At 37.1% G+C, this 72089-nt stretch overlaps 1 pseudogene; it reads right to left on the bottom strand.

Moving 5' to 3' along the window:
• Nucleotides 1-14491: 14491 nt before the first annotated feature.
• On the bottom strand, nucleotides 14492-50995 carry LOC101444860 (thioredoxin reductase-like selenoprotein T pseudogene; annotated as a pseudogene).
• Between the last annotated feature and the right edge of the window lie 21094 nt (nucleotides 50996-72089).

The raw sequence follows: 72089 nt of genomic DNA, 5'->3' as shown, positions 1-72089 counted from the left end.
ACCCTTGTAGGTGGACAGGATGAATCTGCCCTGGTTCTTGAAGGGGCTGGGCCTTTCCCCTACCCCTTTTGTTCAGGAAGAGGGCTGCCACTCCAGTGTTCTAAGAGGGTGGAGTCTATGCCCTGGGGATTGCAGAGAGCCTGGTGCCATCCTGATGCTTGGAGAGGGCAGAGTCCTCACCCCAGTGTTTGAGGAGAGCATGGCTGCTGTGTAAACACTTGGAAGGCATGGGGCTGCTGCTTCCTCAAGCCCAGAGGACAAACATTATTCCATAGATGACTCTCAGACATTGAAGTCTAATGGAATATGCACTATAGGGTTTTGGAATTGTTTAGGACCCAGTGATTCCTATTTTCCTTCCAATGTTTTCCTTTGAAGATGGAAATGTTTATCCTGTGCCTGTCCCTCCATTGTGTATTGGAAGCAGGGTTTCTCAGGTCCATTGTCAGAAGGGAACTGTGCCCCAGGCCAGACCACACTTATAACCAATTTTGATGAGACTTTGTTCTAAGCATTGTTTCTGAAATGACTTAGGGCTCTGGGGATATTGTTACAGAATGAATGTATTTGCATGCAGAAAGAACATGTCTTTTGGGGGTCCAGAGGATGGAGTATGCTGGTGTGAAGCTGTATGTACCCCAGAAAAATACATGTTCTTAAATTTAATCCGTTCCTGTGGGGTTAAACCCAATATAAATAGGACCTTTTGATGAGGTTACTTCAATTAAGGTGTGACCCACCTCAGTTAGGATGGGTCTTAATCCTACTACTGGAGTCCTTTCTGAGCAGAATGAAATTCCGATGGAGAAAGAAAGCTACAGAAAGTAAGAATTTGAAGTGGAACCCAGAAGAGAAGGACAAGGCCAGGAGATGCTGCCATGTGCCTTGCCACGTGGCAAGCTAAGGACCAATGACCACCAACCCCAGAAGACCAGTCTTCAGGTAGAAAACATTGCCTTCGCACCCTGATTTGGACTTTCTTTTAGCCTCAAAACATTAGCTAATAAATCCTCATTGTTTAAGCCAAGCCATTTCATGGTATTTGTTTGAGCAGTTTAGGAAGCTAAAATAGAGGTATATGCAAATGTAGTTTAGCTTTTAAGATGTGAAGTCAGCTGTCTCAGCGTTTTATTTCACTATATCTCCAAAGTGCCAAAATATCTCCACTCAAGGAATTCACTGCTTCACCTCCCTCAAGTCTTTCCTGAAAGGTCTTATTCTCAGTGAGGTTTTCATGACCACACTATTTGAAATTGTCCTTCACCTTTCTAGAATTCTTTCTATTTCCTTTAAAATTTTTCTCTCTAGAACTTAACTAACATACTATATATTTTATTGATTTATTGACTGATTATTTGTGTTGGGCAGGGGCTTGTGTCCCTTCACTCTCTTTTCCTACAGTCTAGAACTATGTTTGATACATGGCAGGCACATAACAAATATATTTTGAATGACTGAATGAATTTAAAAGGCTGTCTTTCTTCACTCTCTGCTTGCTTTCTTCTTTTTCTTCCAATTTAGCTTTCTCCATGTTTCTAACTGACATATAGTACCTATTGTTCTACAGTTCTCCTGTTTCCAAATCATTGTCTGCACCATATTCTGACGCTGAGTTGCTGTCTCTCAGTATCAATTCCAAATTCCCAGGTGAGAAAATAAAATTGACATTGCTTGGCTCAGGCATGTAACTTGGTCTAATTTGCTGCCACATCCAAGGAGTCAAGAACACAGTGAATCCACTCAGATTGTTGCTACGACCCACTTCTCTGGGAAGTAGAGGTAATTTCAAGAACAGGATAGTTGTATTTTGAGTGGGTGCTAGATAGCCACTATAGAGCAGAAGGTCTAATGTATACTTCTCAAATTATATTAAATTTCTCAGTTATTTTAAATGGGTTCCTAAAAGGGTGTCTTACTCATCTTTGTATCCCTAGCACCTAGCAAAATTTTCAGGGGCAGGCATTTTGTACTGTCTTCATGCATTATCTAATGGTCTTACTGCTTTAGTAATGTCTTGTTGTATTGATAACGGGAGAAAGGAGCCAAAGTTGGAAACTTTGCTTATTTAATAAGGATGTAGTGAAAGAGAGGGATATTAGGACACTTATGGGTAAATAATTTCTAGAAGGTGGTTAAAAGTGGGGGATGTAGGAGTTGTTTAAGAAAGAGCAATCCTATATTAAAATGTACAAGTGTACTTGGTGAGCTAATGGCTTTGATGCACCTCGAAGCAAAGGCTTGGCTACAAGATAATAGCTTACAAGTTGTCCCTTGCTGTTTGACAATGTTAATGGACAGGAAGTGAGTAATGATTTATAAAGTGATGTTGAAGCTGTAGTTAACAAGCCGTCCGTCACCACAGCGTAAGGTGCAGAAGGAAGCAGGAGTGCACAGTTCACAGTGGAGGCCAGGGGCTTTCCTTCGCATTCTTTTCCCGCCGCACACATTGTTGAGTTTTAAACTCTCTCCTTCTCTCCCTTTCCTTTTCTGTTTTCTTTTCTTTACTTTTTCTTCCTTTTCCTTTTCTTTTCCTCTCCTTTTTTCTTTCTTTTCTTTTCAACTATGCAAAGCCTGCAGAAGCCTTCACAGCTTAGGTTGGCAGGTAAAATACAAGATACACAATTAAATTTGAATTCCAGATAAACAACACATATATATTGTAGTATAAATATATTCTATGTAGCACATGGGACAAACTTATACTGAAAAATTATTCATTGTTTATCAGAAATTCAAATTTAACTGTGTCATATTTTTATATGCTAAATCTGGTAACTCTTCTTTACAGTCCACACTATTTCATAAAATGTTATCAACTTACTTAGATGCGAAATTCCTTTAATTCATTCTTAGGGTAGGTGACAGAATTGACAAAAATATAGGCAAGCTCAGATGGGAAAAGTTCTGTTATTAAATATTCAGAAAATGTTTAAAAGAATGATAGTTAAAAAGTTTAAAAGAATGGTGTTATTTATGCAACTGTGTTGGGATTTACTTATTTTTAAAATTTCACTGTACGTTTAAAAGAAGAAACCTCCTAAACCACAGAATGAACTGGCCAGAAGGAACCTTAAATGTCCTGCAGTTCATTCCCTCTCATTTTATAGAAAAGAGAACTGAAGTAGCAGAGTGGAAATGATGTCTTTGGAGTCAGATAGACACCAGGTTACTCACTTAATAATTGGGGAAATGAGCAAATGACGTAGCTCTCTGAGCTTAATTTCCTACTTCTAGTCAAGTGGAGATTGTGATATTTACCTTATAGAATTCTAGTGGGGATTAAATGAATTAGTATAAAGCACCCAGAGCTACTTTTGAGCTGGTCAATGCACATTGCTGCACAGCTCTCCTACAGTACTCAGCCAGTCCCAGGATTTGTCAGGTTCTCCTCCCACCACCCCTTACTCCTGCACTTGCTTGTTGGAAAATAATATCTTGGGTCATTGTCTGTGTCTGTTTATCACCAAATTAGGGTATGCAATCAGAGGGACCTGCAATGAGAATTTACCTCTGCAGGATAACTTCAACCCTATCAACCAAACAATGCTGATAAGAGGAAATAAACAATGTTCCTCTTAAGCAAGCAAACAAACAAAAAACTAAAATGAAGAAGAAAACAAAAAGCAGAGGGATCCTTTTGCTGAGGCACGAAGTGCACTTTTACTCTGGAAGCCTGACTAAGGAATGCAGGCACCGTTTGTGGAAGAGGGGTCTTCTTTGGTGAGGTTCCCCCCAAACTTTGAATTTGTTCAACAGGAGATGTTCGTTTATCGTATTGTGCCCACTCTTTCTCCCAAACAGCTTGTTATACATCCCCTATTTGAGTGATTCTCAAAATATGGTCCCTGAACCACCAGCAGGAGCAGCAGCAGCAGTACCTGGGAACTTCTTAAAAATGCAAATTCTCGGGCTTCTATCCAGACCTCCTGAATCAGACATTCTGGCAGAAGGGCCCAATAATCTGTGTTTTAACAACCCAAGGAGTGACTTTGACACTGAGTAAGTCTGAGAACCACTGCCTTACGGCTTGGATTCCCTCAAGCCCTCAGATATACCTGCATCTTGTCAATGTATAGTAATGATGTACTATTTACGCCTGTCTGCATCTTTGCCAGCTGTATCTAATTATGATTTGGGACTCTTGTTAAATAACAACATGGGAATGAGGGACATTTAGACTCATTGAATGCCAGGTACTATGCTAGGTACTTTGTAGATATCATCCCATTTGATGTTCCCAGGAACCTTATGAGGTTGATTTTAATGAAACTGAAATTCAGAGAGGTCTAGTAATTTGTCTATACTCATGCAGCTACAAATGGTAGGGCAGAGCTGCAAGCCCAGTGTGACATTCAAAGCTCTTTCAGCCTTATGAAGATATGTGGCAGAGTCTAACTTCTACTAGGAGTTACATGAAGTTTAAATGTCCAAAGACTTTCAATGATTAGGGAGAGCTGAGCTAAGTTTCTCAAGCTTGTTAGGGTACTATAGAGGGAACTATGCGTTGGTGGGGGCAGCTTTCAGGGGAGCTGCAGCTGCCAGAGAGCCTGCATTCACGCTCTGGGTGGGAGAAGGCTGGAATATACATACACACATTTTTCACAGCCAAGTTTAAAACAATTTAAATGAAGCAAAGTATTCAATTGGAGATGCTTGAGGAAACCAGGCACGTAGTACTATGTCAGCAGTGAAGAGGAAAATATTTAGCCTTTGCAAGCTGCGAGCACTTCAGCACTGGGTGATGATGTTGCCTCACGGAAGAGCAAAAGAATACACCGAATACCTTAGAGAGATTAATTTCCCTAGGAAAAAAAGAAAACAAAGGAAGATCCTCTGATTACATTTAAATATTTCCTTGCCAATGCTTGGGGGAATTTTCGCATTCCTCCCTTGCAGAGGAAAGCTTTTGTGCCTGGGAAAAAGGTGATTAGGGCATGGTGCCTGGGAGGATAGAAGCGGAGGGAGGGGGTGGAAGGGAGGAAGGGGTGTTTCAATAGCAGCACAGGTGCAACAGTTTGGCGTGAGTGATGGCCTTACAAATGACCCTGGCACAGGGCAGAGGAAACTCAAGGAGGAGATTAATTGAATTACAGCTACAGTATGTGTGAGTTTTATTCCTGCCGTGGTCTTTAAATGGATTGTGGGGCTGGCTGGCCAGATGGGGTAAGGTCACAATATTGAGGAAATGGGAGGGGATATAGATGAATAATTTTCCTGATGGGGAACAATCCTTAGGTTGTTTGCTTTTGGATAAAGCATTTTGGGGGTCTGAAAGTGCTCAGTCTGTAATCTTTAAGAGCAATCTAATTATTTTTCATGCAGGATATGATCAGTGCCCGAGCTGTTTACTTTATGGCAATGCAAGGTAAATTAGGTTAAGGAGCAACTTATTTATTTACTTTTTAATATAATGTCTCACAAAAGCTTTGGCAGTGGGTTTTTTTTTTTCCCGTTTAGGTCAGTGAAAATTTAATTCAATTTTTAAGAAAAATTAATAAGCATTCAACTTTTTATAGCAATATATTGCTAAAATATTTCCTTTATGAATAGATTTTACTGTATATGCAAATATCTTTCGTATTCTCATATGATTTCCTATTTCCTTGTAATTTTAGTCAAATTAGTTGAGGGATATTGATAACCAAATATTTGCCTAATGTCCCTAAAGTTTATTTACAGGTAATTTATAGGGTAGAGTATTCAGGTGATCAATATTTTATTTAGTTATTTTGTCTTCTCACATCTTGTGTCAGTGTATCCCAGTGTATTTTGAATTGAGCATTTTAATGTTTTCCTTGACACCTTATTGGATATTTTGGCAGGAAGCAACATCATTTTGGTGGTTTGGAGCTGTAGGTACCCCAGAAAAACATGTTCTTAAACTTAATCCATTCCAGAAAGACTTTTTGAAGTTACTTCAGTTACAGTGTGGCCAGTCCATCAAGAAGAGTTTAATCCTATAATGAGTCCTTTATAAGCAGAATGAAATTCAGACAGAAAGAGAAAGCCACAGGAAGCAAGAAGCTGAAATTCAACAGACCCTGGAAAAGAAAATAAAGGAGAGGCTGCCACGTGCATTGCCATGTCACAGAGGAGCCAAGAACTAATGGTGACTGGCAGCCAGCTCCAGAGTGATGGTCTTCAGGAGAAAGCATCACCTTGATGAGGCCTTGATTTAGACTTCTCCTAGCATCAAAACTGTAAGCCAATAAATTCTCATTGTTTAACCCAACCCATTTCATGGAATTTGCTTGAGAAATCAAGGAAACTAAAACACTCATTTATCTCAAGGTCTAGCAAACATGGTGTTAATTGAGAAAATGCACATTAAGTAACCCAAAAAAGGTAGAGGTCGGAACGGATGTGGCTCAAGTGGTTGAGTGCCCACCTCCCACACGGGAAGTCCTGGGTTTGGTTCCTGGTGCCTCCTGAAAAAATGAGCAAACCAACAAGCAAAACAAACCAAAAAACCAACTCAGGAAAGCCAATGTGGCTCAGTGGTTGAGTGCTGGCTTCTTACAAATAGGTCCCAGGTTTAATCCCTGGTCCTTGTTACCTCAAAAAAAAAAAAAAAAAGGTAAAGAGAGTAGTATGGAATAAGCATAAAAATTAATCATAGTAGGATGGGTGGCCACATGAAATGATTAGACTCATGGACTTTGGAATAAGACAGACCTGGATTCAAAATAGGTTTTATATCCTCCCATGGCCCCGTTAACCCTGTGTAAATTACTTCAATTCTGAAACTCAGTTTCTTCATTGTGAAATGGAGATCATGATAATATCTTGCAGAGCTATTATGAGAATTAAATGAGATAATGTACACATGGCACCTAAAAATAGCTCCTGCACATAGTAGGCCTTCCACAAAGGCTCGCCTACCCACTCGTTCCCCTGCTTTAGTGACTGTTGAAGAGAAAATATGGTATATTGGGAAGACTACTGGGTGCCTAGATTAGCTGGGAGTCTAATCTGGCTATGTGATCTTACACATGTCAGTTTCCCCTCTCTGAGACTGGCTTGTTTATTTCTAACACCCCTCACCTGCCTTCCAAGAGGCAACTCATCCAGAAGTTCCTGTCCGCCCTGCTCTTGCTGAGCTGCGTGGAGGTGAGAGCTGTGGTCAGGTGTGTTCTTGGAGGCTAGCCCCAACAGCATCCCTCTCCTCATTAATACGCAGTTACATAAATTCACAAAGTGTGTGTTTCATTGTGATTTTGATGACCGACATTCAGAGATCACAGAGAGACCTCTGTCTGCCTTGCCTCCTTAGCAGGGTTATTGTGAGGAAAGCTGTTTGTAAAGTATAAATTGCTGGACAAGTGCTCATTAAATCTTTTACCCTTATTCCTATAGCTCTTCCTTTCAAAAGGCTCAAATTACCTTATGTCTTTTCCTTCCTTTAGTCTCACCAATCCCTCTAAAGTAAAAGGCTAATTGCTGGGTTTAATAAACTTCTCCCTTCTGACAGTCTATGAGCTATTTTGTCTTTCATATGTTGTGCAAAGTGACAGCAGGTTTGGCTTTGAAGCCTTCTGGGGTTTTCTACTTAAAGTCTGTCCTAGGGAGTCTAACATCAAAGTTTGAAGGAAGAAGGGGCTGGGCTTTCGTTTCAGTTCTCTCTTCTCTTGCAGTTGGCCAAACATTTTGATAAAGTTTCTGAGGAAATTGAAGTGAAATTAATACTGAAAACAGTGGGCTAGAATCTGTTCCCTGAGCAATCTGTTCCCCAGGTTTCATCCAGGTCCCAGATCATAACCTTCCCCATCTTTCTAAAGTAGTAACTGAATGAAGGGTTCTCTAGTCAGGTCCCAGTGCATGCACCTGAGGCTCCCTGAAACTCTTTTTCTGGGATTTACATCACTGACAGCCTGCAGTTTAGGACACATTACTTGGGAGAATATATGTGTCTGCTTGGCACAGCATTATGTGTTTTTTTATTTTGTTTTTATTACACCTGTACCTATACTATTTGCAGTATTGCAACATAACATGCTAATTCTTCCAGTGATTTTATTTCTTTATCATTTACTTAGAATTCTTTGTGCTTTGATTCATCACTATTCTCTACTAAACTTCAAATTATTTGAAACAAACTGCATCTGCCTATTTTAGAGCTTCATCTCCAATTCTCAGCACAGTCCTTGGGAAAGAGTGGACAGGCAAATATTTGTTCAAAAGGAGAATGAATATACGATTATGTTAGCAGGATGCATAGAAATTGGATGATACTCAGACTGAGGGCATAGTTTGGATCTATGCATCCTAAAATTCCAAGTTCTACTTCTTGTTTCTCTTAGCGTGCATAAAATGCAGATTGTGTGCTTATTTGTTACTTAGTTATGAAATTAAATGAGTCTTGGAGATTTCAACATTACAGTGGTGTTAGCAGTACTGAAAGTATCATATGCCGCTCCTAAAACATTAGAAACATACAATAAATATGAATTCTCATGACTGTGACTGACTTTATCTGCAGCCAATTTTAAAGAAGGTAGGGCCTCACTGGCTCTCCATCTTGATACTTCTTCAGAGAGGATCCTGCATGGTGTGGAAAGGCAGTAATGGGGGTGATGAGCTGGGGCTGGGAAATGTGAAATGGGAGTAGAGGCAACATAAAGAGAACTCTGGAAAAGAAATCCTTGACTTGTATCAGGTGTGAGAGGTAGGAAAATTTGTAAACTCTTAGGCCACAGAAGATAGGGATCAGGATTATTGGTGAGTAACATAATTGATAACAGATATTTACATATGTCTACCTTTAAAACATTTAGCATGTTATAACTAGTAATCAGAAAAAATTTCCATTCTTTTGAGGAAAAGAATGTATTGCGTCATAGAATCACAAAATAGAGGGACAATTTGAGGCCACCTAATTTTATCTGTTAGTTTTACAGTTGATGAAACCAAGATTTTCCCAAAGGCCTGGGTCTCTTAAAAATTTTGCCTTCCACTTTATTTAGGAATTATATGGAATCCTTGGCATTATGGTGAGATTGTCAATACAGTAAGCAGTATGAAGGGTGAGTATGTTAAATTAGACTGAAACTATCTGATAACTGGATAAATGTTCAGTTTACTCCCTTTCTAGAAGAAATGGTCACACCTTATATATTTCTACAAGAATTCCTTAAGAACTTCTCTTACAAACCTCACTCTTATTATTTTATGGAGGAGTACGTCAAGGGACTAAAAGAATAGAACTAATTCATGATTTTGGTGGCAACAAACCAAGACGTTTTTGTCCTCTTAAGTCAACTTCTGCAATAAAGTAAACATAATCAGCATTAATAAGGGAGGAGAAAGGGTTCTTCAAAATAATTAAAATTTTACATATGTATGAAATATTCTGCTTCCAGTTTCACTGTTTCCACAAGCTTAGTCTTTTAAAACATTGCTCTCTGAAACGATAGCATATCACCCCTCTTGTCAATGGATTATTCATCACAAGTGCTCCTAACATGATTGTCCTTAGCTAACAATGACACTTGGAAAAACCCTACATTTCATTGAGGGGTAAAAACCAAATTAGAGCAAAAATCAGTTTAAAATTTTTTTTTTTTTAAGGAATAAGGACTTTAGTTCCCATGCTGTAAAATTCTAGGTGTCTCTATGGTACATTCATACTAAATCAGGGTTAGATTTCATAAAATTTCTGTTTGTGCCTGTCACCATAAAGAATGTAAACTTGCTAACGGCATGACTGACATCTAGTGGATGTATGCCAGCGGTGCCGCTTACGACCATGTTTCCCATTGTTTTTTCCTGGCAGGCTGGATGTACCAAAGTCCTACAGAATATTATCCAGATGGGGGAAAAATCACATACGAAAAAAAATCATTGTCTGACATACAGTTTTATCACTAGATATTAGCGAAATGATAGGAATGAGAGGAATGGGATCCTTCTATAAATGAATGGAGAAACCTCAGGGATTTGAAAGAATTGCTGTAATGGATGTGTCATGATGATGGGAATGAGTGTTGCTGGGGGGGGGGAGAGGTGGGGTGGGGTTGAATGGGACCTCATATATATATATATATATTTTTTAATGTAATATTATTACAAAGTCAATTAAAAAAATCAAAAAAAAAAAAAAAAGAAAGAATTGCTGTAGCTTGGAGTGAAAAAATGAGACCAAATACAAAAATTTAGATTTATTTAGTTTAAGGAATGGATTGAAATTCATTGATATGATATTATAAGCATGTGAAATATCCCCATAACTAGAGTACTTGCTATTATTTCTTATCTGGGATTTCTTTTGTATATTAGCTTATCTGCTCGAGAGGGATTGAAGTAAGTCTGATTGAATTAATTCGGACATGAAATATCCACTTGTGATTATAGTATACGTGTTTGAAATTGTGCCACTGTTCTAAGTTTCAAATATTGATAATCAACAAGTAGAATGAATTTTAAAGTATTTAAATAACTTTTGACTCCAGGAAAAAAATTATTTTTTACTATTAAAAATATGCAAAAATGGTGACCACACCAAAAAGAAACTTTAAGCACAAAATGTTTTCTGCTTTGGAGACAATTACCTCTTTTTGTCATAGTTAATATTTTAGAGTGTAAACAAATATGGAAATGTACTCTATGTAATTAAAATCTTATTTTTAGGGGAAAGTCGTGGACGTTTTTACTCAAGGAGTTATTAGACATAGAGAAACAAACTGAACTGTGTGATAATGTAGTAGTTTGTTTGCAGAATGCCATTCTCGGTCAAAATACATTTTTTAATGGACAGTAGTAAAAGACTTTTTCAACACTAGTTTCCTTGCAGAAGTTTTTCTGAGAAGAAATCACTTTCCTCTCCATTCTCCTCCCTCTTGTATGGTCTGTGAAATTTCAAACAAAGATATAAGCATTAATTTAAAGGTCATCTTGTCTGTGAGAGCACCACAGCTTGCAAATTACATTGTGTGTATAATAGTGTTATTTCATAATAAGAAAAGTCAAGCTACTTCTCACTCAGGGCAGATGGCTTAAGCTTCTCTTCATCGCTATTAGCACATCAGATAGAACTTACTCCTGATCCTTTAGATCACTGCTTACTCTAGGAATAGTTAGAGTGGAACTGGCCATGGATGGAAATTTTGCTAGTAGGTGTAAAGTGGCAAAAGTCAAAAGAATTTTATTAGTAATTTCGTATTTGCTGCGAACGAGAAGATCCAAAGTTTGTCAACTGTGTCTTTTACATACATTTGTGCAGTGATATTGAGAAAAGCTCCCTTGATGATGACATGAAAAAGCTGATTAAAGTTAAATATAATTAAATATAATTAATATAATTAAAGTTAAATGATAGAGATAGGGCATTATTTTTCTTTTAAACTTATTTTTTTTAAACTTGAGGTATCATTTACAGACAGTTGAAATGCGGTGTTACAGTTAAATGAATTTTAACAAATTTATACCTCTGTGTGACTGATAATCCCATATCAAAATTCAAAATAGTTTTATCAGGAAGTTCCCTCTTTCCGGGCAATCCCTGATACCAACCCCCTCAACCATGCAAACCACCTCCCAACTCTACAAACTCTGTTCTGATTTCTTTCATCATATTTCATTTTGCCTATACTAGAAATGAAGATAAATGGAATCATGGTTGATGCACTTTTTAATGTAAGATTTGCAGTTAGCATAATGTTTTTGATGTTCACCCATGCTGTTGATTGAGGTGTATCAATCATTTAATTACTGAGTAATATTCCATTGTATGGATATACCACAGTTTTTCTTCCTCACCAAGACTGCTGACCTTTAGGTCATACAGTCCTACAAAACACATAAATAGTTCCAGAACTGTCACAGCAGTACCATGCTATGCACACGTGTGCATGTAGACACACACACATGTGCACATACATGTCTATTAGAAAGACCAAGATCTGTTTGCAATTTGCACCTCCACCTTTGCCTGTGAGTACATTGTCCAAGAACTGTGTTTAGAAATTGCTTGAATTAGTTTTATTCTCTTTAGTGTGGTTATGTTATTCAATTTACATTTGAATTTAATTCTTTTTGTATCTAGTTTTCCTATTCATTATTTCTTTTCTTTTGATTCCTGCTGTTTTGAATATTTTAAACCTTAACAGCTTTAAAAACAAAACAAAACCCAACACATTAAATAGTACATTTAGAAAGTGACCACTAATTCCCACTTTCCCTATATTTCCATCTGTTTTCCATTTTCCCTACCTCTTCTAAGCAACAAATTTTATTGTTTTCTGGTTTATCCAACCTGTGTTTCTATTTTGCCAAAATATACAGTTGCATGTGTATTTAAAAAATTCCCCTTATCACAGATAGCAAACTGTAATATTCTTTTTTTTTGTAATATTCTATTGTATTTAGCTTTTCTCTGCTTAAAGTCTATCCTGTAAATCACTCCAAATTGGTTTGTAGATATCTTCATTCTTTTGTTTAGATGCATAGTACTTCATTTTGTATGTTTATGACTTCTATTTTTTTCTTCATTTAATTAGCTAGTTTTTCTTTTCCGTTTAATTGTTTTCAAAGAGCCAAGGTTTCTGTTTATTGATTTTCTCTTCTTTACCACATTAATTTCTGTTTTCTGTTATTATATTTTTCCTGGTACTTTATTTTGGTTTATGCTGTTGTTCTTATAGCTCTTTTGACTTGAAATTTAATTCAGTTAATTTTTATTCTTTCATATTTGCTGACATAACTTTTAGGCCTATGATTTAATATATTCTGTAGTTTCTGGTATATCTTATTTTCCTTATTACTTTTTCTGAAAATTTGTAGTTTTTGTTTGTATTTCTTTTTTCACCCCCAAATCATTTAATAGAAGTGTTTTTATTTATTTATTTAATTTTGAGAAGAGTCTTTTTGGTCTTATTTGTTTTTAACTTTTTATTTTTAAATACGTTCAAAGTTACTGACAGTTCCAAAAGTCATACAACCCCCACCCAGAAGATTCCAACACACCCCTATCTCTAGATATCCAGGTCTTTGAATTTTAGTATTTCACTACATTTGCTATATCATTCTACTTGCTCATCCACTATCCACCTATTAATCCATTTTCTGACAACTTGAATGTACATTGTCTTTGTCATGTTCCACTTAAAACTGCCATGTACACTTTATAAGAACAAGGATATTTGCTCATGTAACCACCTGAAGTGCAGTTATCATGTTCAAGAAATTTAACACTGATTAAAAGCTTATGGTCCTATATTCCAATTTTTTTTTACATGTCCCAATAATGTCTCTTTGAGCCTTTTCTGAGGACTCATACTGTCTTTGAGGATGGGTTGGAACAGTGGCTGCCCTCAGGGCCAGATCCCCAGTGATCTGAAGTAGTTAATAAAAAGCATTGGTCAGTGCTTGGAACTTATACCCTGCATCTTGGGGAACTGGGTTTTTACATTCCACTCTGGCACCAGCAAATTGCGCCATTACCTTACTTCTGCATGCCACAAGGTTGGGGGATGGGCAATGGTTGCCACCACACGTAGAGTGCAAATCAGAAGTATTTACTGCAATTTACCTGCCTCTTCCTCCCACTCTTGCTGCACGGTGTTCTGCTGACTCTGTGGTCTTCATCTCTGTTTAGTTCCTTTTCATAATTTCCTTCTCTCTATTGATATTCTTTTTGTGTTTGTCTTTCATCTTTCATTTTCCTGATTTCTGTAAGCTCTTTAAACATATTTACAACCATTTTAAAAAAGTCATTGGTATGTTCCAGGTCTGGCTCTCCTCACACTGATGGTTTCTTTTCTTTTTTTCCTCACAATAAATTGAACTTTTAAAATTTAACTTATATCTGCTTAGTTTTTTATTTAGTTAAGTATAAAGGCCCAATTAATCAACTCATTAGATGGTCAAGACAAGACACTTGAGCTACATGATAGGATTTAAAAAGCAGTTGGTCATTTAGCAGTTCTCTTGTAATCACACACACACACATACATACACATTGGTAGAATACTCTGGATATAGGATTTTCCTCTAAATTCTTGTAAAATGCGCTGTTCACAATCTGCAATATTTTGTAAACTATATAAATTGCACATGACCAAATTAGTGAAGTCTGATAAACTCATTAAGTATTTGGAAACTTCAGCTATATTCCCCAAAAGATAAGTTTTCAACTATAAAAAAGAAACTTTCATATAGAATCATAACAGATTTAAAAGACATTTTTGAAAAAAAGCAAATAGTAACTCAATTTTTTACTTTTTGCAAATATGACTAAGAAAAAAACGTTGCAAGTAGTAATGTTTATGTATTTTTAAAACTATTAACTGGCTAATTTTTTTAAAAATCTATACAATGTTATCGCACTCCACGAATGTGCAGAATTCTGAAATGTGCCAGCACTGAAAAATTGTCTTTCATTGAGATTTTCCAAGAGTTACAGCGAGACTGCCAAGAGCATATGGTCTGTACTAACAGCTTGCTGTCTTCAGTACAGGACTTCATAATGTCAGTCATGCTGCTCTTGCAGAAATCCCTTAATGTACAAGAGTTCTCAGTGCTGATAGGTGGGGCTATGATCGATGAGGGGGGATTGAATCCATGTGTACATTGAGCTTCATTTCATTCTCAAGAATTTGAACAAGCTGTTGCATGGATGGAAGGTGACCAGATTCCAGCTTAGACCATACAGCCACATCATTTAAAGTTGTCTCAAATGCACCTGTTGACATACACTCGTTCTCAACCATGTTGCTCAAGAAGAAAACCATCGTACATGCTTAGACTTGTTTTCTTGGCCTCACTGCCAGGTGCTAGAAGCTTGCATGCCAAAGAAAGCAAAAGCATCCTTGCCAACAATTGTTAGGCCTATTAATACTAGTTAGAATTCTGGCAGGAAAGGTGTTATATGTCTGTATATTGGTGGAGGAAGGTAATTCTCTCCTTCACTGCAGATGGATGTCTGGGTACTACTTGGCTAATAACCCGCATGCACTCTTCAAACACCTGCCTATATAACCTCAGGAAACACAAATCTGGAACTTGAACAGCAGCCCTGTGGCAAACTGCACCTCTGATCTCTTGCTAGGCATGCTGCCCGCTTTGGACGAGGCCTCACTCTGGACCACGGCTGACGCAGTTACCAGAAGTGGCAAAAGCCTTATCTTGAACAAGCCAGGTACTTAGGCTGCCCTCTGACTCTCACTGATGATTTCTAATGCTTTAATCTCCTCCTTTAATAGGGCCATCACTTCCTGTTCCTTTGTATGTTTTGTGACCTTTAGTTGAAACTGCCCCCCTTCCTTTTTTTTGTATTAGGGAATGTTTTAGTCTGCCAGGCTGCCAAAATGCAATATACCAGAAATAGGTTGGTTTTTACAATGGAGATTTATTAGGTTGTAAGGCTACAGTTTCTAGGCTAAGAAAGATGTCTAAATCAAGGCATCATCAGGCAATGCTCCCTCCCCAAAGACTGGCTGCTGGCGGTCCTGGGCTCCCCTGTCCAGCAGGCACAAGGCAACATCTGCTTGTCTCTCCCTTCTCTTCTGGGTCTTGTTGCTTTCAGCTTCCGGGCTTCCCCGGCTTCCCCTCTCAGCTTCTATGGGCTTCTCTCCATCTTTCTCTCTATATTCATCCTGTTTATAAAAGACTCCAGTAAGAGGATTAAGACCTACCCACTCTGGGTCCTGGGTCACATCCTACTGAAGTAATCAGCATGTCCAACCTACAAAAGGTTCATAACCACAGGAATGGATTAGCCGTAAGGACACGATTTTCTGGGGTCCATAAACGCCTCAAACTACCACAGGAAGTTGTAGATTTACAGAAAGATCATGTAGAAAATACAGAGTTCCCATATGCCCACCCCCATTAGAAGCATATTTGTCTTGGCAAAAGACTTCAGTGAGCAGTGAGAGAGGTTGGCTTCTCTTCAATTTAAGATAATTTAAGAATTGCTATAGCTGAAGCAATTCATACGATGAGGGTATCAACTGTGATATCTGCTTCAGTTTCTGTTAGACATGAGGCTCAATGGCTAATACTGTCACATACTATAGCAGTTTCAATGAGATTCATTTTAAAAAAATATATAAATACTTATGACTGTCATCAGCTGGAGTAACACTTACAAGAAAGCACCCATTTAGACCTCTATGAATTTACATGGTTGAAAGAAGGAAGTGTTTAAAAAACCCTCTCTCCCCCATTTGACATTTTAAATATTACTGTGAATTTTTTAAAAACTTGCAAATTTCATACATTTTAAGGAAAGCATTCAGACACCATAAAATAATTTATGGACATTAAAATCTCAATATGTAAAATTCAGATTTACAAAAAGAAAACCATCATGGAACCTTGTGTTTGGACCATGTGAATATTGCTGTACCATCTTTAAGGCAGGGCATAATTCTTCATCCATAGTCCAAACGATGTAGGTAAACTCTAAGCATTTCTATACTAGTATCTTTGGTCTAATTTATGCAGAAATATTCCCACTTGTTATATAAAATACTTACTGGAAGAAAGAAGTGACGATTTGACGTTTGGTGTCCCTTTTAACCTTTGCAGTCCTTCCCAGGCCTTTCATTGTTCTGTCTTAAAATTTTTATTCTAGCCATATATATGTGACCTGAAATCTCCTCTCTTAACCACGTTCACCTGTATAATTCAGGGCTGTTAGTCACATTCACAGTGCTGTGCTACCATCACCACCAGAAACTTGGACATGTGGTATGCTAATGTGTTATCACTGGAATTTAAACTCTCAAACATCTGCTTTTTAATCTTGTTTCCAGCAAGTATTATTACAGAACTTTCCTTGATTGCCAGGAGCTAACAAAAAGGAGGAGGAGAGAGGGATGGTATAAAGAAAACTCCCAAAATGATTATGACGGACAACCCAATTCCAAAAAGCAGTATATGTACAACTGCAAGCAAAACAGTTCCTTCCGACTGCCCTAGAAGATCTAAGCCCCCTCTCAGTCTGAGGCAGAGCGGGCAGAATGGATATCACCACCCCAAAACCCTCAAGACTGAGGAATGAGCGAGCATAAGGGGGGATGCAACCTGGGACAAAGTAGAATTATTAACAATGTAGTCAGGGGAGAACATGTAACATTGTTTTAAAGAGAGTAGTTATCAGAGGTTCTGAGGGGAGGGAGGGGGAATAATAGATGGAACACAGGGAATTTTTAGGGCTTTGGAATTAAGTGTAAACTACAATGTTAACTATAGACTTTGGTTAGTAGTATGCTTCAATATATATTTTTAACAAATCAATTCTATTGGTACATATTAGTAGAGCATAAATCTAGTCAAAGTTTACTGTCAGTGGTGTTTGGTGTAATTACATATTTGTGTATTCATCACTTCACTCGTTCTTAGAACACTTTTGTTATTCCAATAATAATAACAATAAACAAAAACCAAACAAAACTCATCACCTCTCAATCTCTCTATGCTTCTGCTTCAATATTTATCCATCAATTGTAGCGGATGTACCGCACAATTGTAACATGTTATTAATAGGGGGAGGTGTGGAAAGGGAATGGGGGTACTTGGGAATCCTTATACTTTCAGTGTAACTTTTCTGTAATCTAAAACTTCGTTTTTTTGTTTTTTTTTTTAAGATTTATTTTATTTATTTTTCTTCTCTCCCCGCCCCTCCCCAGTTGTCTGTTCTCTGTGTCCATTTGCTGTCTGTTCTTCTGTGACCACTTCTATCCTTATAACAGCACGGGAATCTGTGTCTCCTTTTGTTGCATATCTTGCTACATCAGCGCTCTTGCGGCGCCATTTCAGGGCAGGCTGCACTTTCTTTCGCGCTGGGCGGCTCTCCTTACGGAGCGCACTCCTTGTGAGTGGGGCTCCCCTACGTGACACGGCACTCCTTGCGCGCATCAGCACTGCGCATGGGCCAGCTCCATCCGGGTCAAGGAGGCCCGGGGTTGGAACCGTGGACCTCCCATGTGGTAGACGGATGCCCTAACCACTGGGCCAAGTCCGCTTCCCTATAATCTAAAACTTCTTTAAAAATAAAATTTATTATATATTTTTTAACAAATCAATTTTGTTGATACATATTAAAGTATAAATCCATCAAAGTGTACAATCAATCAATGGTATTTGGTGTAACACGTAATTGTGCATTCATCACTTCATTCTTAGAGTGCTTTTATTATTCCAATAATAATAAAAATAATGCTAAAGAACAAAGAACAAACAAAACACATCACCTCTCAATCTGTTTCCCCTGCTGTAACCAACTGCTCTTCTGTTTCCTTCTCTCTAGCATATTGGTATTTATATTTTGTAAAAATAGCCTTTTATAAGTACTATCACCCATATCCATGTTTTACATGAGGTTTTAGTGTCTTATACAGTCCTGTATTACAGTTTTTAGCTTTCCTTCTAGCAATATTTGCAACCGTAGACTTTCTCTTTCAAGCACTTTCATACCCAGTCTTTGCAGGTTGACCTGTGTTAGTGCTCTCCTCCAGGGATGATCCATCAGGCAGTTCAGAGAATATCTCCAGTCTAAAACATTGGGGCCTCCTTGGTCCTTTCAGTGTATACCTCTCTTGTAGTGAGTATGCCTGTGTGGTCCTAGAAATTCTCCCAATTATATGGTTCTGAATGTCCCCTCTTCCCTAATAAACAGTTTCCTCACAGTCCCCTGCTTTGCACTGTGTATATCCTTCAGCCAGCAATCCTTTGACTGCTCTTCCCAGACACTGTGTAGTAGAGTTCCATGAACTGTCTTCTACATGCACGTCAAGTTCTAGGACAGCAAGTCCCTCAGGTCACACCAGAGATTTGGTCAGACACACAAGCTCTCAGTATGTATATGAGTGTTACTCAGCTCCCTCTCGAACCAGGACCAGCCATCTGAACTGGGAGTGTGGAGCAGCTGTGTGCCAAGCTGTGAAGGATGAGGGAGGGGCCAGCCAGGGTGCCAGAAGATCTTACTGCTTTCAAGTAGCCTTTTTGTAATCCAGTGCCCACCCTTTTTCTGAAGTCCTTTGTTTTCTGGAGCTTTGAGAAAGATGTTTCTGCCACTTATTGTTTGTTGTCCAACTCTTCTGGGGTGGGGGTGGGGGAGAGGAGGCTATGTTTTTTTTTTTATTCTTAATTTCTTTTAAATTGCATTGTGATCCAAGAGTACTTTTATGTAGTTTTTTTATTTATGGAACTCTATGGTACATAACGTACTTTTTCTCTGACCCTAACATATGGTCAGTTTTTGTGAATGTTCATGTGCATGTGAGATCTCTTATAGGGATTAGTATGTGATTATAAAATCTATAATTGATTTTGTTGTTGGAATATTTTAATTATTTTATATTATATATTAAATTTTTTTGTCCATTTGACTAATTTCTTCTGTGAATGGTATTATTAGTGTGTTTTTCTATTTCTTCTTGCATTTTTCACATCTCCTTTATATAGATAGAAGCTGTGTTATTTGGGTCCTAGGTATTAATAATTGTATCTTCATTGTAACTTTTGGCTTTTGGCATTATGAAGTGTTTTGTTTTGCCCTTCTATGTGTTTTCTGGCTTAATTGCATTTTTCCAGATATTAGAATTTTAACCCCAGTTTTTGTACTGTTTCTGTCTGGAATATTTTTGTCCATCCTTTATGTTTAGTTTGTTTGCATTACTATGATTTCTGGTATTACTCATATGTATAGCACAGAGTTGGCCTTTGCTTTATTAGTCAATTTGAAAGTATTTTTCTTAAGTGAATTAAGTAATTTCACATTTATTGTTTTGACTGATATATTTGGTGTCAATTTTTGTTATGTTATAATTACTGTGACTATTATGTTGTATTTACTGTTACTTTCCCTATTTGTATCTATTTGTGTCTTCTTTGCCATTTAAAATTTTCTTTGCTGTTCAGTATTTTGTAGTTTTGTTATAATAGCCATCATTATATTTATACCTTAACCTCTCTGATCTGCCAGTTTAAATGATACTTTTTGACTCTCATGTAATATCAAGTAAAAAAAAAATCAGATCAATATTTTCAGTTGCCTTCTTTCTATTTTGTTAGAACAAATCGTATTACAGACCATACTTCTATTTATAGCCCTATCCTTGTTTTAGTATTAGCTCTAAAAATAAATATACGCCTGTCATCAGTCCTTTCGCCACAATTTTCCCAGGCATCTTTTTGTTACATGAAACTTAACCGTTAGTAGATTCCTCATGAAGGATATATGTGTTAATATTTCCAAAATTCTTGCATGTGCAAAATTGCTTTTCTGTAATGTTGATACTTGAAAGACTCCTTGGCTAGATAGAAAATCTTTGGTTTACAATTCCTTAAGTTTCTTGAAAAGACTCTTCTGCTCTTGCCTTGATTTGTATGTTGCTTTTGAAAATTCTGTTGCACTTGTAAGTGTTCTGATCTATTTTCGTCTGTAGGCCCTCAAGAGTTTTTCTTTATATTTCAAACTTAAACTTTTCTACTAAAATATGTTCCAGAGTTTCTTTGCTTGTTCTGGGCCAATTGTCCTGGGTACCTGGTATTAATTTACAATGTATATTGTAGATTCCTGTCTTATTTCTGGGATGTTTTCTCTGTTTATAGTTTTAGATAATAGCTAGATAATTTGCTTGTTTCTTTTTTTATCCATTTCTCCTACTCTCCCCCCCCCCTTTCTCCTTTTCTCCCATCCCTCCCTCTCTCTTTTTTTCCTTCTTCCTTCCCTCTCTCCCTTCCTCCTTCCCTTGCGTTATTTTTTCTTCCTCCCTCCCTTCCTCCCTCTCTCTCCTTTCTCCTTTCTTTCTTTCTTTCTTTCTTTCTTTCTTTCTTTCTTTCTTTCTTTCTTTCTTTCTTTCTTTCTTTCTTTCTTTCTTTCTTTCTTTCTTTCTTTCTTTCTTTCTTTCTTTCTTTCTTTCTCTTTTCATCCTTTCTTTCATCTTTTCTTTCTTTTTCTTCCAATAATGTGTATAAATGTATATTTGATCATCTTAGCCTACTTTTTATAAAAAAAGATTTTTTAAATTTATTTCTCCCCCCTCCCCCATTGTCTGTTCTCTGTGTCTATTTGCTGCGTCTTCTTTGTCCACTTCTGTTGTTGTCAGCGGCACGGGAATCTGTATTTCTTTTTGTTGCGTCATCTTGTTGTGTCAGCTCTCCGTGTGTGTGCGGCACCATTCCTGGGCAGGCTGCACTTTCTTTCATGCTGGGCGGCTCTCCTTATGGGGTGCACTCCTTGTGCGTGGGGCTCCCCTATGCAGGGGACACCCCTATATGGCAGGGCACTCCTTACACGCATCAGCACTGTGCATGGGCCAGCTCCACACGGGTCAAGGAGGCCCAGGATTTGAACCGCAGACCTCCCATGTGGTAGGCGGATGCCCTAACCACTGGGCCAAGTCCGCCACCTTAGCCTACTTTTCATTTCAGCCACTTTCTCTCTGCATGATTTTACTTTTCTCTTTTAAAAAAACCTCATTTTTATCGTCTTGGATGCTTTTCTTTTCTTTAATGCTTCTCATTAAATTTTGTTTTTGTATCTGTTTTCTCTTGCTTGACTTGTAATTTAGTTTTTATTTATTTTTCTGTTTTGTTTATTCTATTTACTTCCTGAATTCAATCAACTCAAATTCCATTTCTTACTCTTTTTGTCTGTTTTTTGTTTCTAGTTTTAGAATTTCTGATTCAAAATCATTTTTCAAATTTCTAAATTCTTTGTTTAAGGATATTTAATTCTATATGGATTGTTGTATTACAATTTCTTTTACATCATGGCTATATTTAGAGAATTTTCATCAGCTTGGTTGTTTTGAGTCACATTTTCTGTTTTCTACTTTTAGTAATTCTGTATTGAAATGCTTTGATTACTTTCTTCCATTTCTGTGCATTTTGTGACTATGTTCCTGGTACAATAGCACTATCACCTGTCAGTTTAGTGATTTTATGTATGCTTTTGGTAGTGGGAATGAGATTTCCTTTCACTGCCTTATCTCCAAGGGGCATCACTCTTCCACTATTATTTGATTCTCCTCAGAAATAACGATTCTTTCCAGCTAATCTTGACCATTTTATAGCACCTTCTCCAAAGCCGGTGTTATGGACTAACAAGCCCCAGACCTGTATTCTTGTGTTCAGTTTTGGGCATCTCATGTTAGATTTTCCCTTTATGGGAGACATATTTATGATACACACACATATATTTCGTCTTAGTCCTCCTTTTCCATACTCTTCATACCTAAGACTTTGAAGGAGTGAGGAGAACTCTGTTGGATTCTTTTTTTTTTTCTATTTTTAAGTATTTGAAGTGCATGGTATTCTTTGTCTTCTAGTAATGTATTATTTTATATACACATCTTGATTTTTCTGTTTTAGGGGGAGACTTAGAATCAAGTGACTGCCATTATTCTGTGGAAATTCCCAGACTTCCTTTAGCCATTGATTTCTTAAGTCAGAAAATATACTTTGTATGATTTTTTCCTTCAAAATTTTGAGAACTTGGAGCTCTAGGGTACGGTGTTCCATAAATGTCAATTAGGTTCAGTTGTTTGAATTGAACTCTTCTGTACCATTACTGATTTTCTTCTAAAATTTTCTATCAATTAAAGAGAGAGGAGAGCAAAAATCTTCAAATCTGTAATGTAATTGTGGATTTCTCACTTCATATCTTCAGTTTTTGCTTTACATATCTTTTCCTCAAGCTTTTTCTAAAGGAGGTACCAGGGATCAAACCTGGGACCTCAGACATGGGAAGCAGGTGCTCAACCACTTGAGCTACATCCACTCCCTGCCTTATATGTCTTGAAGTTATATTACTAGGTACATTCACATTTAGGATTGTTAGATTTTCCTGATTAATTGATCCTCTATCATTATGAAATGTTCTTTTTTCACCCTTAGCACTGCTTCTTTTCTTGAAATCCTCTTTGTATGATATTAATATAGCTACTCCAGATTTCTTATGATTAATGTTTGCATGGTATATCTTCTTCTTCCTTTTATTCTTAAATATTCAGTATTTTTATATTTAAGTGTAGCCATGTTTTAGTTTCCTTGCCTGCTCAAGGAAATACCATGCTTTGCTTAAACAGTGGAATTTTTTTTTCATAAAGCAGAAACGTGTTTATTAGGCACAACAATGGAATTATATTAGCTTATGGTTTTGAGGCTAAAAGAAAGTCTAAATCAAAGCAGCACCAATGCAATGCTTTCTTCCCAAAGGCTGGCATTCTGGGGCCAGCTGTCAATAATCCCTGGTAGTTGCTTCCTCTGTCACAGGGCAATGCACTTGGTAGTCTCTCCATTCTCTTCTGAGTTCTGTTGAATTCAGCTTCTGGCTGCCCCTGTGGATTTCTCTCTTATCTACCTGAATTGCATTCCACTAATAAAGGACTCTAGTAATAGGATTAAGGTCCATCCTGATTGGTTTGGGCCACATCTTAACTGGAGTAACCTCATCAAAAAGTCCTGCTTACAGTGGCGTCACACCCACAGGAATGTATTAAGTTTACGAGCATATTTTTCTGGGATATGTACAGCTCTAAACCACCACATCTTGCAAACAGCATATAGTTTGATTTTGTTTTGTTTTGCTTTAAATCCAGTCTAATCATACCTGCCTCTTAGTTGGAAAGTTTAAGGCCATTTTTGTTCAATTTAATTATCAAATGTTTGGATTAAATCTATCATTTTTCTGTTCTTTTGTCTTTGTGTGTATGTGTGATGTTTTTCTTTTTGTTTTTCTTTCCTCTCTTCTTCCAGATTGAGTATTTCTGTATTTGTGTGTATATTTTATTTTACATCATTTATTGGATATATACTAGTTTTTAGTGTTTTCTAGGAATTAAAATTTAGAGTTTTAATTTATCATAGTCTATTTTCAAGTGATATATACCACTTCAACTATAATTTAAGAAGCTTGCAGTAATATTTTTCCAGACCCACTCTTTGTTTTTTGTCTCTTGTTGTCATGTATTTTACTTCTACATATATATTATTTTTGTTATTACTTTTTCTTTAAACAGTCAATCATATGTTTTTTTCTAAAATAAGAAATGGGAATTACAATCTTTTGTATTTATTCAAATGTTTTCCATTTCTGGTGCTCTATTTTCATGTGTTGATCACATTCTGTAGCTTGAGTAAATTGATGCTTTACCATCTATAGGTGCCACCAGGAGGCCATGCCTACCAATACATCTGTTACTCTTAGAAAATTCTGATCCCACTTACTTTTGCATAGCCAATCTCCAAATGGTGAGGGTGAGTCTTCAAATATAGCTAGCCAATCTTATGCTAACATGCCTTTGCTCTGTCCCCACGTGTTTTCACTGAAGCTACAATATAAGGCACAGACACATTTCTATTCCTTCCTTCCCTGCCTTTTGGCTAACCCTGGTGCTTCTTTCTATGGTCCTGCTTAGTTGTGCTGTGCTCCCACAAGAATAACTTTCCAAACTCTTCCAATTTCTCTCTCCTGACCTGCATTTGGCCTTGTCATACCTCCCAACAGATAAAACGCTTAAACAATTGCATCATGTCGGACCACATTTTCCCCAGGTTCTATTTTTCTTCAACCTAAAGAACTTCCTTTAACTTATTTTGTAATGCAGATCTGCTGTTAACAATTTCTCTCTGATTTTGTTAATTGAAAATGTTTCTTTTTCACCATAATTTTCCAATATTTTCACTGGATTTGGAATTCTGTATTGGTAGGTTTTTCCTTTCAACTCATTAAATAAGGCCTACCATTGTCTTCTGGCATGCATTTTTAATGATAGGAAGTCAGTGATATTTTTTCACCATTGTCATTATTATTTTTCCCTGAATGCTGTAAGATTTTTCTCTTTATCTTTGACTTTCAGCAATTTGAATCTGACATTTTTGAAGTTCTTGGATCTGTAGGTTATTCTTTATAATGACATTTGGAAAAAATTCAGCCTTTATTTCTTTAAATATTTTTTTTCTGCCCCCGTATCTCTCTTCTCCTTTTCTGAAACTCCAGTTACATGTATGTTAGACTGTTTTGATATTTTCCTAACAGTCATGGAGGATTTGCTTATTATTTTTAATTTTTAAATCAGTATGCATTGAGGTGAATAGTTTCTATTGTTCTTTCTTCTAGTTTTCTGATCTCTTCTTTTGACATTTCCAATTTATTTATTTATTTTTAAAATTTATTTCTCTCCCCTTCCTCCCACCCCTCCTCCCCCCAGTTGTCTGTTCTCTGTGTTCATTTGCTGTGTGTTCTTTAGTACGCTTTTGTTGTCAGCGGCACAGGAATCTGTGTTTCTTTTTGTTGCGTCATCTTGCTGTGTCAGCTCTCCGTGTGTGCGGTGCCATTCCTGGGCAGGCTGAACTTTTTTTTCACACCTGGAGGGTTTTCTTACAGGATGCACTCCTTGTGTGTGGGGCTCCCCTACGCGGGGGGACACCCTGCGTGGCAGGGCACTGCAGCACTGCACATGAGCCAGCTCCACACAGGTCAAGGAGGCCTGGGTTTGAACTGCGGACCTCCCACATGGTAGACAGACGCCCTATCCATTGGGCCAAGTCCGCTTCCCCGACATTTCCAATTTAATGTTGAGTTTTTCATATCATTGTTTTTGAGTTCTAGAATTTAAATTTATGTCTTTTAAAAAGAATTTCCATTTATATACTGAGATATAAATGGAAATATACCAGTTCAATCAATGTGTCTATATTTTCCCTTAAAGATATTTATAATAGCTTTTTGAAAATTCTTATCTGTTAGTTCAAACATTTCTTTCATCTATGGGTTTGTTTCTATTGCATTTTTTTCTTTCATGGTTATGGGCCATCTGTTTTTTTTTTAATTGTCCAGTCACTTTTAATGGTGTTAGAAAACATTGTTGAAAGTCTGGATTTTAAGTATATCCTTTAAAAATGTTGATTTCTGCTTTGCCAGTAGTTGTTTTACTGGCAAGTTATCAGGATCTTTGAGACTTGATTTTAAACTTTATTCAGGTGAATTCAAGGTTGCCCCTACTCTAGGGCTAGAGTAGCTCTACTCCTAATGTCTGGGCTTTTGGTGTGTCAAATGCATGCTTGCTGTGACCAGTGAGGCCTCTCCACTCCTGAAGGACAGAATTCTTCTATCTCCCAATACTATGCAATCTTTGGAATTTCCATTCAGCTCATAGCTTCCCATAGTTTTTTTTTCTGCCTAACCAAGCAGTTTTCTGGAGATCAGAAAGATCTTCTTTGCCCAGATCTCTTATCTTAGGTACATTTCCCTGCAAATTCCACCTGCCTCAGGAGCCCTGATTCTGGTTGCGGCACCCTCAGTTTAGCAAAACTGCCATGTTCTGGTTTGTCTTCACCTCTAGAAAAGTTTCTTCAGGCAGAAAGCCAGGGCATTTACAGGCTTCACCTTGTGTGTTTTTCTTCTTTCAAGGATCATAGTCCTGTGTTGCTGATTATCCTACACCTGAAAAAAGTTGTTTCATGTGTTTTGTTCAGTTTTATTGTTTACAGCAAGAAGGCTAGTCTGTTACTAGTTACTCCATTGTGGCTAAAAGCAGAGGTTCTCAGGCTCTATTTCTAATTAAAGAATCTTCATGTCATTAGGAATTTTAGTAATAATATGCTGTCATTTGTATGTATTTGTTGGATAGTTCTATTTGACAACAGAATTGAGTGAATGCTGTGGGGACAAATGTTTCCAACTTTACAACCACTATATCCCCAGAAATTGACAAAAGTAGAACTTAAAATTCTTATTAAAGAAAATGATACAAAAATATTTCATGATGAAGAATTGTTAATTCAGGGCTTCCTTTTCACAAATCTCTTGTTATCTTATAATTGTAAGAATAGATTTAGTATATTGGAAAACTTTTCAAATATTTACATTTTAAAGGTAAAAAAGTAATGGTAAGGTGATTGAATACATTGCAAAAATTACAAATAGAATTATAATTTTTTATTTCCTAGTTGTATGCTTGTCTCAGTAGGAACACAGTATGCATGAATGCTTTTCCTGCTTCCAAACATATAGCTAATCAGTAACATATCATCAAATTTTCTTTTATGAAAGCAGACAAGAATGCTTTGCTAGAAATAAAATTTAAACAGTGGGAAGCAGATTTGGCCCAGTGATTAGGGCATCCTTCTACCACATGGGAGGTCTGGGGTTCAAACCCCAGGTTTCCTTGACCTGTGTGGAGCTGGCCCATGCGCAGTGCTGATGTGCGCAAGGAGTGCCGTGCCATGCAGGGGTGTCCCGGGCCGCTGACAACAACAGAAGCGGACAAAGAAGAACACGCAGCCAATGGATACAGAGAACAGACAACCGGGGGGAGGGGAAGGGGAGAGAAATAAATAAATAAATAAATCTTAAAAAAATTTTTTTAAACAGTAAAGAAATAGTTTTCCTTTTCCGCTTATTAGGTAATGGATATTAACTGATCAAATATACAAACGTGTGTATGTGTATACATATGCATGCATGTATATATACACTTGTAAAATTTGCTTTCAGTGGTTATATGACTCTGTGGTATATTGGGTTTGGATTAAAACATGAGATGTAGGCATTGGTAAAGTTGAAAGTTGGGGGATTAAGAAGAAATGACATCCCATGTCGGCTTACCAGCATGAACACAAAGACTGATGAATATAGATTCTGTTAGATTTAGTAAGTAGACCAGTGTGACAAATTCCCAGAGCATACCGCAGGGTAGGACCAAGGAACATTCCTTCAATGAACAATATCTGGGCATCAATTGTACCTAGCAATGTGTAGGTTGCTGGGATATAGAGGTTAGTATTACCTACTTCTGGTCTCCAATAATGTAGTGGTTTGAATAGGGTTCCTAAAAAATTAATATCCACCCGGAATCTCAGAATGTGATCTTATTTGAAAATATGGTCTTTGTAGATGTAACTAGTTAAGGACAGAGGTGACCCTATTGGCCCTAAATCCAACAACTGGTGTCCTTATAAGAAGAAGAGAAGACCTAAAGAGACAGAGAAGACCATGCGAAGAAGCATATGCAATTCAGGAACTAGAAATATTTCCCTAAGTCTCTCTGAAGGGAAAAAATGAATTACAAGCAACTAAGAGATGGTGTTGAAGCCTTTGTCATTATTATAGCAGTGAAGCTTGAAGCTATTTTAGTAAAACCAATGAAAAAATTTAGTTTCCAAAATATTCAAACTTCTCTTTGAATTAATAGCATTACTTAGTTTTAAAAGTATTTGTATTAACTATCCTCTTCAAAATAAATCTTCCACTTAGTCTTGTTGGTACTGAATAGTTTCCCACAAATAGCTTATCTATTCTTCACCTTTTTTTGGTTTAACATATTGCCCTACTTGGGTTACCTTTCTTTTTTAGAATTTCTTTGTTTTTTCAGAGTTCATTTCCTTTGTCTGCTTGGCTACAGACCATGGATCCTAGTCAACGCTCAGCATAAACTGAGTGTCAACTGTATGTCAGGTACTGTGTTAGAGACTTTGCATACACAGATAAGTTCAACCAAGTGTTTTTGCCTTCCAGGACCTCACACTCAGAATGGGGAGAGAAGGACAGGTGAGTAGTTAAATTAGTACAATAATAGAACCAGGAAACAGATGCTATTGGATCATAGGGGAAGTAGAATTGGTACTAGTATTATGGCTCAGGGAGGACTTAATAGGGAAGATTTTAATAGACATGTGATGGTATGTAGGAACTACATGGGTGAAGAAAGTGTGTGAAGGTAAACCAAAAAAAAAAAAAAAAAAAAAGACAAAACCAAAACAAATGGCACAGGTTAAAATCCAGAGACTTGAGACCTTGGAAATTATATAGCACATGTATGTTTTTATGTTATTACTGAATCTGCTTCTCTCTAGCTTGAACCCTTCAGGAATGGGCACCATTGGCATTCACACATATTGCTTAGGTAAAGATGAGAGTATTAGTTACATAAACCACTCCAAAATGGAAAGAAAAGAAGTAGTAGGACTGAAATCTGGGGTGGAACAATTTCTTGTCCTGGTTGCCAGGTGACACTACTAGCCCAAAACAATTAGTTGCTGTGGAAACAAGTTATTTATTAGGTACTACCCCTTTCACTTTATTTATTTAGTACTACCCCTTTCACTTTCCTATTTACAAAGTACATTTACATACATTGTCTCATTTGAGTCTCACCAAAACCTTGTGAAACAATAACTGGTACTAATATTCTTCCCAACATGGGGATAAAGAAGCTGGCATTCAGTAAGTTGAGTCATTTGAACAGGTTCGTCCAGATTGTAAAGTGCAGATCTGGGATTCAGAACTAGGTTCTCTGACTTCATAATCTAACCTCTTTTCCTGATACAATGTTTCCTTCTGTCAGAAGGAAGAACACATTCCAAAGAGGAAAGAATGTGTGATTTGGAAGGGAGGAATTCCACATGTAAAATTAAGGGAATGATGTCATCTGAAGTGGTTCTTAAGAAGACTGAGTTCTAAGGAGAAACAATGTGCATAGCTAATTGTTCCACCAACAGTAAATTCATATTTTTCTTTTGGTTTAAGATATTTTACCATAGGGCAGGTGTTCATGTTTTTTGGTATCGTAGATGGAAGCAATGAGGTAACAAAACTACATGCCCAGGGAGTAATAGAAAGCACACTTTCTAGAGTCAGATACGGCTCCTAATCTTCTCACCACTATTGGTGCTTCGTTAAATTATGTAAACTCGCTGCGCCTCAGGTTCCTTGACTGGTAAGTTGTTGATAATTAAAAAATCTTTCTCACAGGGTTCTTGTGAGGATTTAATGAAAAGATACATGTAAAGTACCCATATATGAACAGTGTCCAGCAAATAGTTACTGAAAATGCCAGGAAGTTTTGCTATTTTTCTCATCCTAAATCTGAGAAAGAAGAGTGACAAATCTCATGTGCCCCAACAATCTTGTTTAAATATCAATTGATATTGCTAGATTCCAAATGTCATATCACCCTCTAAACCTATAAGAACATTCTTCCCTGGAGAGCTTTGAATAGTCTTTTTGTTTGGTAGAGATGCCATTATAATATTGTAGAACATTTGACTTTGACTTTTATAGGCAAGTCCTAGGTTAGAATAATTTTCTATGAAATGTAAAGCTTTAGAAATTGTCTACTATACATTTATTGCATAGTAATACTTCTACTATTTAGAGTGAATTTTTGCTATCTGAAATTTTAAGGGACTGAATGGAAACCATTTCAAGCAGGAAGCTGTGTGTAAAGGAGTAACTTTTGAAGCTTAATGTTATATGATGGCAGTAGTGAGTTTAATTTTGTATACTTTTCCTGCTTGGACTATGCTATAAGTTAAATTTATGCCTTGAAAGAGTAATTGCATTTTTTAAAAAGATGTTTATAAAGATAAATTGGTGCCAGAAAATCTTTCATGAAGAGCACAATCAGTACTTTTTGGCTATGCCACTCCTACCTTCTGGAAAACATGGTGAGTTTATATAGTTTTAAAAGAGACATTTGATTTAGTTAGGTGTCCAGAGACCTCCACATGAATTGTTAATTTCATATTGCCCACAACAGCCGTCCTGTGAATGTTTGCAGAGTTTATAGGCGATCAGTTACAAATGTGATTATACTGGCCATTCCTCAGACCTGACACTGGTTTCAAATTAAAAACTGACAGGCCTCACCTGCTCCTGGGTTCACCCACAGGTCACCTTCTTGTCACTTCAGCTCTCCCCCCATTAAAGTGACATCTGTGTTCATAAAGAGACTGAGAGGGGCTGTGAGGTGTTAGAATTGTTAAGGAATGAGAATAAGGTGTCTCCTGCCCAGATAACATAGCGCTCAACTTTGGCCTTTCAAGAGCCCGTGGGCCAGCAACACCCAACTGTGTTTCCAAACAAGAAGAGAAGCCTGGAGAGGCCACCCGCTCCTCCTAATGCAACCATGGATCTGAACGAATGTGCCATTATTCAAGATGTGTGTTCACGCCAGGAAGAGGACGATGGAAATAGCAATCTAAAATAATCTTCGCAGAAATCGAAAATATTCTCCAGGCGTCTTATTTACTCCAGGGAAATGAAGAGGTTTATTTTTCTCTTTTAAGAAGCACAACAAATCAATTAGATCAACACCGATTTGAATGAAGTGAAAAAAATTTGAATTATCTATGCAGAACATTTGCCTAGAATAATTTGCCACATGTTAACTGTAATGCTTGCCTACAAACATGATGATATATCACTTCCTTTCCAAGAAATAAAAATACTTTGTGAATGTTATTTCAATTAAGATCATTGAAAAATTAAAGAAAAAAAGATAATTTCAAAGAGAAAATCTAGATTATAAACCATCTCAAATAAGGAACAATATCTTATGTTTCAGTATCTCTTGTACTTCGGATAGTACAATGCATAGAATAAGCGTTTAATAAACATGCTGAAGATAATAGCAAAACCTAATGTGCAGAGGAGATAGTCATTGAAAAAGCCGTACGTCTGAATGTTATCATTAAATCCTGATTATGAAAGTAGAAGATTCTTACTACGGTCTAAGAAAACAAGAATTAATTTATTTTTTCTTATATCAAAAGAAACGCTTCTTTTTATATTAGAAATAAACCTCTTTATAGTTATGTCTGCTTCCAGAGCTTGAGGAGGCCAAGGTGGTCCCAGGACGTTTCTGCAGCAAGTCCTGTGAAAGAGGCAAGCTCCCTAGCTGTCTGTACAAACCTGGGAGGAGGTGGGGGATGAAGAGTTAAGGCAGAGAGGAAAACCAGTATCCCCAACCCAAATACTTAAAATATTCCTCCAGTCTAGCGTAGATCAGAACTCCTTGATTAATTTACACATCACAGCTTTATTTGAAAGTCTATCTTCAGTCGGTTTCTCCACCAATTTATTGGTCCCTTCCCAGGCTGACAGAGAGACAGCAGCCCATGGTGAGCTGAGCCTGGAGCTGGCGTGCCTGGGTGGGAATCCCAGTTATGCCACTTATGACCCGTGTGACCTGGGCTACTGACTCAACCACTCTGTGCCTGAGTCTCCTTTTCTGTAAAATGGGAACAATAATAACCCCTGCCTCATAGAGTAGGATTAAATGAATTGATCCTATGTAAAGCATTTAGAACACTGCAAGGTCATATAAAAGGCTATGTAGGAGGTAGGAGTTGTCAGATCAAACAGTAACACGAGAATAACTGTAATACTTAACTGGCATATTTTGTAGAGTTGCTAAAAGAATTAAATGAAAAAGTAAACAATAAGCTTGCATACACTTGTTTGACGGTATGACCATTACAATATTATTGTTCTTATGCATAGAATACACTGCTGATCTAACTGCAAGGGCTATAGAAACTGTCCCTGTGCTCAGGGAGACCCATCCTCTACAACTGTGACCTGGTCACTTATATACCCGTTTGTCCAAGAAAGACAATGGAAGCCCTGGGCTTTAGAAAGGTCACAGAACACAGGTTACCTGGCATCAGGGGATTAAACAAAGATTTACAGTGGGAGGTGGTACTTGAGATGAGTCTTAAAAGATAGAGTTTTGGAGTAACTGAGTGGAAAGTATTTCATTTTAGGAGAGGTATACGTAGAAATACACATATATTGAGAACTAGGTTGCAGAAATATTAAAGAGGCACTGGCATGTATTAAAGATTATCTTGATTGCATTTAAAATTAGAGAGGGAAACAGGTTATGCACATGGATGTTTATATAGTTTATCCAAGTTGAATCACACAGGGGCCAGGAGATGCACTCATTTACTGGCACCTATAATCATGCCAGACTACTAAAAACTGAAATAATAAGAATAACAATTATTATTATTTATGTGTTGTCATTTTTTTTACTAAATAAGAGGAAAAGTATTAACAACTTTACATGCATTCCTTCATTTAATTCCCACAATAATCCCACAAAGGTAGGAAAATGTTATTGTCTGTATTTTAAAATTGAGGAAACTATGGAGGCTTAGAGATGTTAAATAACTTGTCCATGATTACAGAACTCATTAGTCAGGGAGCCAGATATTTTTAACTGGAGGCCAAGCTACTCACCAACTTCAATGTTATGTCACAAAATGTGTAAAGCTCTAAACACATTTTAGCAGAGATAATAACACTGAGCTCAAAGACATGGTGGTGATGAATGCATTTAAATAATATTGAAGTGGAACAAAAATGGACACAAAAGATACTTGTTTGGTGGAGAGAAAGGGTGGGAGAGAGATTGGGAGGGACCCAGGAGGTGCGTCTGGGAAGCTGGTGAGACTGTGCCTCTTGAATGGGGTGTTACGTGGGTATTCACTGTGTGTATTTTATAAGCTGTATACTTATGCTTGATATCTTTTCTGAATAGAAGATATACTTCAGTTAAAAAGGTTATGAAAATACGTTTGATATCCAGATTTTGTTAAAAAGGTGCACTCAAAGACACCTTTTTAACAGAGTAAGAAACCCACATGAACACAAATGAACAGTTTTTAGACCCAAGAGTTCCTCCCCTATCTCCTCATACCTGCCCCAACCTGCTTTAAAGAACTCAGAGAGACTACCATGAGGCCCTGAGATAAAAAGGCAGAAATGAGAGGTAATATGAAAGGCATGTGTGGTACAGGTTAAGAAAGTGAACCAGAAATGGAAAACAGTCCTATCAATATTTTGTTAAATATCTGGGTAAGTAGTCTAGAAACTAATCAAACATACAATAAACCTAGTTGCTATCAGGTTATTTGAAGACAGGTCATTGATTACTTGAGCTCAATTTTCAAGCAGATGTATGGCAAATTATATATAAAAGCAGTTGATTCATAGAAGTCCAAGCACATGGAAGAAAATGACTCTTCTCTCTGGACTGTGCACTGGAGAGCAAAATACCATTAGGGAAACACTATACAGTTACCACTGGACATCCACTATTCTAGGAGTGGTGTTTCTCATCATATTTCTGTTTATTATATCTGTATAATATTCCTACAGTTTTCTTAAAGTGTTGTTTGAGTATTTTAGTTTTTACCTAATTCTTCTTATAAACAAAAGTGGCATTATATAAATATAAAAATAGAATGTGCAGATAAGGGGATTTATTTGATAAGAAATCAACTTGGTAAATTTTTTCTTCCTTTAATCAGAATTACTTTGTAAGGAAAATTAGAACTGGGTTAAAGACATACTCCTCCTTTCTGGAGTTCAGGAGATGGCACTGTTGCTTATCCTCCTGCAGACTAATACAACATAATTATTAAGCACAAAATGTTTGCTCAATAGTGATTGGTCTACTTACTATAATAAATTTGGAGTTGCTTGTAGGTCTGCATTCTAGCTGCCTGGTTAGTTTCTTAATATTTAATTTTATATAAAAAATACAAGCTGAGACAATATTGACTTCAGATAGAAGAAGTGAGCAGCAAAGGAAATAGTTTTGGAATTTGAAGGCAGAAGGCCTAGTTAGCATTTTGGTTTTACCATTTACTATGTTAATTTAGGTAAACCACGAATCTCTTCAAGCTGTTAAAACTGTAAATAATGTCTATGTCTCTCACAGGTTTAATGTGAGGATGGAATAGGATCAAATGAGGTAAATGTTCTTTCCTGACAATCACAATAAAATGGCCACTCATGTGCCTGTAGGATATTTGTGTTAGGAAGTACTTTCAACTTCTCTTTTAGGATCATATATATCCTTTGTGCTTCATTTCATTCTGTGCTTCTGATGAACTCTTCAGCACATTATCTTTGACCCATATATTGCTATTACTGAAAATATTCAGTAAAACATCGGTTATCATTGGAATATAAAACCCAGACAAAAAGTGTAGTCCTTCCCTTTTAGAAAATTACGTAATTTAATATAATAATGTACTGTGTATACTCGGATTCATTCCAGGAAAATCAGAAAAGAACTGAAATGTTTCAAAGAAGTATAACTAACACACTGTATAGGAAGGGAAGAGGTTTTTAATTTTTTTTTTTTTTTTTCCTGAGGATAATACTAAAAGGATTATTTGGAAAGATAAGTCTGAGGGAGATAGAAATTACAAGAAAAGTGGACAGGGACTAGAATGAGACACTAAAACTCTAATATAACGGGGATCAGCAATCTATAGCCCATAGGCTAAATGCAGCCCATCACCTGTTTTTATATAGCCTGTGAGCTGAGAATGTTTTTTTACATTTTAAAAAAGAATTTATTGGGAAATGGGTGAAAAGAACAGAGCTTGCTGAGAAATGGGAGAAAAGAATGGAAATATGCATCAAGATTTGGTGCAGGCTCCTCTGGGCAGAGGAAGCTTACATTTTTAAATGGTTGAAAAATAATCAGAGGAAGAATAATAGTTTCAAGTGAAAATTACAAGAAATTTGGATTTCAGTATCCATAAATAAAGTTTTATTGGAACACAACCATGCTCTTTCATCTATGTATTATTTATACATCGCAGAGTAGTTGCAAGAGAAACCATATGTCCTGCATGTTCACTGTCCAGCTCTTTACAGAAAATGTTTGCTGATCTCTAATTTAAGGCCAGTATTCAGGTCATAGAAAGGCGGTGCATTACACACATAAGGTAGTACGCTTATGGCAATCATTTTCCTCATATACCTAGATTCTGAAATTGCTTGGAGTTTTAAAATTGTTCTAGCTCCAGGTTGCATTTGGGCTCCACTTAAAGACAACCACCTTCAAGAGGCTTATTACTTTGCTCTGATAAGGGACTACCACCTTTCCCTACTGTAAAGCCCAAAGCACTTTGCAACTCTTTTCTTGCCCACAATCTTTTGTCTTTTGTCTTGGATGTTGTTATCTGCATGTTTATCTAATCTTCTCAGGTAGGTAGTAATCTCCTAGAGGAGCAGGAACAGGTGTCTTTCATCTCATTTCCTCCCTCTTTGTCTAGTCAGTGTTTTCCCCAGAACATTGCCAGTGTTTATTGAATGAATGACAGTGGTCCAGTTAACCGTAACATTTTTAAAGAAAATTGATTTGTTGGTTCTTAGAAGGTTTCTTTTAGAGATATACCTTCAAGATGACAATCTACTTGGTCACAGAATACAGAATTGGATAATGTCCTTCAGAAAGAAGTTCTGTATTGGATGAGGTATTTATTAAGATAGTTCTTCTGCTAGCTTCCTTGTGATCCAAGTAGACACTCACTATTCTATCCTTGGTTTACTGAACAATTTCTTTTTTATTTTAATTTATTTTAAAAATTTATTTTATTTATTTCTGTCCCCTTCCCCCCCGCCCCAGTTGTCTGCTCTCTGTGTCCATTCACTGTGTGTTCTTCTATGTTCACTTCTAGTCAGCAGAACTGGGAATCTGTCAATTTTTGTTGAGTCATCTTGCCGCATCAGCTCTCTGTGTGTGTGGCTGCCACTCCTGGGCAGACTGCGCTTTCTTTCGCACTGGGCGGCTCTCCTTATGGGGCTCACTCCTTGCGCATGGGGCTCCCCTACGCGGGTGACACGCCTGCGTGGCAGGGCACTCCTTGTGCACATCAGCACTGCATGTGGGCCAGCTCTACACCGGTCAAGGAGGCCCTGGGTTTGAACCGTGGACCTCCTATGTGGTAGGCGGACGCTCTGTCCCTTGAGCCAAATCCACTTCCCTGAATGATTTTTTTTAAACTTCTGTTTACATGGATCTCGTCTTGGAATATGTGCTGTTTCTTCTAATGACCTTCTGAGAAACAAACATTAAGATTAACTTTTCATTATTGCTGTTCACTTTTTATACTATTAATTTAACTTAGCACTATATATACGTGGGCTATTGTTTTATATTCTTCTCATCTGTCTGGTGAATGAGGAAAAAAATTAAATTTCAACTAAAAAAACAGAAGTCTTTTTGATGTAAAACTTTTTGGTCTGTTGTTTGGATGTTATTTGGGCATTTTTTCCTGTATCACTTTCTCTTTTGTTTGCCTAAAGTATTTCCTATCAAATTTTCTTTTTCTCTGATAAACTTCTTTCTCAGTGTAAATAGAAACTTCAGTGTAAATTAAAAAAATGGGAAATTCACTCTCTAAATTCAAAGAAATTTTATATAGCCTAAGCAATCAATATACTGAATAGATGAGGATAAATTAAATGAAAATAAACTGAAGATAGAGCTGTGTATGCAATTCTGGGTTTAAAAAAAGCATCTTTTCGAGGTTTGTAAAACTATGCTTGGCAGGGGAAAAATAACAAAAATAGATTTACTGAGGGCAACACTTTAAAAAAATGATTTGGGTATTGATCATTTTTAATCTTTTGCCCTGAACAACTGGGAGATGTATTATAGTTAGAGCCTGCAATGAAAAGCAGGTCTGTTTTTTAACCTGTTCCAATTCACTTTGACATATTTTATATCTCGGGGGATTCGGCCACAAAGTCCATTAGAGCTTTGGAGGCAGTCAGGTCAAATCAATTGTCCACACTGCAGACAGGGCACCCATCATTTACGGTAATTCACCCCCGTCATGCTAGAGGAGAGGAAAGGTTAAAAGCTGTATTGCCATGAGCGCATATCATCTATCTTTCAGTATATTGGTAATATCCAAACATTGCTTAAGGAACAGGATGAACAACTTTAAATTAAGTTGGATTTAGGAGTCCTATGGGCAGTTCACAAAATTCTGTTAATGATGTTTTAGAGGGCACAAAAACTGCTTATAAGTAGAATTGAGGAAATATCATGTTCCCGAGCAAACCTGAATAATTTTTCATGCTTGATAAGAAGTATGCAAACTATATATAATGCTTAATAATGAAGTCTGAGAGCTTCACAATGGCTTGAGTGACTGATTCCCTGCTCATCTCCTTCTCCCATGCCAGATTCCACTTCATGTTTAGTTATGTGTATGGAAGAAGAGATACATACATCAATCAGCTCTATTTGAGGCATGACGATAGGTTCCAAACAAGGGAGGGAGAGCGATAAAGTCATTAATTAAAATTTAGCAATTTCTATGTTTTTAAGAGGAAAAACTATCTCCCACTATTTTGAGGATGACATGCTTAAAATGTGTCAAATAATATGCTATGGTGGGCATCAACATAGTACAAATGAATCCCTTAGGCTTTGTTAGTAGGTAGAATTGACTTCACGTTACAAACCCATCCATGTTTCTCTGTCGCATCGGTGACTTCTTTGTCTGTAGTTGTAGGCACTGCTCAAGTATGTCTGTTCTGCAGTTCCAACTGAGGTGAAAAATTATTTGCTTCTTTGCAGAAGGGGTGAGTTAAAATGTCAGTGGAAAAATTAACTGTTTATTCTTCCTTTTTACTTTAGTATTTTCTTTGCTTAGATATATTTAAGAAAATACAGACTTTTTTGAATTATATTTTCCATCCTGGACTGCCTCATGGGAAGGAAGTAATTTTAGGGAGCATCATAACTTTGGTGAAGAAAAGAATAGGATGTGAATGAGTTTTAATTTTATTTGGGGACCTATCTATGACTAACCAAGGAGATGTTGGAAATTGCACAATCCATGCAGCAAATCTTTCACAATGCTTCATATCTGCTTATTTCTATTTAATAAAGGATGCAGAGAAACTTCATCTATAGAAAGAGAGGTAATTCCCCTGGAGTAGAGTTGTATTTGTGACAGTTTAGGGAAAAAGTGGTTCCATTCTATTGGCAATAATTAGAAAGCAAAATCTACCTGTAACTATTAATGAAATTCCTTTTAGCATGACTTCACTATGATATTGCTGCAAGCCAGGGCTTCCTTTGTTCTGTAACTCCTTGTTTCCTCCATCTTCAGGGCTTTCAGCGATTTCTGAAGGCACAGAAAGTGGAAGAGATACGACAACAGCAGGAAACATAGACATGTAAAAAAGAAAATGCATGACATCACATCAGCTGCATGCATGACCACATCTTGAAAAAACCAACAACTGCAGCCAAAACTCTAGTTAGATGGCAATGATAATTACAAGCCAGGAGCAAGCTTTCCACTAGTTCTGGAGTATCATAATGAATATTGTTTAATATATCTGCTCTGATTCCTCCATTTATAATTACTGATGAACCTCAGATCAGGAGAATTTCAAAATTTCTGCTGAAGACAATTGTTCTGATTTTAAGTTTGAAGAGGGAGAAACATACAAAGTTGTTTGGACTCTCAAACTAGAAAATAGTTCATGCATCTTCAGAAAAATTTTCTTCAAAACATGCATCTGGTCTAATATTCTGAGAGCCAAATTTCTGCTTAATGCAATTTGCAATAAATGAAATAGGACTGGCAAAATGGAGTCATTAGTGGAAATGGTGGCTTGCTAGACTTTGAACAAAGCAGAGTTGCAGAATAGAGCTTTTCTCAAATAATTTGTTGTTTGAGGAATATATTTGAAATGTATGTTTTAGAAAACCCAAAATAACAGTTTCAGTTGGCCAAAGTGTCTCTTACTAGTTATGTCTTTATTTGTGGCAAAGCCAAAGGATAAGTAGAAGAATGGAATTTCTTCTATGGAGTTTAAACAAATGATTAGACAGTGAATTAGACAGATACATTTCTCAGATAGGTTGAGAAGAGCAAGGAAATGAAATATTGTTCTTTAGAAGTTCTCATACAGTCTGTATTTTCATTTTTGGGGCATTTCCATCACAATACTTTTAGAAACCTATGATAAAAAGCGCAGAAGTCTAATAGCAAAAATTGGACCTAACTTGTAATTATTTATTTATCCATACTTGATGAAATAAAACACGTCCAGATTGTTGTAGCTTGGAAAAAATGATGGGAATGTTTGAAAATCAATTTGGTTTCCCAAGTGGATGTGAATGTATTTCTAAGGCATCAGAGTGTAGTTATTATGAGGGGGTTCTAGAGCAATGCATTTCTAATGGTGAACTTGGTATTTATAGAATTGAGAAGTGTAGCCAGTGTATTGAGTGAATGGGACCTGTTAATGCATAAGTGGAAAACACTATTATTCTTTCCTTCACTGTCCCTTTAGATGTCACTGCATTAAAGAAGACTCCTTGACCAGCCATCCTACCTAAAATAGCTCCTTCCCTCTTCCATTCTCTATCTTCTGACTCTCCTTCATTTTTCTTCTCTGAGTTCTCCACTCTGATATTATATTGTCTGTTTCTCCCATCTTGAATTAAGTTCCGTGAGAGGAGGAGCTTTGTTCTCCGCTGTGCCCCCCGCACGTAAAATGGCTGGGCACACACTCGGTGCTCGAGAACTATTTGTTAAATCAGTGAATGAATCAATATATGGATTTCCTCCCTCCCTTCCACTCTCGCCCCCCTTTCTTTTTCATCAAAACAACACTGTGTAGCTTGATTGCCCATTTTATTCAGCACTTTGGCTCAGAATTACTTTTGGCTGTTTCCAAATATCAAATAATTTCTCAAAGGAGAAGAGTTAGTATTAATGAATATTCTAAACAACATGCAATGTGCGTGTGTGTGCATTTTTTAGTAGGTACCAGGGATTGAACCTGGGACCTTGTACATGAGAAGCTGACACTCAACCACTGAGTTACCCCTGCACCCCACTATGTGTTTTAAATGTAATAGTGTGAAAGTTCAATTCACTTTAATAATACCTTGGAAACAGAAACTGGAAACACAGTGCATGGATAGGAATGGATTTCAACTTAAAAAATTTTCCTTTGAAGTTTTAATTATAAAAATTAAGTTATGTCTTAGAAATTTGATGTCATCTCATGTGTAATTTAGAGGAAGACCATATCCTTTCTACTCAAATATCCCTTTCTATATATTTATCTCTTTCCCTCATCCCCAAATAAATTCTATCCAATAAGACTGGGAAGATGATGGCCAGAGAACCCATATGAGAGAGATTACAATCTTCACTCCCAGTTTCTAGTCAAAGGACTGGCCAAAGAAATTTCCCACATGGGAATCTTTTCCTCAGTAAGTCCTCACCTTGCTGTCCTACTTTTGCTTTCTTTAACTGAATTTACAGAGCTCCCTCCACCCCCCATCATGACTCCCAAGTCGCTCTACCCCACCACTTTATGGCCCATCTCTGTCCTCTTCTGAACCAAATGAACCAAAATAAGGAGCCTAAGGGTGGCCCTAATTGTTGGTGCAATTTTCACATGCCTCTGTTCCTCAAGTCAATAAAGAGAAGAGAGTTTGTAGGTCCAGGCCCTGCCTTCAGTCATCCTTTGTGTAAGTCTTGGATAATGACTTAAACAAAACCAGTGATATCATGAGGGGGAAAACTGATTTCGATGGGGTTTAAAGTGAAGTTCATTCTAGGAAATGAGATGTAGGAATCACGTATATGGTCCATTCAATGACAAACCTAAAATGAGATCAGAGAGAAAAAAGTAAGTGTCTTGTACTCATTTTTTAAAGACATTAAACAGAGTTTAAAACTCTAAACGAGACTCATTCTTCCATGGACAATCACTGATGATATATATTGTATTAAGTTATTAAATGAGATCTCCTTAAGGAAGACCTCAGTTGCTTTGTACATTTTCTGTATGCCTGCAACAAATCAGAAACCTCTTGCTTCCTAAGTTTCTAAATATCCCATTATTTCGCTAAATAGCAACCATCTTAACATTATGAATTCTGCCTATTGTTCTTTCTTTTAAGATAATTTGGGATAGGACAATCTGCTTCAGAAACCTGAGTAAAATTTGCCTCCAAGACATACATTTAAAATTTAGTGAAGTATGGACTCTCACTAGAAATGAAATTATCTGCTCTCAGTCATTGACTTTGGCAAACAATATCCCTATACTGTGAAGACTTTAACTTCTAAAGTAGTTCTTTCACATCAGAGCACTATGTTCAGTAGCACAGAAAAATAAAAATAGTAGAAGTTTTACAGATGGAGAAAGAACACATTGAGCCATTGGTGACTTAATAGAACTACATCCAAATAATGAAAATTAATAGTGTGCAAAAAGCATAATTCCATATGGATTGCAGAATAAGAGGCTATGCAGTGGTCATATCAGTCAGGAAAAATTTCTTGGAGGTTACTTTTAGATGGAGTTTGAAAGAAAGGAGGAATTCTTTCATTTATCAATCCGAGTAAGAAGGATTCTTTATCTACATTAGGTTAATGGGAATTCTTTTTTATTCATTCTATAACTCAGTTGCCTAGAAACTTACTATAGAGATATATAAATGTCTGTCTTTTTGACAGGATGGTTCCTTTTCCTATTTGACTCAAAACTAGAACCTAGGGATGGGTTGAGAATAAGATGAATAAGTGGCTGTCACAGGGAGAAAAAGTAAGCAAATTAATAAAAAAGATTTCAAGTGTATTTATCAGTCAAATAAATCATTTATTTATTTTAACCAAGACATTCTTCTTAAATGAAGGACAAGAGTATTTGTGTAAAAAATTACATTTCCTATAAATTTATTGGAGATTTCTTCCTTTTGTCTTTCATAGTTGGCATATAGATAGAGCCAAATTTTGTGTCACTAAAATCAAGAAAAAAAAATCTTACTTCAACAAATGATGTGTAGTCACTATAGGAGAATATCGTATGATGAATTTGCTAATTACTTTTCCTTCCTTTCCTTGTGGACTGGCCATGTGTGACAGTTTGAAGCTGGGTGGATCCCAGAAAATCATGTCCTCAGGCTAATCCATTCCCATGGGTACAGGACCTTCTTGACTGGATTGCTTCAGTTGAGGGCCTCTGACTGGATTGTGGCAACAGGGTGGGTCTGGGTCCTCTTGCTCAAGTCCTTTATAAATGGAGGACTAACAGCAGGGAAACACAGAAGAAGCAGCGGGGACAGAGAAACCCTGAGAGGCTGTAGTGCCACAGGTTTCCCATAAAGACCAAAAGGAGGCCTTTGGATTTGGCAGTTGGGAAGTCCAGAGACTGTGAAGAAAGACTCAATCACTGCATGGTGTACCTAAGTCCTAAGTCCTTGGATTTGGTTGAGAGTCAGACTGATGAGAATTTGAATCCCCCCTCTATGCTTTCTGGCAGGTTTTTTTTTTTCTTTCTGGCAGTTTTAACTTAAGTAAGCTTCTCAAGTTTTCTGATCCACAGTTTACTTGGATGTAAAATGTGAATAGCCGGCGGACTTGGCCCAGTGGTTAGGGCGTCCGTCTACCACATGGGAGGTCCGCGGTTCAAACCCTGGGCCTCCTTGACCCATGTGGAACTGGCCCATGCGCAGTGCTGATGCACGCAAGGAGTGCCCTGCCACGCAGGGGTGTCCCCTGCATAGGGGAGCCCCACGTGCAAGGAGTGAGCCCGGTAAGGAGAACCGCCCAGCACGAAAGAAAGTGCAGCCTGCCTAAGAATGGCCCCACCCACACGGAGAGCTGACACAACAACAACAACAAGATGACGCAACAAAAAGAGACACAGATTCCCGTGCTGCTGACGGCAACAGAAGCAGACAAAGAAACAAGATGCAGTAAATAGACACAGAGAACAGACAACCAGGGTGGGGAGGAAGGGGAGAGAAATAAATAAATAAATCTTTTAAAAAAATGTGAGTAAATCCTCCTAACATTGTGAGGGTGAAGAGTTGTAGCATGTGGTGTATTAGCCAAAGGAGTGCTGATGCAAAGTGCCAGAAATCTGTTGACTTTCATGAAGGTTATTTACTGGGATAAAAGCTTACAGTTATAAGGCCCTAAAAAGTCCAACTCAAGGTTGCTTTCTCACCAAAGTCATTTGCCTCATGTTGAAGCAAGATGTCACTGATCTCTGCCTGGTCTCTCCTTCCTGGGCTTGTTCTTCCTTTTAAGGCTCCGTGGTCCCAGCTCCTTCCTGATCTCAGCTATAGGCTGCATGGGCTTGTCTCTCAACACGTCCTGTATCAGTCTCTGGAATCAAGCTCATTTCTTTCCTGGCCTTCTTGGCTGCTCAGTTGCTAACTGCTCTGTTCTCTTCACAAGTCAGCTGCAAACTATCAGGTAAACAGCTCATCTCTCCCCGGGACTCCAGGATAAAAAATGACAGAATCCTTTCTCTCTTCCCTTGTGTCTTCTGGAGTGAGTATCCATTTATATCAACCCATGTGGTGGAATCAAAGCCCTAATCTTAACAGGTAATTTAATCCTGGGCCCCTCAACTGAATGCAATATAACCAAAAGGGTGCCACACCCAGAATAGATTAGTTTACAAACATAATCTTTCTCTTTTTGGAATTCATAAAATGATCTTAAACTGTCACATGTGCTTTTCAGATAAGGTGAGCTACAATGAGAGGAAGTACATTTTGACTGAGGGAAAGGACAGTGGAACTTGGAAAAAAAGAGGCAAATTTCTTCTTCCTTTTGCTTGTATTGTGTGGCCCTTGACACCACTGTACACCAACAAAGCCACACTTATGCTAATGTATAATGAAGCGCAGGTCTTGTGTTATTATTATTATTTTTTGACTGGCTTGAAGTATAACCACTATTTATAATTTATTTCTAGAGATAAACATTTTTCAAGTTATAACCACATCACACACAGACCTCAGAGTAGAACAATTTGTGGTTGAGAATTGCCTGCATTGGCCTGTGCTAGGATGCAATTATATTTTCACCCATTGTATAAAAGCAATTTCCATTTTGTTAAACTGTTTGTGTGCATGCATTGAGTATTGAAAACAGGGAAGTAAATGGGACAGAGAATAAAAATTCCCAGTGAGGAAGATGATGATTCAGAATCTCAATTCATGTAAAAGATAAGGAAGAAACATGGACTTCAGGAACTAGAAATATTTCCTTAAGTTTTCCCAAAGGGAAAAAATGAATTAGATGCAACTGAGATATGGTGTTGAAGCCTTTGCAATTACTATAGCAATGAAACTTGAAGATGTTTTAGAAGAACTATTGAAAAAATTTAGGTTTCAAATGTCCAAATTTTTCTTTGTATTAATGGAAATCACATTTCATTGAATCTGAGCTTGAGCAAGAGTTTCTCTTCTTTGTCTTCTTCTTACATACCTCTTACCTCCATGTTGACTCCAATTGTCTGTGAAATGAAGAGAGGAATTCTAAGCTAAGCTGCAACTATTTCAAGGTCAGATACTCTAGCAGACAGAACTTGTTGTTTTGCAGACTGTTATGGGCTGAGATATGTTTCCCAACTGATATATCCAAATCCCAACCCCAGGTTGGGCCAATGTCACCTTACTTGGAAATAAGGTCTTTGAAGACATTGAGTTAAAATGAGACCAAACTGGATTAGTGTGGGCCTTAACTCAATTTTACTGGCATCATTATCAGAAGAGGAAATTTGGACACAGATGGGACAGACACTGGGGAGAAGGCCATGTGAAGATGGAGAGTGTGGAGATTAGGGTGATGCACCCTGAAGAAAGGAGTGCCAAGGACACCAAAATCTAGAAGAGGAAGGGAAGGAGTCTCCTTTACAGGGTTCAGATGGAGCCTGACCTTAGCAACACCGTGATTTCAGACTTCTAGTCTCCAGAACTGTTAGGCAATCAAGTCCTGATGTTATATATAAGCCATCAAGTTCTAGATACTTTGTTATGGCAACCCTAGGAAACTAGATACAAATATGTCCAATTTCATAAGATGAAAATATCTTCCTGGATATTATGTATTTTCTTTTTCTGAATTCAAATAGACATCTGGGCCACGACTCATGAGTTTCTGCTGATATTTTGGGGGGAACTTATGCATTAACTAAATTGAAGGTGTAGTAAGAGCTCAGTGCAAATACACGAAAGATCCAGTTTGTTTGTTTGTTTTATGAACTACATCAGGATTTTAAAAATATTTATGTTTATTAACATTAAGATTGTAAGCAGCACTTTCTAGAATGGGAAAAATAGAGAAATAGAACTCACCTACTCAAAACAATTTTTCTTGGACTTGTCATTTGTATTTCCTTAAAGAAGCAGGGACCATGAAGGTGGATTTAGTGTTCCCTCCTGCTTCCACCCTTGCTCTGGATTTTTTTTATTTTTTATTTTTATTTTTTTTAAGAGAAGTTGTAGGTTTATAGAAAAATCATGCAGGAAGTACAGAGTTCCCAGATGCCTCTCCTTACACATGTAATTTTCCCTACTATTAACACTTTGCATTGTGTGTTACCTTTGTCACACTGGATGAAACAATATTATTATAATTGTACTGGTAACTACTGGTTAGTAGTTACATTAGTGTACACTGTCTTATAAGTCCTATGGTTTTTAAGTAAGTTTTATTCTAGTTATATATATATATACAACCTACAATTTCCCCTTTTAACCAAATTCAAACATATAATTTAGTGGTTTTAATTACATTCACATTGTTGTGCTATTGTCACCACCATCCAGTACCAAAACTTTTCCATCACCCCAAAGAGAAACACTACCAAGGAAACATTAACTCCCCTTTCCCTACCCCCATCCTGGGCTATGATAACATGTATTTTAGTTTCTGCCTCTATGAATTTTCTTATCCTAATTATTTCATATATCAGTGAGATAATGCAATACTTTTCCTTTTGTGTCTGGTTTATTTCATGTAATGTGATGTCTTCAAGTTTCATTCATGTTATCACATGTATTAGAAGTCCATTCCTTTTTGCAACTGAATTATATTCAGTTGTGTGCTTATAACACATTTTGCTTATCCATTCAGAGTTTGATGGACACTTGGGTTACTTGTATTTTTTGGCAATTGTGAATAATGCTGCTATGAACATCAGTGTACAACTGTCCTTTTGATTCCTGCTTTCAAATCTTTTTGATATATCCTAAGCAGAAAATGGTCCTTTACTATGAGCTGCAACAGTGTTCCTTATTGGCTTTTTTTTTGTTGTTGTTCTGTTACTGATTAATTTACTACTAGTGAATGATCAAATCAGCATTGGTTATGGGAAGCATCAGTAAAAGATGTTAGTAAGGTCAGTCAGGTCCCCAATTCCCCTCATGTGTGTTTATGATAAAGATTTTTGAGCGGCTGTCTTTTCATCTGAACTCATAGTACTCTCTTATTTATATCTGATCCTCACCCCCAATCTCCATCCCCAATAGTCTAGAGTTTTATTAATTTTATTCATTTTCCTTAAAGACTAACTTTTGTTTTCACAATTTTCTTGTTAGTATTTCTGTTTTCTATTTTACTGATTTCTGCTCTATTTATTATAATTTCTCATTTGAGTCTACTTTAATATTATATTTTTATAACCTGAGTTTTGATTAAAAATACAAAATCCTATACCCCTCAGAATGTCCAGAGTGTTATTATCAGCCTTTCTTCGTGCCGTCCAATGTTATTGAAAATGCTTGTATTACTTTTCATAAACAGTGTAGGCTGCTGTAATAGTGGCCTAACATAATCGATGGCTACTTCCACTCATGCAAATTTCACTCGGGATCAGGGCTGGGGACAAAGTTATTTGAATTCCATTCCACAATCATTTTGGGTCCCAGGCTCTTTCTGTCTTACGATTCTGCCCTTCTCAGAGGTCCCAGGATCCTCTCCATTCAGCCTGTGGGAGAGAAAAAAAGAGATCCTACAGGATATCATAGGAGGTTTTTATGGGACTGATCTAAAGCACATGATATATGACTTCCACTCAATCCATTTTATTGACCAGAACTCAGACACATGGCCTCATCTAACTGCAGGGAGTTGTAGCACATATGGTCTAGCCAGTGCTCAAGAGCAAAGGAAAGCAGGTGAGTGAACAGCTGATCCGTTTGTGACTTGCAGGGTTAGCCCCACTTGGAGCCTGAGCCTGTGTTCTCTAAACCAGGTAACACGATTCGCATTAAGTGGCCTAGTCTCTCCGGTTTCTGGAACAGTCCCATATCAGGTTTGAACTTGAATGTTCACCGAACTATGTTGCTCTGTCACCATGAACCCCACTAAGTGTATGTGTTATGTAAATCTGGATCTCTGCCTCAGTTTCCTGGTCATACTTAGTTTTCCCGTTGGCACTATTTTTTTCCTGAACTTTGGTCAGTTTGGCTGAGGGTCTTACAACATGACACTCTGCCATCCCCCAGGTCCCCATGATGCTGTCCACGGGGCTGATTCAAACCAGGGGGACCTTCCAGTGTTCCAAAAACGTGATCACTGCTTGGATACTCCTGGTGCTGTAGCCTGCCTTCCAGACCATAGTAATAATAATGCCAGCAGGCAAGTAGCCATATCTCCATATTCTTCTTGGACCCGAACCTCACCCCCCCTGCAGGAAATAACCCTGTAGGTGGTAAGTTCCTCTTGCCTTGCTCTCCCCTTCCCTCTTCTGCTGGATGCAGAGATTTGGCCATTCCTAATTTCCTGGGATCCTCTGATCATTGCCAAATCCTCTGAGAGAAAAGTTGTCCTTTGTCCTACTGAAGGGTAGGTAAGGATGCTTCTTTCCTTCTCCAATTCACAGAGGATTATTATTATAGGTTGGCAATTATTAATAATTTCATTTTATGATACTTGTAAAACTTTTATATCTTGTTTTATCCAAATATGCTAAAAAGCAGTTTCATTCAACATGATGTTATTTTTGATGTTCTCAAACATTGTGGTTTAAAATTTCCTACCACTTATGTCTTCATACAGGAAATGCTTTAATAATAATAATAAATTATATTCTTTCTCTTATATTTCTATAAAGAAACCAGGTGCTTACAAGACACATACATTCCTTTAGAGAACTGATAATTTTAAAATAACTTAACCCTCTCCCCCTTTTTTGTCACCTTCTAGTTTCTTAATTTGAGGTAAAACAGAAGTTTGAGTTTGGCTTTGTATTGCGATGAGTTGATATATAAATAATACTGTATAATTTATCTTTTTGCTAAGGCGTAGTTGGCTCTGTTTTAGGATAAATTGTAGCCAGCTCGTTTAAACATGTTTATTGGTCTAAAGGGACTTGAACTGAATTCGTTTACCCATATTAAAAGAGTGCTTTCCCCCCTCTTCATGTACAGTTAATTAGCCTCTAGATTATTGCTGGCCTCCTAGTATTATCTTTGGGTTGCCTTAATTAAATGCAGTGATAAGCAATATTTCTGTCCTGTTTGTCCAGGAGGGTGTCGGGGTGTTACTTGCTAAGCTCTAGCTTCTCCATGCAAATTTTAGCTCAATTCAAATTGACTTCTGTTAAATGTGACAAAATAGGAAAGCAAGTGTTTCTCTGACACATGCTTCCGACTGAAAAAGACAAGTCTGGGCATTTGGACAGATTCATCCATATTCTGAAGCATGGAAGTGATAGGTAAGTAGTGGTGGGCTTCCTCATTTAAGTCAGTAGTAGGGGTTAACTCATCTGACTTTCTCATTACATTGATCCCTTCTCTCCTGGGAAGGGCCGTATTGTTGATATTTGGCGGTGGTGGTTCTCAGGGTGCATGGAAGGAAAGGTTGAAAAAGAATGGGACCTTAAGGACTGGATGCCTAATTACTGCATCCATGGAGCTGGCAAGCTGTGATACACAAACCTCTGTTTCCAACCAAAGTGCTTCATTTATAATGGAGATTACAGTAAGAACAAAATGAAGTTGTCCAAAGGCAAATGATGTCTCCAGAGTCTTTATGCTGGTTTGGCCACAAGTTAATAATGTGGCTAGCACTTAACAGTGAACCACAGGACTGCATTATCTTTAAACAGATGCCACTCATGTGCAATCCAAACAGGTCAATTACCAGCAAATCTCTGATGATCTCAGTACCCTACGAAAGAGCCACTTATGCCAAGAAAATGTCCAGATGCGTAGACACATAAGAATTGAAATAGAGTACAAGCCAATTTAAAGAAATGGAACTTAACCCTTAGAGGAATGAAACCAGCCGTCTACATATTCATTTCCATCTCATTAATCCTTTATGCAGGATGGTGAGCTTGTCACTTGAAGCAACGTTTTACAAACCAGCTAATGCAGGTGAGATTCATTCATATTTTAATTCCCCTTTCCTGCAAGAAATGGTATATCCATAAGAGGGAGGGAGACAGAAAAGTTGTAAATATTGGAGAAGGATTCTTCTTTTTAAATTCATTACTTTTGACAACTCTGTTTAAATGCAACACTACAGGTTTCTGGACAAGTGAAACAATCCTGTAGTAAACACAGGAACTGTCTATTCATCTTTCATAAATGCATACATCTAACTCTCATTAATATTAATGGGGTTCCATACAAGAATTGAAGCGATAATAGACCCCTATTAAAATCCATTTGTATTCATGAGCTTTTTTTTTTTAAAGGTTAGGCTTCAATCATCTCTTCTAAAAATGTAGTCAATGATCTTAATTTCCAAGATATTTTAAATATAGCTGACTAAATGAAGTAAGAACCCAATTAAAGTTTATTTGCAACAAATTTCCATGGGAAACGACATTAAATTGACCAATTTTTTCCTAAAATCATCTTCATTTGCTTAATTAATTTGTATACAGTACATTAACCAGAGAGCATCAGATAACTCCTGTTTCCTGCTTCTGTTAGTCTTTGTAATCAGAATTTGATGGATTGTCAGCTGGCTCTTGGTGCATAAACTAAGCTTCTCAAACTGGTAAACACAACCCAAGCCAAACCATGAGCAGTATAAATTATAGAATACATCTTAGTACTCTTACAGTCAAACCAGAGCTTTATTCTATTGAAGGCTAGGAAACTTTGATAAATCTTATATTCAGAAAATATTCTATTTGCTAAAAATTATTTTTTTGTAATTTTAAGTACTGGATCCAATAGAAATACTAGTGATAAGGGAGGGGATTATAGGAAGGAAGAGTCAGTGGAGTAGGCAGTTTATATTTTCATTAAATGTTATGCTTTTAAGAAGCAAGGCAATGGGTTGGAGAAAGAGGGAGGAATGATGGCTAAATTCATGTTTGTAGTTCCAGTGAAAAATCTGTTCTGGATTTTCTTATTAAAGTACCACTTTATGCTTTTAGAGAAAAGCCCACCAAAACCAAAGTAAAAATTATTCAAACATTCTTGAGAACAAAGCAATGATTAACTAATGGAGATACACTGTTACTCAATAATTCCTCCTCATCCAAAGAACTGAGCTGTATTCGTTCAATTCCATAACACGTTACCTGCCATGTCCGAAGAACCTGGGTATCTCCAGAGCCCTCAGGAGCTCCCCCAGTGGCCACTGGAGGTGCTGAGGTCAGGGAGAGGGTAAAAGAGGTGTAACAGGGAGGCATTTTCAGAATTTAGAGTTGTCTTGAATGTCTTTGCAAGGACAGATACTGGCCACTATATATCCTGTCATAACCTATAGAATTGAGTGGGAGGGAGTGTAAACTATAATGTAAACTATAATCCGTGCTGTGCAGCAGTGCTGCAAAATGTGTTCATCAATTGCAGTGAATGCACCACACTAATAAAAGAAGTTGGTTATGTGGGGAATGGTGGGAGGTATGGAGAGTGGGGTATATAGGAATCCCTTATATTTTTTTGTGTAACATTTTGTGTAATCTAAGTATCTTTTAAAAAATTAAAAATCTATTTTAAAAAATAACACTTTAATGTATCATTTCCTTGGGCAGTCACATTGCGGAGCCTTGGTGAGAGAAGCATGTATGAATGGGATTGTCTGAGATCCCCAGAGATGTATAATCTAAAAGGAAAGAAAATATACCCCCAAACTATAAGATGTGGTCCTTACATTTGCATTTTACATCCTAAGATAGGTGGGTTTAAAAAGGCTAAACCCAGCTGGGAGACTAGAAATGGTAGAATAAAATACATATTAGACATAAAAGGTCAATATTCACTTATGGAGCAGGCAGCAAGGGTACAGAGAACACAGTTTTAGGAAATAAAAACATGTATAATAGTGGAAATTGAATCAAAACACACATTTTAAATATTGTGTTCATTGACTGCATTCAGAGTTAAATATTTAAATACATCTATGAAAATTCACTGCAGGACACAGAGCACTCAGTGACACTAACTTGAATACACTAGCTTGCTCCTTATATAAAATATAAGTGAAACCATGCAATATTTATTCCTTTGTGTCCTGATTTTTGTACTCTCCTTTTTTTTTCCTTTTTAGGAGGTACTAGGGATTGAACCCAGAACCTCAAACATGTGAAGCAGGCACTTAAACACTGAGCTACACCTGCTCTCCAATGGGCTCTTTTTTTTTTTTTTTAACAGATGCATTTAGGTATAATTCATTTGTTTCCATTACTATACAGTATCCTGCTGTACTAGTATACCATTTTTTTTTATCCTGTGGTTGATTGACATAGCGTTTTTTGCAGACTTTTGCTATCATGAATAGCATTGCCTCTTGCACATGTGAAACAGTATAATAATATATATGATATATAATATATAATAATATACCTCCTCAGAGTATAACTGATGAGTTGTAGGGAATGCACGTGTTCTACTTTGCCAGGTAAATCCAAATTGTTTTCCAGGATGGTTGTACAGTTAAAAATCCACCAGCAATCAGATATTTTTAAATTTGCAAATATGGATATGACTTGTATGTGATTTTAATCAACATTTACTCTACTGTTAATGAGGTTAAACATTTCTTAATATGTAAAATACCTATTTACGTTCATTATGTGCCTTGGTGTTTTTTGTTTGATATTTTTAATAAATAGCCGCTCTTAATTTTAATATAGTTGAATTTATCCTTTTATTTTTCTATTTTCTGCATTTTATTTAAGAAATCCTTCCTTATTCTTTGATTTTAAATATATTCCTCTATCATTTTCAGTGCATTTTATAGTTCTGTTTTTCCCTTTTAGGTTTATTCACTTGGAACAGGTTTTTTGTTTTGTTTTGTTTTGTTTTTTAACCATGTGAAGTAGAGGACAATTTTATTTGTTGGGTATGGATAACTGTCCTGGCCCATTTATTGGAAAGTCCACACCTCTCCTTACCAGTCTACATTACTCATTCTATTATAATCATAAATTAAGATTTCACATGAAGGTGTGTCTGCTCCCTGGTTGTCTATTCTGCTCCAAAGGTTAAATCATATTTTCTTTATTTTAGCGTTAAAATAATTCTTGGTACTTGATAGACATGTTTGTTGTTATGTTTTTCTTCTTCAAGATTATCTTAGATATTCTTGGGCCTTCTTCCATTCTATCAAATGTGCTTGGAATTGCATTTTCTCTATAGACTTGTTTGAACAGAATTGATATCTTTATGAGTTTTATTATCCCTATTACAAATATGGTATATATTTCCATTTATTTAGCTCTTCTTTGATACGTCAATAAGTTTTCAATCTTCTATTTAAAGAGCTCATACAACTTTTGTTAAATTTATTTCTAGGTAATTTCTTTTTAAAAAAGCAGAATCTTTTTAATGTACATTTCATATTGATTTCTGGTGATGCCAATAAATTAAATTGACTTTTGTATATTGATTCCATAACCAACAATTTTGTTAAAATATTAATTTTACTCAGATTATTCAGATTTTTTTACATAGAAAAGCATATTCTCTATGAAAAGTCTTTTATGGTTTTCAAGCACTTGAAACTTTTATTTCTTTGTCTTGAAAAATAGTGAATTATATTATTAATGGGTATCTTTGCCTTGATAATTATCTTAAAATCAATGCTTTAAATATTTCATTATTAAGTATTATGTTGTTATAGTTATTTAGGGGGGATTATATGCCTTTTTTCAGTTTAAGTTCCTTTCTATATTGTTTGATTTTTAAAAAATCTTGACTGGTTACTGAATTTTATAAAATGCTCTTTATATTCCCCTTTAGATGCCATAGGATTTTTTCCTATATTCTGTTAATAGAACAAATTGCCTTAATCAGAGTTCTTGGTTTGATCCTTGTTTAGCCTTTACACTATACAACACAGAGAAATTTTCAGATTTTCTTTCTTCTTGAATAAATTTTAACACTGAGATGTGTGTGATGGTTTGAAGCTGTACAGACCCCAGAAAAGTATGTTCCTAAAGTTAATCCATTCCTGTAGGTGTGGAACCGTTGTAATTGGAATCTTTTGGTGAGTAGGATCTTAAATGAAGATTCCTCTTCTCCTACTCCCTCTTCCTCCTCCTTCTCCTTCTCTTTTTCCTCCTCATCCTCTTCCCTTTTCCCTTTTTTTCCTCCTCTCTCTCCTGCTCCTTCTTCCTCACCATTAAATCTATTAATTGCTTACAATGGGGAAGGCACTGTTTTAATTGTGTTACTTGTACTTATCAACTTCTTTAATCCTCAAAACAACTTTATTAGGTATGTATTATTAACTCATTTTATAGATGAAGAAATTGATGACTAAATTGTCAAAATAATTTTCCCAAGGACACAGAGCTCAGTGGTAGAACCAGAATTCCAATCCAAGCCATCTGTTTCCAGAGTCCATGCACTTGACCATTATCATAGGTTGCCATTCTAATTGAAAGCCAGGGAGAATTCTCCAAGCAATGGTTTAGCAACTTCTTTTGTAATCCTCCTCAAACAAATCTTTACCAAAAATAAATAAATAAATAATGAAAATTATCATCCAAAGAACAGCAAAATTAATTAAAGGAAACATGTCATTAACTAAAATTGCTTTCAGTGCATTAACCAGCAATGGGTTAAAGAAAAAGGGATTACAAAAGAAGAGGAGAAGAGCCAATTTTGTATAACTTATACATTAAAATATTTGTAATTGGCTATTTAAGTGTTTTTAAGAGGCTTGTTTGATATTGCAAAAAAGCAAATATGATTAATGTTTCCAACAAGGTATATAAAAACAATTAAAATCAATGTATTCTCTTTCTGTTTAGTCTTTGATTTTTAAAGTGAATTATGTTTCCGGATAAAAAGGAGTTTTATCTTGAGTATTTCCCTTTACATTTGCTTGAACTATCCATCACGTTGACCCATATCAGTCTAAAAATTATACCTTAATGTAATGGCTTCTGTGATTAAGGTGAATGCCTTTATTTAATTTGAATATAAATAGCTAAAAAATCTCCACAATTTATTATTTTTATAAGATTTTTTTTCCTTATTGTAAATGTCAGCTGGTGTTTGTATTTAGTCTTTTTCTAAATTTTATTTTTAAAGAAGCTTTAGATTACATAAATGATACATCAAAAATATAGAGGGAGTCCCATATATCCCACTCCCTACACTTCCCTGTATTTAGTTTTATTTTTTTTTAAGAATTATTATTATTTTATTTATTTATTTCTCTCCTCTTCCCCCCCCATTGTCTGCTTTCTGTGTCTATTCACTGTGTGTTCTTCTGTGTCTGCTTGCATTATCAGGCAGCACTGGGAAACCGCGTCTCTTTTTTGTTGCATCATCTTGCTGCGTCAGCTCTCCGTGTATGTGGTGCCATTCCTGGGTGGGCTGAACTTTTATCAAGCGGGGTGGCTCTCCTTGAGGGGCACACTGCTTTCATGTGGGGCTCCCCTACATGGGGGTGCCCCTGTGTGGGATGGCATTCCTTGCATGCAGCAGCACTGTGCATGGGCCAGCTTACCACACGGGTCAGGAGGCCCTGGAGATCGAACCCTGGACCCTCCATATGGTAGATGGATGCTCTATCAATTGAGGCATGTCCGCTTCCCTCCCGTATTTAAGATTTTTTTACACGTTTTTAAAATTAAAGTTAATAGATCACACAGAACGTTATATTCAAAAACATAAGAGGTTCCCGTATACTCCCACCCCTACCCCACCCTCCCACACCATCAACCTTCCCTATCATTGTGGCACACTCTTTGCACTTGGCGAACACATTTTGGAGCACTGCTGCATCACATGGATAATAGTTTACCCTGTAGTTCACACTCCCCCCCAGTACATTCAATGGGTTATGGCAGGATATATAAAGCCCAGCATCTGACCCAGCAGTATCATTTAGGACAACTCAAAGTCCCAAAAATGCCCCCAGATCACATTTCTTTTTCCCTCCCCCTCCCCTCAGCAACTAATGAGGCCACTTTCTCCACCTCAATGATACAATTTCTTCTATTACTAGTCACAATAGTTTTATAGTAGAATATCAGTAAGTCCACTCTAATCCATATTTTATTCCTCCATTCTGTGGGCCCTGGAATGGCGATGTCCACTCCACCTCTAGATCAAGAAGGGGCTTAGATTCCACATGGACGATGGATGCAATTCCTCTGCTTGCAGTTGTAGGCACTCTTCATTCCCTGGTGTGATGTTTGACCATCTTCACCTCCCTGTTAGCTGACCTGGGTAAGTCCAAAGAACCAGAGAGTAGGAGTCACAACTCTCCTGATTGCCCATTTTTAAAAATGGGCTGTTTGAATTTTTTATTTTCAAGATATAGGAGTTCTTAATATATGCGGGATATAAGTCTCCTATCAGATACATAGTGGTTACCAAATATTTTCTCCCATTGGGTAGGCTCTCTTTTCTCTTTCTTGACAAACTCCATTGAGGTGCAAAAGACTTTACTTTTGAGGAAGTCCCTTTTATCTATTTGTTCTTTTGCTGCTCATTCTTTGGGTGCAAAGTTCATGAAGACATTTCCTATTATAAGGTCCTGTAGATGCTTCCCTACATTGTTTTCCAAGGTCTTATGGTCTTGGCTCTTATATTTAGGTCTTTGATCCATTTTGAGTTGATTTTTTATTTTTGAGATAATTTGCTCTCCTTCTTTTGCATATGGCTATCCAATTCCCTAGGTACCTTTTGTCGAAGAGGCCATTCTCTCCCAGTTGAGTGGGCTTGGTGGCCTTGTTGAATATCAGATGACTCTATATATGAGGATCTATATCAGAACTCTCATTTCAGTTCCATTGGTCTTTGTGTCTATCCTTGTGCCAATACCATGCTGTTTTCACTACTGTAGCTTTGTAGTATGTTTTGAAGTCAGGTAGTGTGATTCCTCCAATTTCATTTTTCTTTTTCAATATGTCTTTGACTATTTGGGCCTCTTTCCTTTCCAAATGAATTTAATAGTCTTTGTAGTTCATTAAAAGTGCTGTGTTGATTTTTATTGGGATTGCATTGAAGCTGTAGATCAGTTTTGGTAGGATAGACATCTTAATAATATTTAGTCTTCCTATCCATGAGCAGGGAATATTCTTCCATTTATTTATTCTTTGATTTCCTTGAACAGTGTTGTATAGTTTTCTGTGTTTAAGTCTTTTACATCTTTAGTTAAATTTATTCCTAGGTATTTGATGTTTTTATTTGCTATTGTAAATGGTATTTGTTTCTTGAATTCCTCCTCAGATTGCTCATCATCAGTGTACAGAAATGCTACTGATTTTTGTGCACTGATCTTATTATACCTTGCGACTTTACTGAACTCATAAGCTCTAGAAGCTTTGTTGTAGATGTCTCAGGGCTTTCTATGTATAGGAGCATGTCATCTGCAAATAGTGAAATTTTGACTTCTTCCTTTCCTATTTGGATCCCTTTTATATCTTGTTCTGGCCTCAGTGCTTGACCAGTACTTCTAACACAATGTTATTTAGAAGGGGTGATAGTGAGCATCCTTGTCTTGTTCTTGATCTTAGAGGGAGAGATTTTAGGATTTCACCACTGTAAACGGTGTTAGCTGTGGGTTTTCATATATACCCTTTATCACGTTCATAAAGTTTCCTTCTATTCCCATCTTTTGCAGTGTTTTTATCAAGAAAGTGTGCTGTATTTTGTCAAATGCTTTCTCTGCAACTATAGATAAAATCATGTGATTTTTTTCCTTCAATCTGTTTATGTGGTGTATTACATTACACGATTTTCTTATGTTGAACCATCCTTGCAGAAACTCACTTGGTCATGGTGTATAATTCATTTTATATGTTGTTGAATACAATTAGCAAGTATTTTGTTGAGGATTTTCACATCTAGGTTCATTAGAGAGATTGGTCTGTAATTTTCTTCTCTTGTGGTGCCTTTGTTTGGCTTTGGTATTAGGATAATGTTGGCATCATAAAATGAGTTAGGGAATGTTCCTTCTATTTCGATTTTTTTGAAGAGTTTAAGCAAGACTGGTGTTAGTTCTTTCTGGAATGTTTGGTAGAATTCACTTGCAAAGCCTTCTGGCCCAGGGCCCTTCTTAGTTGGGAGGTTTTTGGATGACTGATTCGATCTCTTTACTTGTGATTGGTTTGTGGAGATTGTTGATTTCTTCTTTCATCAATGTAGGCTGCTTATATGTTTCTAGGAATTTGTCCATTTCCTCTAATTTGTTTTTCTTATTGGAATATAGTTTTTCAAAGTATTCTCTTATGATAGTCTTTATTTCAGTGGGTCAGTAGTGATATCCCCTTTCTCATTTCTTATATTGTGTATTTGCATCTTCTCTCTTTTTTGTTAGTCTAGCGAAGGGTTTGTCAATTTTATTGTTCTTCTCAAAGAACCAGCTCTTTGTTTTGTTTACTTTTTCAAGAGCTTTCTTATTTTCTATTTCATTTAGTTCAGTTCTGATCTTTCTTCTTTCTTTCTTCTTTCTTTGGGTGAGTTTTTTTTTTTTAATTAATTCCTCCAATTATGCAGTTAGTTCTTCAATTTTAGCTCTTTCTTCTTTTTGATGCATGAATTTATGTCTATGAATTTCCCTCTTAGTACAGCTTTTGCTGCATCCCATAAGTTTTGATATGTTGTGTTATCATTTTCATTAGTTTCAAGGTAGTTATTGATTTCTTTTGAGATTTTATCCTTGACCCACTGTTTTTCTAAGAGTGTGTTGTTTAAATTCCATATCTTGGTGCCAAATCTGAGTCTCTGGCCCTTGAAGATTTCCAGCTTCATTCCACTGTGGTCAGAGAAATTATTTTGTATGATTTCAATCTTTCTGAATTCACTGAAACTTTCCTTGTGGCCTACCATGTGGTCTATCTTGGAGAATGATCCATGTGCACTTAAGAATGTACATCCTGCCATAATTGGGTGTACTGTTCTGTATTTGTCTATAGATCCAGATCCTCTAATATATTGTTTAAAGTCTTTGTTTCTGTATTGATTCTCTTTTGCGATGGTGATTGTGGTATGTTAAAGTCCCCCACTATAATTTTTGAGGCATGTATTCATTTCATTTAGTTTTTCCAGTATTTGCCTCATGTATTTGGAGGTGCCCTTGTTAGGGGCATAAATGTTTATGATTGTTCTTTCTTCTTGAAAGATTATCCCTTTCATTAATATATAGTGTCCACCTTTGTCTCTCCCAATAGTTTTGCCTTTAAAGTCTATTATGTCTGATATTAATATAGCTACTCCTGCCCTTTTTTGGTTATTGTTTGTCTGTAAGGTTGTTTTCTAGCCATTTACTTTCAATCTCCTTGAATCCCTGGGTCTAAGATGTGTTTCTTGTAGACATCATATGGATGGGTCATATTTCCTTATCCAATCTTCCAATTTGTGTCTCTTAACAGGTGAGTTTAATCCATTGACATTTAGTGTTATTGCTTTCAAGGAATTACTTCTATTAGCCATATTTTCTTAGGATTTATTTTTATCATAGGTAGTTTGATTTTTTTCCTCTTTTTTTCATTTTAATTTTTCTTACTCTGTCTTTCCTGTTTTTTTCCTTTCCTCCTGCAGAACTCCCTTTAGTATTTCTTGAAGGGCAGGTTTCTTGTTGACATACTCTCTTGGTTTCTGTTTATCTGTGAATATTTTGAACTCTCCATCATTTTTGAATGCTAGCTTTGCTGGATTGAATATTCTTGGTTGAAAATTCTTTTCTTTTAGTACCTTGACTATGTCATACCACTGCCTTCTTGCCTCCATGGTTTTAGATGAGAAATCAGCACTTAATCTTATGGAGTCTCCCTTGTATGTTATGGTTCTCTTTTCTCTTGCTGCTTTTATTATCTTCTCTTTGCCTTTTGCATTGAATAATTTGACAAGGATATATCTTGGGCTAGGCCTGTTGGGATTTATGCTGTTTGGGGTGTGTTGTGCTTCCTGGACATGAACATGCACCTCTCAGTAGGTTTGGCAAGTTTTCAGCCATTATTCCCTCTGACACCCCTTCTGTCTCTTTTCCCTTCCCTTCTCCTTTTGGGATGCCAATAATGTGTATTTTTGTGCATTTTGCATTCTCATTCAGGTCCATAATTCCCTGCTGGATTTTTTCTATCTTTTTATTGATCAGTTCTACTATTTGATTTCAGATGTACTATCTTCCACATCACTAATTCTTTCCTTTGCCTCTTCAAATCTGCTGTTATTTGCTGAGTGTATTTTTGATTTTTGGATTGTGCTGTTGATCCCCATCATATCTGTATTCTTTTTGCCTATGACTACAATTTCTTCTGTATGCTCTCCAAGTATTTTCTTAATATCCTTAATCTCTTCCTTCACTTCATTAAATTGGTCCATGACATATGTTTTGAGAGCTTTAATTAGGTGTTTGATGTTCTGCTCCTCTTCCTGGTTTTTAGTTTGTTCTTTGGATTGGGCCATATTTTCCTGATTATTGGTATAGTTTCTGTTTTTTTGTTGCTGTCTGGTCATCATTTTATCTTAATGGGTTTATTTTTTTTCAGTTGATTAGCTTCTTCATCTTGGGGTTTAAATAGTTGTTGTTTTTGTGTGCATGTTAAGACTTCTCTTTGTCACTTTGTTCTTCTTATTCTATTTCCTGGTTGTTGACTAAGTTCCCCTGAAGGAAAATATGAGGGCCAGAGAAAGCAAAAAGGGTAAGAAAAGAAAAATATAATAGTAGTATTGATAGTGAATGTTAGCAGAAGGACCATGTGAGATCTAGGAGAACGGATATTGAACTCATGTAAGCTGTGTAGAGGTATAACAGTAAAAAAGTGGAGTACCTATAATTAGATAGTAAACTGAATATGGGGAGGAATATAGTATGAATTAAAAGGCCAGTGTGGTCAGGAGAGAGGGAAAGAGAAGAGAAAGACCGTAATATAAAGAGTGAATAATAGATAGAAAACAGAATAGAGGTATTAGAGATAAAAAGTCTGAAATATTGGGGGATAAACAAAGAGAGGTGGAATATAAGAGAAACAATAAATGATGGAGGATAGAAAGATGTAAAGGAAAGGGGATTGTGTTGGTAGCCAAAATCAATATACACAGGAAAGAGGAAATTGAGGATGAGGAAGCACAGTAAATAAGAAATACTACCTGCAGCACCTAATATAAAAAAAGAAGAAAAAGAAAAAAAAAAAAGAAAAGAAAAGTAAAGAAAAAAAAGGGGGGATAGAAAGAAAGAAAAGAAAAAGAGAATGGAAAAAAGAAAAAAAAGGGCTGTGGGGGAATTCAGAGGAAGGAAAAACAAGGAAATGAACCAACAAAAAAGATCAGACAAGGCCTCAAGCAAGGAATCCTCTTTGCAATTGAATAAACTTCTCAGGAGTCTGACTTTCCCCCTTTCTCCCTTCCTCACTTCCCTCTCTCCCAGGGCAGTAGGAAGGCAGTGTGAGGGCTCCCGTAGGAGATTCAAATGGGTCCCTGGTGAACCAACTCACCTCAGAAAACAATGTCTCTTAATTTCCTGAGAGAGAGCACCCACCCCTTGCCAGGAATCCTAAACATGCTATTGGAAGCCTGCAAAACATGTCCTACTATTACTCTCCCATAGGTGTGCTACAGGAGGGCTAGTTGATTTTCTGACTCCACCTTCTCCCAGACGAAGTTTCCTACCCCAGGATGTTCAGGTAAATCCGGCTCTCTCCATAGATTTGCCTCTCCTCTCTTCCTAGACTCTCCCCACATCAGCCAGTATGCTCCTCCAAACTCAATCAAAGGCGGGTACCAGCAAACTGAGCCTGCACTCCTTGGGCCCCTCTGCACCTCCCACCTAAACCCTCCCCCTCCCGGAGTTAGTCCAAGACCAGAGGGCTAGGGCAATGCCAGATTTCCAGGAGTGCTGGGCTCAGGAAACAGGCCCAGGAGAATGTGGACTCAGGGTTTGTGGGTCTGTGAAATGTGGGTTGCGGGGGTTTGGGGAACACAGGCTTGGGGTGCACGTGTTTGGGGAACATGGGGCTTGGGAATGCTGCCGTGCGATATGCAGATTTTCAGGAAATGCTGTGGCCCTTAGCCCTAGGGAGAAAGGATTTACCTTCCCACAGCTTCTGAGTTCAGTGTTAGAAACCTGCAGTTTTACCTTGAGCAAGCACTGATTTTACTGCAGTCTCTCCAGATCAACGTCCAGACACCTCCTGCTTTGTAGGTTCCCGAAACAGCCCTCTCCGGTAGGATTCCATCACCACTCAGCCGGTCCTTGGCAGGAGCCTGCATTTAGTTTTCACATGCACAATTTCAGGGAAAAAATATACTTTGGGGAACAAGAAAAATGTGATATTATTATGCTCTAATATAGAACATGTATGAAAGCTGGGAAATGCCTACACTTATGTATTTTTAAAATGTGTATTTATATAGGTTTACCATATCTTTTAACATTACCCACACTGTGACTTGAGACTTGGGGAATATTTTTCTAAAGCATATAAAGTATTATTGTTGAGCGAATGATTTAGAAGATCATAAAAACCCTTCAGAAATGAAATTATCAAGCAAAAACAAAACAAAAATTGAAGCAATTTCATAAAATAAGTGTAATTTGTTTGCAAGTTCTGTTGTAAATTATGTTTACCAGCAACTTTAGTTTGCATATTCAATACACAATAAACACATTTTCCAGAAGATATGTACCCATAGTTTTTCATTACACTTAACATTTTTAATTCTTTCTGACAAATACAGGAAACTATCATTAATACATAATTTTGTCTAGTTTTTCATTCATTACTATATATAAGAAAAGAACAAATAAATGTATTTGATATTGTGTTTTGTAATCTTAAGAATATTTAATTTTATGTTATATAAAGAATTACTGCTCAGTCTAGTAAACAGAACATTGGACTTTTGGATCTTGTTGGCATTGCTGCCAATAAATTTGCTATCAAAGTTTCTCTCCATCTATTTGGGTCTTGGTTTCCCCATTGGTACAATTCTGAGGAGTCAGGTAGAACTTTGCTTTTCCAAGTACATTCCAGGAACCAGTCAGAAATGCAGATTTTGATTTCACCATGGACCTACTGAATCAGAATCTGCATTTTAATAAAATCCTTAGGTAATTTATGTACTTCTTATAGCTTGGGAGGCACTGGGCTGGAGGAGCTCGAATGGTTTTTATAGCTCTAACATCTGAAAATCTATGTATCAGGAATATGACATTTTATATCATTTAAAATGACAGGAAGTATCTTAACAGATATAACATAAGTTTGGCATCAAATAGATTTAGGTTAATCCCAGGGCTACCAGTTACTCCCTGTGTGATCTTGGATAAATTATTTAATTTTTATGATCTCTTGTATGAAATGGGGATCATAATGGGAACAGTATATTAAATAAAGATTTTGTGACATAATGGGATCCAATGAATGTTAGTTTTCATCCTTTCTCTCCCTGCCACTCCATCATATGCCCATAACAATTTGTGTTGTCATAAAGAGTTTGAGATGAATAAATTAAATTCTGTTGAAAATTACATCAAAACATGTTCATATTTCTAACTTCAGATGAACTACCATTCCCAGTTAATTTCCTACTCCATTCTCTAAAGTGGCTATTCCAAATCTTTCTCTCTCTAATTAAATACAAATTATGTCTGCTGTCATATTTCAGGCTGAGCTAGACCCAGATAGTGATCTACAGCAGGATAGAGAAAGCAGGGAGAAGTCCAATAATTATAATTATACACGTGGGTAGGAAAATATGGAATATCAGCCCCAAACACATGTGTACACCATTCCATGAAGTTCAAATAACCAGGTGGTGTCTCAGGGTGGGAACAGTGTTGGAAAGAGAGGAAGGTTATACAGTGGGGCATAGAATTGAGAATTCAGGATCTTTCCATGTCTCTTTATTTGATAGATACCCAATCTGGCAGAATACCTGGGACTAATATGAACTCAGTAAATATTTCTAGATAAGTGAATCAAAATTAAGCTGAAGATCAGGCTAGCTAACAAGGACAGCTATAAGTGGGGAGAGTTTTCCATGGGTAATAAGAGCCAAAAAAACAAGAGTGGGAAAAGAAGGCAGGATCTTGAACTTCTAAAAGTGCAAGACGCTGGGTAAGGAAGATTGTGGGAAGATGGCAGAGTAGGAAGCTCCAGGAATCAGTCCCTTGACCAAAACAACTGTTGAAATGGCAAGAACTATCTGAATTAACTGCTTTGAAACTCTGGAGCCTAGTGGAACACTATGCAACATCCACAGAGGAGCAGGAGGAAGGGATAGGCAAATTGCAATAAATACTGGTGAGTTTCACCCTCCCTGTAGTGCAGGGGTCTTAACTTTTTTTGTCCCATGGACCCCTTTACCAGTCAGGTGAAAAACACTGACTTTTCCACAGAATGTAGTGCCAGATAGTTTTATGATACTCAACATCAGAGATCAGAGAAAGTAAAGATAATAAGTTGTTTTTTTTTTTCAGTTCAAGCTCATGGAACCCCTGAAATATTTCCATGGACTACTTGGAGGGTCTGTGGACCCCTGGTTAAGAACCCCTACTGTAGTGGCTACCATCCCTCTTCCCCCAGCCTCAAGGCAAGCAGCAGTGGGGTCTAGAGCTCAGACTCCCGACACAGCTTGCTGGTACCAGGGTGAGTCATAAAGAACTAGTCCTCTAAACTCTGGGAGTATGTGGTCTGATCGCAGATCTCTACCTTTGATCAGCTGCTTCTGATCTCTAGAGGCTAGCTTGGAGAGTAGCCATTTTTCCAGCCCCACTCTGGCAAAGATGACAGGAATCTTAAAGACAGGAAACTTCCTCAAAACTATGGACACCAGTTAAAGGGCCCCATTAACTAGTCAAGTTTTGAATCAAGAAAACACAGCTTCAAAAGCCATAGAAGTCACTCCTAGTGCCCTTCCTAGCTCCTCCTCTACCCTCTCCACAACACAAGGTAGAGCCAGCTTGAACTCCCATTGGGTCCCTGGCCCTGTTCCAGAGGAAGCAGAGTGGTTCCTGTGCACATACTGGGGTGCATGGATGTCAATGTCAATCTACCAGGTGGGAGTCTGAGAGACAGAGCCTGAGGGAGTATATCTTAGGCTTGCCATCCCAGCATTTGACCTGAGGGTAGAGAAGCAGCCTGCAGACAGTTGGGCAAGTGTTAGAAACAGATAAGTTGAAGCAGTCTGGTACAAAAGACTGTCTGCATTAAGTCTTTCAAGAGAACACCCAGGAGGGGGAGGAGGTCTATTTCAAAGGGAGTAGAGAGACATTTATTCCAACTCCTGTAAACCATAAATAAAGCATCCTTCAGTTCTCTAGCAAGCACAGGCCCAGGAAAAAAAGCAGGCTCTGTGGTTCTGACTCCATCCAGGTTCAGATAAGATAGAGATCTGCACTTTGCATTTGCCTTGGGTGGAAATTTTTGCCTTGGGTGGAAGTTCTGAAACAGATCACAAGCTGAAGCAGAACCAATTTGCAAAGACAGTGAAAGGTGATTTTTGCTTTGGTTTGAGTGTTTTGATTAGCATCTGATATTCAAGAAAATCTCTGTCATATCACTAGTTGGATACAAACTTAAGGAACAGACAGTTCAGGGTCTAAATCCCAGAGTTAACATCTTAAAATATTAAAATGTATAGTGTGCAATGGAAGATTGCAAGCCAAGCAAAGAAACAGGAAATAACTCATCCAAAGGAAGAAAATAAGAATCCAGAAATCATCAGTGAAGAGGACCAGATGTTGGACTAACCAGACAGAGACCTTAACACAGTGGTACAGAGATAAAGGAAACACAATATAAGGGAATGGAATAAATTATGCCAATTTCTCATCAGAAACCAGGGAAGCAAGAACACAGTGTTATGAAATATTTAATTTGTTTTTTGTTTCTTTCTCAGTATCAGTAAAATTTTGACATCATTTTAAGTTTAGGTTTGCAGAAAAATCATGTTAAAAACACAGAGATCCCATTTTGCCTTCACTCTTATGTTCAAAATTTGAGGGACTTAATTCTGGCAAAAATAAGAAAAGGCATTAAAACTTATGACAGTGTGGTATATAGGAAAGGGTATAAAGTGGGAAATAGAATATTGAAAGGTTCTGTCTTCTGATTTTAGTTTTAGCTCTTATTTGTGCTGGTTTTAGAGATCACCCTTAATATCTTTGAGGATCAACTTTCTCATGTCTAAAATAGGAGTAATGCTACTCATCCTCCTTACATGAAAGGATGGGTAGGAATGAATAGTGATATATTTTATAAAGTATTTTACAAAATGCATGGTATTGTAATAGCTAGGCTGCTAGTCCTTGAACCCTAGCTGTTTCCAGGTATTTCCCACAGTCAGGGGTGGAGTTGGGTGCCCCAAGGAAGAGGACAAGTGAAGATGTAGGAGTTACTCCCCATTCTAACTAGCACCATTTTGCTTTATAGAATTGATGTATTCCTTACGCTTTTTCTTTTTTCTTTTTTTTTTTTTTTTGACGTACTTGGACCAGGGATTGAACATGGGACATGGGACCTTGTATGCGGGATACTGGCACTCAGCACTGAGCCATATCAGCTTCCCTAAATTGGTTCACTCATCTGTTTGCTCATTGTTTGAGCTTCTTGTTTGGTTCATTGTTTGTTTGTTTGTTTTTCTATAGGAGGCATGGGGAACTGAACCTGGGGCCTCCCATGTGGGAAGTGGATACTCAGCTGCTTGAGCCACATCTGTTCCCCCCTATGCTTTTTCCTGGATGAAGGAAATATGCTACTTTAAAACACTTGGATACTTTTAGATCTAATCCAAGCATTTTTAAAGATGATGAAACTAATTAACAAATGAGAATTTACTTTTCCATTTGCCCAGTTTTATAACAGTGGTGTTGGGACCAGAAGCTTGAGCTAGTGTCTAATATGTTGTAAGAAGTCAACTTGCTTAATATTTAGTTTAAAATCTATGCAAAATTTAGGGAAATGGACTTGGCCCAGTGGTTAGGGCATCTGTATACCACATGGGAGATCCGCGGTTCAAACCCCAGGCCTCCTTGACCCGTGTGGAGCTGGCCCACCCGCAGTGCTAATGCGCGCAAGGAGTGCCCTGCCACGCAGGGGTGTCCCCCGCGTAGGGGAGCCCCACACGCAAGGAGTGCGCCCATAAGGAGAGCCGCCCAGTGCGAAAGAGAGTGCAGCCTGCCCAGGAATGGCGCCGCCCACACTTCCCGTGCTGCTGACGACAACAGAAGCGGACAAAGAAACAAGACGCAGCAAATAGACACAGAGAACAGACAACCGGGGGGGAGGGGGGGAATTAAATAAATAAATAAATCTTTAAAAAAAAATCTATGCAAAATTTAATTTTAATTGTCTTTGGCTTTTAGCCTGAAAATCTAATTTTGTGTTGAGCTGTAGCCAGGCATGGGCATATTCTTTATAAATAAATCCAGATAAACAATAAAAATGCTATTTAGTCACAGAAAGTATAAACTTTCATTTTTTAGCAAAATAACTTTTATAAACAATAGTTCATGAATCTTAGTTAAATGGAGAAATTAGGAAATTTATTTACTTAGAGAAGATAAAAATATATTTAACTGAGGTGTCTCTTATCAAGGGTAGAAAGGAAAATGCAGTTGAAAGTAAAAGAATCAGGCACTCCTCATTGAAGTCTAACCCAGCTCTTGTGAAAGTTTCATTCCATCTTCTATGTATTATGGCTAGCTAATGCCAAACATCCAGGTGTCCCCAAGTATCAAGATATTGGCACAGACATAAGTTTAGATGACTATTTTTTGTTTTTATCTTCATTCAGATAATTAGCCATATGGGCACAGATAAACTAATTACTATCATTGGACCAAATGTTCAAAAACTACATCATACTTCCTTTCCCAACATATCTTGAGTTTAACATAATAAAAATCAAATTAGAATATTATAAAGGTACTTTGCAGGTAGAAAATGGTGGCATCTTCTTGGGAACAGAGGATAATGTGACCGCTGTCTGATTTGTCCCTTCTGGAATGGTGTTGAGCACACAAGAGCAGCACATGTGCCTGCCCCACAGGAGCAGCTTTTTCTGGGGAAAACCATCAGAAATACAGGCAGAAGAAGGTGCATGCCCATCACACTTTGGGGGCAATGCACAGCTCTCAGGCAGGGCTCGATGTTAGAATATGGAGAAGAGCCCACAGTCTTTCCAGTTTCTTGATTATGGAAGCACTGGCCTCTCCTCTGCTGTAGGCAGTGACTAGGATACTTTAGCAGTGTGGCAGGGCTCAATCCTGGCTCCAACCCTATTCTTCCATGTTGGTATTTGCAATTAGGGTAGGACAGGCTCCTCCCCTGGCAAGATCAGGGGATATATTTAAGCCCTGGCCTGTATCTGGTTTATATGAAACTTTAGGGGAGGTTATCTCTCCTGGGAGGGAACCTGCAGGGGATGGATTGGACAAGCTAACCCTTTCTGCTCAAATGGACACATTTCTAAATTAGTAAAGAAAATGTGACAGGAACTGCTATTTATCATAAATACCCATTCTCTCCTTCTTCCTTATTACCAGAAGCCCAATTTTTATTAGGGCAACAATATGTCCAGCTTAAACCTTACATTTTCTAGCTTCCTTGGTTACAAGGTTGCTGTAAGTGAAATTATTGCATGGGACTTCAGGAAGGCTGCTCAAAATGAGCTGTCTCATGAGTCCTTTTGCCCTTCTAAACTTTCTCTTTTTCACTGTCTGAAACTTAGATGTGGTGTTTGGAGCTCCAGCAGTTATGCTGAACCATTTAGGATTGAAGATGGAAGCCACATACAGGGAAGAGAGAATAGAGACATGTAAGGAGCCTGGATCTCTAATGAGTGCATGGCCAAATACCAGCTCCACATGTGCAAATCTGGGCTTTTTTTGTGTAAGAAAGCAATGCGTTTATGTTGTCACTAATATATGCAGCCAAACCCAATCTTAAATTGACATAGAATGTGTAGTCATGTAGATTATGTTCTCAGAGTAAGAGAGCACATAGAATTTTAAAAAAGCAAATGTATTAGCAAATGAAAAGTGTATGGACCATTTTATGAACATGCAAGATTATCATTGTTATAACACATTATTCGTGATTTCTTGCATCATTACCAATGCCATCACCCAATTGATGATGTTAGAATTAATATATAATAATAATAAACCAAAAGCCAGCTTTCTACCAAGTTAATTCAGATTTCAGCAGCCTTTTTTGTTGTTGTTTCTTCTGAGCATTTTTTGACTGCCATAGAGAAAAATGCATGCAAGTAAAATATTTAAGCAGATGATTTGAGCATAATGTTCAAAAAGTTTCTTAACATTCTGTAGAGTAGTGGAAAATAATGTTTAAATGTCCTGTTAAAATTTTGACATGGTTTTAACCCCTCACTCCTGAATTACAGAAGGATGGAAGAGTCAGTACCATATGTGGAAATGCTTACACTAAAGGTTTGCAAAATAAACTTTACAGAAAGCAAAGTCATTGCAGATCAGAAGGTGGTACATATTTATGCACTGAATATGTTTCCTCACTAATGGGCCTTTGTTATATAAAATGATTTGTACTGGATGTTGAGTCCTTTTAAAAATAGGAAAATGTAAGTTTCATTTTACACAGACTCTGTTTTTAATTATAATTTGACAAAAGAAATAACCACATTACCTATTTGATTTGCCAGAACTTTATCTAGCACCACCTGTTGAGCCCAAGGCACTCAAATACTGACATATTGCAGAGAAGAAAATTATGTAGCTGGCATACTAACTAGTATTGATGCCAACAAAAGCATAATATAGCCTTTGTACTTGAAATAAAAATACATTAAGCTACCAACTGTAAAGGTTTAAGAAAGCCACATTTAATTATACACAAACAGATCGCTCTAACAAAGAAATATAATGAAAAATGGTTTTGGAGTTAAAAGGCTAAAGTTTGAATGGTCCACACTGGTAACTATCATGAGCTTAAATTAAACAGAATTTCATGGTATAGTTGAATTATATTAAATTTGACAAGGGGATACAGAACTTATTTTCATGACCTGATGGGCTCAATAGAGTAACATTTGCAGTGTGAGGAAATAGTACAGTGCATTGCCATAACTGGCAAAAAAAAGCTACAATTAGTTACTAGTTTGTGAGTGCATAGCTTATTTGGGTTCAAAATTTTGAAGAGAATATTGCCTTTGGAAGTCACCTGCCTTTGCCTTCACACGTGTGTTAACTTACAGAAAGTTAATATTGACATATGCAGTCAAGACATAACTAGTTTGATAAATGAATGAGTTATGGTTTCTGAACTTGAAAAGCTGAGCACTGGGGCCTGGAACCCAGTAACTCCAGCAAGGTAGGACCCACTTGGGGTCCTCTGCCTGAGTCTGCCTTCTGCTATTACCTGTTTAAATGGATACACAGACTTCAAGATTTTCAGTCCAATCCTCTCACTTAAGGATATAAGTCAGGGAAAGATAGCAGTTTATCTAACTAGATAAATGACAGTTCTGATGGTTCTTCTCCTTTTATACCCTGTATTAGTCAACCAAAGGGGTGCTGATGCAAAATACCAGAAATTGGTTGGTTTTTATAAGGGAAATTTATTTGGGGTAGGAGCTTACAGATAGCAGGCCATAAGCATAAGTTACTTTCCTCACTTAAGTCTATTTTCACATGTTGGCACAAGATGGCTGCCAACGTCTGTCATGGTTCAAGCTTCCTGGGTTCCTCTCTTCCCACAGCTTGCTTCTTCCTGGGCTCAGGGTTCTTCTCTTCCTGGGGCTTGCTTCTGTTTCCTCTGTGAGCTTACTTCCCAGGGCTCCAGCTTAATTCTTTAACATCAAACTCTAACATCAAAACTCCAACATCAAAAACCCTCCACTCTGTCCTTTGCCATGCCTTTTATCTGTGAGTCCCTACCCAGCAAGAGGTGGAAACTTAACACCCTAATGACATGGCCCAATCAAAGCCCCAATCATAACTCAATCATTCCCAGGTACAGACCAAATCACAAACATAATCCAATATCTATTTTTGGAATTCATAACCATATCAAACTGCTACACACCCTTACGAATGTTTGGTTACCTTAGTTACAAGTATTTGGTAATACAGTTCAATTGTCTTTCACTCTCTAATCCAGGGGTTCTTTATCTTTTTGGTTCCATGGACCCATTTGCTAGTCAGGTGAAAACCACAGGCCTCTTACTAAGTCCACACTATATGGTATATTTTTTAAGAAATATATCGCACCTGCACCAACATGTCCCCACAAGAATAACCATTTTTTTAAAATTTTCAATTCAAGCTCATGAAACCTCTGAAATCTTTCCACAGATCCCTTGGGGATCCATGGACCCCTGGTTAAGAACCCCTGCTCTAATCAATAACTTCAGTTTCACAGACAAAAGTCTTTGTGCTTTTCCAAATTTACTAAAGATGTCAGAGTCATTTATGTTGTTTTATTTTTATTTTCAGTCAATAGAACCCTAAATAGGAAGATTGGAAATTATATTGTTTTATAAATGTGATTATGTATCTATTGTGGTAGATGATTTTGAAAAATATGTGCCGACTACTTTTTAAAATGTTATGTCCTCAACTTTCACAACTTACACAAATGCTAGAACTGACTGCAAATGAGTTTATTTCACTTTTCTGTACCCCGCAGGGCCTCATGCTTGGTTTATTGATCAATTGTCACTGTCCTGAAATTCCTACTAAATTTTGAACACATTATATGTAATTTAAATATAATATATAACTATTACCACATGGTTAATAATTATTAAAGCTTTAGGTCTTCCTATCTCCAAAGCATATATATATTTTTCTGAAATATATACTTCTTTGGGGTGAAAACAGCATTACTGTAAGGATGAGTTTTTATTTTCAGTCAATAGGACCCTAATTGGAAGATTGGAAATTATATTGTTTTACAAATGTTGTTATATAAATAGAATTAAAAACCTTATATAATCAAGGGCAAACATTTTCAAAATAATGACCCTCAGAGGCAAAAATATTGTTAAACAGATAAAAAGAACTTCTAAGATTGTAATGCTCTTTATAAGTGAATATCCAAAAAAATGTGAGAAGAGAGGATCACAAACCAGAAGCAAATGTCTTTTTCTCTTAGTATTGACAGCCATGTCAAGCTATCAGTGGTGCTAAAAGTTGCCCCAAATTTTACCAGGCATCAGAAAAAAGAACATGACTTTTAAAAGTGAGGGAGAAACAAACAAACAAGAAAATTCCTCTCCTCTCGATCTCTCTGTGCTTCTCCCACTGTACATAGCTGCTGTTTCTGGCTATTCTATCCAAAGTGTATAATCAATGGCTTTTAGTATAACCACAGTGTTGGACATTCATCATCT

The sequence above is a fragment of the Dasypus novemcinctus genome, chromosome 13 (genome assembly GCF_030445035.2).
Source record: "Dasypus novemcinctus isolate mDasNov1 chromosome 13, mDasNov1.1.hap2, whole genome shotgun sequence".
In the NCBI taxonomy this organism is placed as follows: Eukaryota; Metazoa; Chordata; class Mammalia; order Cingulata; family Dasypodidae; genus Dasypus; species Dasypus novemcinctus.
The sequence above is the reverse complement of the archived record's forward strand: the minus strand, read 5'-3'. Positions and strand labels throughout refer to the sequence as shown.